Source organism: Falco rusticolus, chromosome 2 (assembly GCF_015220075.1).
Source record: "Falco rusticolus isolate bFalRus1 chromosome 2, bFalRus1.pri, whole genome shotgun sequence".
NCBI lineage: Eukaryota > Metazoa > Chordata > Aves > Falconiformes > Falconidae > Falco > Falco rusticolus.
This window is the reverse complement of record NC_051188.1, coordinates 36,962,802-37,034,890: the sequence shown is the minus strand read 5'-3', so window position 1 is coordinate 37,034,890 and position 72,089 is coordinate 36,962,802.

Here is a 72,089-nt window from a genome sequence, read left to right as displayed (position 1 = left end):
GGAGTGTTAAAAACTTCATTATTGTTTGTGCTTTTGGTTTGTTTGTTTGTTTTGTAGTTGGGTTTTGGTTTTTTTTCCTGCCTGTAGAATGAGATGGATGGCACTGTGAATCCTGGAGAGGCTTGAGAGGGGCATAATCTGAGATGGAAGTCATCCTTCTCCATCTGTGAAGATAGGAGTTGGGGAAGAAAAGAAATTAGAGAGGGCAAAAGATGACAGACAGGATGGAGGCGGGGAGCAATGAGACCAACCTGAAAAGATTTGTGATCACTACACTAGGAAATAGATAAGACTTGGAGCTAACTTGCTACAGTCTAATTTACATGTGAGATCTGAGCAAGGGTCAGTGCACACTCTAGCAAGAAAAAATATGAAAATCTTTGCTGATAACCTGCCCCAAGTCTCTATAAAATATCCCGGTTTCAGCAGGGACAGAGTTAATTTTCTTCTTAGTAGCAGGTGCAGTGCTGTGGTTTGGATTTGGTGTGAGATCAATGCTGACAGCAAACTGATGGGCTTAGATGTTCCTGGGTCATGTTTATACCCAGTCAAGAACTTTTCAGTTTCTGGGGCCCTGCCAGCGAGAGGGCTGGAGGGGCACGGGAATTGGGAGGGGACACAGCCAGGACTGGTGACCTGAACTAGCCAGAGGATAGTTCATACCATAGAACATCATGCTAAGTGTATAAACTGGGGGAAGAAGAAGGTCGTGGGGGACATCCGGCATTATGGCATTTGCCTTCCCAAGTAATGGTTACGTGCGCTGAAGCCCTGTTTTCTTGGGGTTGGCTGAGCACCTGCCTGCCCATGGGGAGTGGTGAATTAATTAGTTGTTTTGCTTTGCTTGTGTGAGTGGCTTTTGCTTTTCCCATTAAACTGTCTTTATCTCAACATGAGCTTTCTCCCTTTTACCCTTCCAGTTCTCTCCCCCATCCCACTGTGAGGGTAGTGAGCAAGCAGCTGTGTGGTGCTTAGTTGCAGCAGGGGTTAAACCATCACAAAAAATCACTTTCAGGATACGTTTGTTCTATACTTATTCTGAATAAAGGCATGGTTTTGCTGGTTTTTTTCATTTTTGTTGGGTTTTGGTTTGTTCTGACTTTTTTGTATGGTGGTTTTTGTTTTGTTTGTTTCATTTTTACTTCCTGTAAGCAAGTGTTTCTGCTTATTATATTTCTTCCAGAGATATAGGGTTGCTCCTGAGCTGGAGGGAATGATACCCCTCTATGCTCTCCACGGAGCAGCGCAGCTGAGAATGTGTTCAGGACACCTTTGCACCACAGTGACTGAGTACTAACAACATCCTTGGCTAAACACCTGTGTCATGGTTCATCTTTTAAGGACACAATTTCAAGAAATGCACATGAATAGCAAGTACTGTATCTCTCTGCTCCTGTGACCTATAAATAAAGAGAACTTTAACCTTTTGTAAACCCAATGATATGTTATTTGTTGGAGCAGCAATGTGTCAGACCCTAGCTGATTCAGGAATGACAACTAAGGAGCAAGCAGACTACACTTCATGTAAAATCCAATCGTAGTGCCATCATTATTACAGAGGCTTGAGAGCTCTGTTGTCTTTTCAGTAGCTGTCATTGCCCCTGTCAAGGGCTTCATCTGTATTCAGAATGTATCCCTTTATTTCCTTATAATGACAAAAGATGATTCACATTTTTTGCTTTCTGCTGTTTTAGGTTCTAAGAATGCATGGGTTTTTACCGGCTGTCTTAAACGCCTCTGTTCACCGTAAGGAAAACTTCTAAAGCAAACAAACTCAGGTCTTCCACATACACTCAGCCTTCCAGAGGGTACTCAATAGCTCCTGAGGATTCTTCCATTTTTTAATATTGCTCCATGCTATTTCAGCTATTCTGCCATCTTCAAGATTGTAATTATTATTGTCATAGCTGTAGCTAGACATCTACTTGGGGAGTGCACCAGAGAGAAGTGAGCTGTATCTTCTCCCTCCCCTGAGTCCAAAAGGGCAAATCCTTCTCATCTCTGCTGGTCCCAAAGGTAGGAGTCTTCTGACTGTTCTTTAACCCTCAACTCTTGCTTTGCAGTAGTCAAACCACTAAGCTGACAGTATATATAATGTCTTACTTTCTATTACCTAATTCTAAAACCCTGAAGCAACTTTTTTAATTTTAACAGTGTTGTTAGTTTTTATTCAAACTTGGATTTTTTCCTTTTTTTTTTTTTTTTTTTTGTTTAACTGTAGCTACTGATGGTTATTGCAAGTGACAACACACTTTTTTTAATGAAGGCAACTGGTGCTATCTGCTTTCTCATCTCTCTCTTCCAGAGATCAGAGTTAGTGCTTGCTTTTAACTGGCCTGGCTTTTGCTGAAAGTATTTAAGACCCTCTCCCCTTTTCTTTTTTTTTTTTAAATACTGAGAGGACACATGTAATGTACGCTTTTTACATTTCTGAAACTAACTTTTTTTATTCTGAGGCTGTGGCTTTGATTTTATTTCAAGGTGTTGTTGCTTTCCTCTGATATGGAAAACCCACAGAGATGCCAGATTGGAGAAAATAACGAAAATGCCTGCAGAAGGCTGCTCAGAAGAAGGAAAGCTATGTAAATGACACATCAGTGGTTGTATTCAGAGGCTGACTACCACCCAGGTGTACAAGATGCAGACTAATGGGTATGAAGGGAAAAAAGGAGGGTATGCTTCAGGGGGAAAACAATGTTTTCCACTCAATGATTTTTGTTCCATTTATTTGTAGGAATGGATTGATTATATATTCCTTCACAATCTATGTCTTTGCAGGAATAGTCTGTGCTGGCACCGTACGATGTCAGGACTGCTGCAGACTTGAAAGGATCTTCAATGCGGTTTATTATATGCTTGACAAGAACAGACAAGTTTCCATCCCATTCCCAAGAAAGAGGCTACTACTTCAAAACCTTTCTCTACAAATACACGAGAGCAGGGTGGAACTTCCTTTGGACTAGACCCGATGAACTAGTGTAACTCACTGAGAAGCAAGAATGAGCACCACAGGAGTATAACAGTCTCACCAGGTTGCAGTATATCCATTTATTTTTAGACTTCTGTGACACAGCTGGAGCTGACAACTCCAGGAATAGTAGTTCTGTCCATGAAAAGCAGAGAAAGCTGTATTCACAACCCATCCTCTGAAAGACATTAATAATAAAAAAAAAAATAAAGCAATGTATGAAAGATGCTGTTTAAAGGATGCTTTCAAGATGGCCTGTGTCCTGGCAGACTGCATGTAGAGGAAAATCTCTGGGACAAATTTCACTAACAAGGTATAAAGTATTCAGAATGTCACATGGGTAATATTCAAGCCACCATTGGAAATGGTGGCTTAAGTGAGAGAAAAACAAAATGCAGATGTGCCCTTCCAATTTCTTTTTACTGTGTTAAGTGTCCCTGTGGTATTTTTAAGTGCATTTTCTGCATATTTTGCATTTAAAATATTAGGTTATCACATCCTTGTGTATGCTCAAAGATGAACAAATTAGGAGGCTTCACAGGAGACTGGAATCTTTGTACAAACTCTTAATAGGGAGTTTTTCGCGGGGGGTGGGGGGGGTGGGGAAGAAACCTTTCTGTGAAAGAAAAATATCTTTATACTTTCATAAAAGGGAGAAATGGTGCTCAGTCTGCTTACCTCGGAGATCCTAAATAAAACCAAGACTTCTATATGTCAAAGGTAAAAAGATCTCTTGAATCTCTTAATCTTAATTGGGAAAGCTACAGATCTTTGCTATGTCTCCACCAAGAAATCAGGCATGCTTTTCCTTTCCCTAATTTTACCTTTCTTGCAATTTACCTTTCTTACCTTTCTTGCACCACTAAGGATGCTACCAATACTCTACAGAACAGAATTTGAAAACTACCATAATCATTACTTACTTGTGACTAAACAATACCAATGATGTGCTAATTCAAAACACAGGATAAGTGTCATTAGCATGACATTAAGCCTACTCTGTAAAAGTCCTGAAACAGATTTTACAATTCAAAGGCATTTCTACAGGTTGGGCCTATTGGATCAAGTTCTCTGATGCACAGTAGTTTGGTTGTGACCAATGTGATGAAGTACTTAAAAACTGGCAAAACTGCAGCTTTGCTTTCAAGGGAACTGTTCTGGAATAAAAGTATGTGAAATTAGAAGATTGAGGATGCTGATTTTATGATTTCTAACTAATAAGAGATAAACATTTAGTTTATTGGAACATCCAAAGCACTGGAATATTATTTATTGCACACGTGAAACGGACGTTTTCCCTCCCTCTTCCCTGGTAAGAAGCTGAGTTTTATTTATTCATTTATTTATCAAGGAACACACTGAGAGCACACAGCTTAGAAACTAATTTAATACTTTCCTAAAGTATGTTTTTCAAAATAATTTTGACTCAAATACCTAAAATCCTCCTTTATTTCAAACTCTATATACATGTTTTAGCTCTTAAAAATTTACAAACTGCAAAGATTAATCGTAATATAATTCCATTTTAAAAGCAGCGTATTTCTAAAGCAACATTAAACATCTAATATCTGTCTAATTGGTGTTTAGATGATTCTCCCCTTCTCTCTTGGACACCAAAAAAGGAGGATTATAGGTTGATAGAGGAAAAGTGGAAGTATGTGAGAGAAGAAAGATTCCATTATGGTTAGCTAATCTCAAGATTTATATTTTTCATATGTACTGATTATATATAAAGTCCTTACTAAAAAGTTAAGAATGGGCTATTATTCCTGATGTTTCATCCTTGTAATGAGCTGCAGCTGTTTTCCCACAGCAGCCTGTGCATCCTGTACTCACGTAAAATGAAAATAAGAGAAATGTATATTAATGTACATTATATGTTTCTAAATTTTTTTCTTTTGTAGAGGTTTTTAGCTCATTGCTGTTACTGTGATGTCTGATCACCTTTCAGGATTAAAAAAAAAAAAGTGTACTGCGGCATTTGCTTTCAGTACAGTTTATTCTCCCAGTCCCCAGAAAAAAATATGTTAAATTAATATTAATTATGTGTCTGTTTTCCATAAATGCTGTTTTTTTGTCCTTAAAAACAAAGTAAAAAAAAAAGTGGGGTTTGCCTCTGAACCTCATATCTGTGGTTTCTGTGATTTTTTTCTGGCTTTTCTAGAAATTAATTCCAAAGACAATATTATCTTGCTGAGTAAGCACAGCAGTCACCCTTGAGGTACATTGACTTCTACATCCATAGGAAGCCAGCAAAAAACCCTAAAATTCTCAAGAAAAGCAGTCAGACAATCAAAAGTAAACTACTTATATGTTGTGCTTAAACAAGGCCTAACGAATCAAGTTTTGGCATCTGTCCTGGTTTCAACTGGGACAGAGTTAATTTTCTTCTTAGTAGCAGGTGCAGTGCTGTGGTTTGTCTCTGATGTGAGATGAATGCTGACAGCACACTGATGGGTTTGGATGTTGCTGGGTCATGTTTATACTCAGTCAAGGACTTTTCAGTTTCTGGGGCCCTGCCAGCGAGAGGGCTGGAGGGGCACGGGAAATTGGGAGGGGACACAGCCAGGACAGCTGACCTGAACTAGCCGGAAGGGTAGTACATACTGTAGAACACCATGTTAAGTATATAAACTGGGGGAAGGAGAAGGACATGCGGGACATCCAGTTTTATGGTGTTTGCTTTCCCAAGTAACCATTACACATGATGGAGCCCTGTTTTCCTGGGGATGGCTGAGCACCTGCCTGCCCATGGGAAGTGATGAATTAATTCCTTGTTTTGCTTTGTGTCCGTGGCTTTTGCTTTTCCCATTAAACTGTCTTTATCTCAACCCACGAGTTTTCTCCCTTTTACTTTTTTGACCCTCGTCCCTGTTCCACTGTGAGGGTAGTGAACAGGCAGCTGTGTGGGCCTTGGTTGCTGGCTGGGGTTAAACCACGACATCATCTGTATAAAGTAATGAAACTGACACATTGATGACACAGAAGTACTTTAATCAAGGTGTGCATGGAAGCACATATTTCAGCCCAACAAAACCCCCAATGTTTTTGGATCCAGAGAAGAGAAAAAGAAGATAAGGAGGGAAAGAGAGAGGTAGGGAAGGAGAGAGATATCCCTGCTATTAGTATGTTCTCCTCCCGGACCTCATTGGCTCCTTCCAGATCAGCCATGTGATGTATGATACTTGATACTGGTTTGAACATGCAAATGGTATTGCTGCTCTAAAATGGGTGACTTCTCAGAGTTTGATCTTCCTGTGTTTGGCAGAAACTTTGTGAAATTACAGCTACATAGGACAAACTCCTGTTTGCAAATATTTTGAAGCTAACAGAGAACAGAACTAGCCTGAATTTGTATAAACAGAGGCTAATTGGAGGACTCTGAGGAACAGGACAACTGAATGACCAAAAGCAATAAGAAAATGGAGTCAGGGAATTTTTTATTATTATTTTATTTAGGCTCGTATCTTCATTGTACTACCTAAAGTGCAGACTCAATAATCTCTACAATTTTACTACTGCAGGTATGATGGCCTCTGAGAAAAGGGATGCTTAAGCTGTATGAGTATCCACAGCATTGGCTGGGGGTGAAAAGAGATGGGACAAAGGGAATGATGGGGCATTTGGGTCATTACATCTCATTTCTGTGAAGAAGAATGGAAAGAGAGCTAAGCTAAGGAAGTGTGAGGGAATTGGAAAAAAACCCAAAGAAAGCCTACAAGAATTTGAATTCAATACAATAGAAGCCAAAGATGGCAGCACCTGGTGAAAATCCAACATTGGGGATATTTTCTGGTCTGTATAACAGAACCCATGTATTAATAATCAATGGTGGGAGATTCAAATTAAATATTCTCATAAGATATTAGTGATATGAAATATCACTAATACTATGAAAGGAAGTTCTTAGCTAGAATGAACATAAATCAATCCTCCTTACAAAATGCAAAAATAATTTCTTATCCAACTCTGAGCGTGACTGTTTAAAGAGGAGTTGGGTGGAAATCTGTTTCTGTGTTTTACAGAAGAATATAGAACTAAGTCTGAACAGTTTTTTCTGTTTTGCAGTATGCTTTCTTAACATTTGTTACAGCTAGCAGTAGCAGAGAAAGACAAGATAGTGCTGGTTGTTGGAGAAGATAAAGAAAAAAGTTCACTACCTCTTTCCGATAATTTAATTACCATTTCAAAACAGTTATTTTACATATGCCTGGACTTTCAGAATAGGCATAAGTATGATTTGTTGAATGCAGTGAAGCCTACTTTGTTGGATAGGATACTCGACTGGAAAAGCTGTCTTTCAGAAAAGGTGACATTACTCTTTTCTCCCACTAAAACACATCAGTCAGATCAATTTCTCTTTATTTCCATTTGGTAGATAAAGTAGCTGTTGGCCAGAATTACTCAGAAGTATAATTTCACAGCTTAAGTGCAGTAATGCATGCAAAAGTAAAGAACCCAGACTGTAGGTGAGACTGATGAATGCATAAAAAAATCCTGTGATTTCCTTAGCTTTTGAGATTGTAGCAATATTGCAGACATTTATATAGCAAACACATAGCTGAGATTTCCTTTCTTTTTTTCTAGGGAGGTCAGCATATTGGCAGCCAGCGCTTACATGTCAGTCACCTTTGGAAGGAAGCAGCAGCAGCAGTTCTACTGAAAAAAATTTCTCCCATTTAAGAAAATTCCAGTTCTACAAGTATTCCCAGTCTTACATTTTCTCTCTGTCTCTGAAACCAGAAAGAATTCTTCAGACTAACAGAAATTTTCAAAATATGACTGCTGGAGAAAAGCATGTACTGCTGGCTCATCGAAGCCAGCAAAGTTGGAATAAAAAAAAGTATGCAGTTGTGTTTCTGGAAATGCTTCAGAAAGCATAGCCAGTAATGGCAAAATAAGTAAATAAATAAATAGATAAATAAATGTAAAAAAAACTTAATAGAAGAGAAATACAACCAGAGTTTTAAAAGTTTCATTAGGAGACATCAGATACATCTAACAAAATTTTTCCTGTTAATGGCCACTGTTGGAGACCAGACACTAGAAATAGATGGATCACTGTCTCATCCAGCATAACACTTCCTCTGTTCCTCTGTTCCCTGTTGTTACAGGAGCATTTTAAAATAAGATAAACTGTGTTTAAACATAGGAAGTAGACTGTGGAGAAACTGTTTATTCTAAGAGATGAACAAATTTCCTGAAGTTTTTGATGAAAATGCCATTTCCTGCTCAAGGATAGTCTTTTTTTGGTAACTGTGTTTAACCCCTTCCAAGTTGAATGCAGTAGATCTTGCCTGTGCTTTAGTAAGCCTGAAAACCTGTGATTTGTTATTATGTGGTGATGTCAGGTCATCTTGTGTAGAGAAGGAATAGTTTTATCAAATAAATTAAATAAGCAATGTGTTTTCCCTCAAAGTGTAAGATTATTTACGTACTTCGGCTTATTTTAGATAGAGACCATCCAAAAGTTTTGTTTCCCATTTCAGGTAATGGTAATAAAATAAAATAAAAAAATAAATAAATAAAAAGGTACTTTTACTACCATGGCTGCTCAGGTCTGTGAATAGGTCTAGTGCTCAAATTTCCTTTAACTCCTCTGCAGGTAATGTCAGAGGGAAAATATTGGACACCGAGGGTGCTACAGTTTGTTTGAATTTCGACTATGTTGAGACACTGATAATTGAATCATGAGTGATATTGACTATTATGCATCATGATTTGGGTTTCAGGGTATTGGTCAAACTACTGTTCTTTGAAAAGGGAGTGTTTAAATGATGTTACAATTAAAATCCAACTTCTTTTATAAGTCAGTGGGAATTAGGTACCCAAATTTCTTCTGTGCCTTTGAAAATCTCGGCATAAGTTTATAACAGTCCCTTCTGTCCCTCTAATCTGTGAATCTCTTAACCTTCCTACCATGGGAATTAAACTAATTTTCAGCTCATAGATTGGTTATGCTGAGATCCACTTCATTTACTTACTGATGGGAATTATTTTTCCCTGTTTTATGCTGAAAGAAATGTAAAACACTCTCCTAACCCATGGTAGCTATCGCTGATTTTGTTTGTTTGCTTGGAGTCTGTTTTGGGGGGTGGATGATAATTTCTGTATATGTTGTTTAAGATAAACAACACGGTTTAAATCAATAGTTGAAGTTTTTAGTGTGTGTTTTTAATATTTTTTCAAAAGTAAAGAGAGTAGGTAATCAGAAAAAAGAGAAAGTAAGCACACTGCGGGGCTGGAAGAGAAAGCTTACTTTGATTTTTCCCTCCACAGTGATGCATGAATGAGAGGATATTATGGGTCCATATGTGGTTGCTGTACCCCAGGAGAACTGCAAAGTGACTTTCTTCTTTCTCTAGAAGACTTACTCATGAAATGATGAAATATGAAGAACAGATAATTCAAAATTTTTCTGTACATTTCTTCTCTTGTCCTTCAAAACTATTTTGAAAAATGTTAGGATTTTTCCTTGGAACTTAGGGTCCCCATGAAAAATGAGTTTTATTTCTTTGAGTAACATAGAAAACTGTTTTCCAGCTCTCTTGATTGGACTAAGACTAGTCCCCCAAACCCCTGCATTGCATGTGTCCTCAGCTCACCAGTTACTGTAGTACTGCAAGACACTGTGATGAACGAAGTTGGATTTATCTGAAATATAAGCAGTTGCTTATTTGTTTTTAATTCGTCACCCTGCTTCCTTTCATCCCCGTTGATTTTGAAAATTTGTGGATCATGGGAATAATACATTTTGATATGCTTGGAGTGCACTCATTTAATGAGCTTACCAGCTTCTTATTGATGACCTCCACTTGCTCAAAGTGAATCTTTCCAATTTACAAGAATATATTTTTACTGGTGAAAGAAAAGTCTTTATTGTACTGAGATATTTCACAATGCCCCACCTGACCTACAGAAGGTGCAGACTTTCACTGTTATGTCTGCTGCCTTTGGATGAATGCCTCAGATGCTCTGGTTGCCTCAGCTGTACTAAATACCTGTAGATTGGCAGCTGAAACAAGGACTGTTCCAGGCTGTATATGAATGCTCTGCCTGCATGTTATCTGAGTGTTCATTTCCCATTATGGAAATTAATCAGTATAGACAGTAGAGAGCAATTCTTTGCATTTGGTCAATTGACTAATTTTCTGGTCTCCACTTGCTGTGTTGAGTAGGTCCCTGTGAACTATACTAGGAACTTACACACCGAGTTCACATGTAGGCACATTTAAGTGGTCAAATTACATTTTCTAGAGCTGATTTTCACCCTATTTCTTTTGAAGGAAACTAATTATCAGTGGAGCGTGTTATCTGATAATTCAGAACCGCTGATGCTTTCTTCTTTTTTAAAATGTGCAAGACCAGAGAAGGGTTAGAAATTATTTTTATTTTTTTTTTGACCTACCCCTCTGGCCCTTTAGGGAGAGCCAGATAGTATTGATAGTAGGACACCATGCTACTGAAAAAACTTGGTTACATTCTACTGAATTCCATTGGAAGAATACAGTTGCTGAAGGAAAGTGCCTCAGGTGTTTCAGAATTCCACTGAAAAAAGAAAAATTTTATAATAATTGGAAAAGGTATGTGACAACAGTAGAAATAGGAGTCCTAGCACTATGGTAATGTACCTATATAGTTTCTGGGACCTGAATTGTCATGTCTGTGTGACACTATGTTGTTCTTCATATATGCACTCAGCTCACCTCTGGGTAGTTTGAGTAGAGACACCCAATTGTGCATCATGAAGGCATAAAATTGGTTCACTATAAAGGAAGATTTCATAATGGTTGACTCTGCATCTATAGCCAAGGGCATCTGTACATGTCATTGAAATTACTGAGATTGAAATAAAGTTGAGTTGCCTCATAATGTATAAAAAAAGAGCAGATTAAGAAAGCACAAACTTTAAGGCCAGTTTCTCATAATGACAAAACAGAGGATATGAAGTTTAAGAGAAGGTAGGAATCAAAGTAAGATGATTTAGAGGCAAGCAGATACAAAATAAAATCTTTTATTGAGTAATCAAAGTTAGGAAAAAAAGTATGCATCAATTCCCATGGAAAATAAAATAAAATTCAGACCTGCTAGATCTTCTCCTTTACATCTTCAATTCCTTCTTTTTTATCTTAAAAGATACTTAAAAGAAGGCTTGGCTGAACAAGGTCATTTTTAAGTTGTATTAAAAAAGCAAATATGTATGTAAAAATGGAATTATTTTTTGTATTCCTCAGCACTTAGAGATCACTTCCCAGTTAATAAACACTATGGGTAAAATTCAGTGGCCTAAACACAGGCATTTAGTGCTCTTTCAGGTATTCTGTATCTCATATATTCATGTGGGGCTGATGGATATGACACAGGACCCACTGGGGTTCAGTGCCTTTCTGGAGTGACAGATGATCAGGTGCAATATGAAGGCATGACAAAAGTGATGCTGCTTAACTCTGGTTGGGTAACCAACTCACATCTTTAAAGAGAGAGATCATGTGTGAAGGAGCAAAACCTGATTTCCATGGACCTGGAATTATACCCCATGGTTATGGTAGCTGCAAAATGTTAACCACAACATCCTGTTGGAGGTCCCCAGGAGTCTTATTAACAGGGACCTTTTCCTCCTCCAAACATTAACAATAGAATATATTTTTTTTACTATTACGGAAGTTGAATCAGCATGTACAAGTCCATCTTAAGAATATCTGCTAACAGTGAAATACATGACTGAGATTTATTAAGATACCTGCACACTCCTAAGGGGGACATGCTGTAAATCCTGCTTGCATGAGTAAAGTAATTGAGTTTACCTACAGAAAAGTATAGTGGCCAGTCTGTATTTGTTCGAATTTGTTTAGATGTCTTAGGAAGTTTTGTATTTCTGTGATTTTTATGGTGGTAAACCAGTTGCTAATAAAATCACACCATTATTTAAGCAGAACTATCTTTTTGATCATTTAAACACTAATTAAAGTCACAACTTGAATTATTTATAAAACTTCCTTAAGGAATGACACACTTAATGACTGCCTAGGAACATAATTGTTTTTGTGAATTGTGTGACTTTTGTAGCCTGACAGCTTGGTGAAAGGAAATCATGCCACCATGTCACAATTTATTTTGCTTTGCTATGATAGGAATTTGAGCATGGTCTTTACTGATATGAAGTGACATCTAATTTAGTCTGTCCTAGCATGGTCCAGTAGCACCCTAGTTAACAGTTAATATATAACACAACTTCAAGTGGATTGCTAGCTACTATAAAGTATTTTGTGGTACCAGGACTTATTCTGATGAAAAATATAGGAAATGTGGCATAATATCAACAATCTTGAAGCAGATTATTTGCTTCCTTCAAAAATAAACACAGAGGCACGGCATACTAGGTTACCAACTAACTATGGGTTTGCATTAGGGTGTTACTGTGCTAATGGTGATCAGTTCTGAGAATTATTTTTAACATAGGCGTTAGGAAGACTTTAAAACCTTCTAATGTTCCTTAGGAAACATCACTAAGAGAAGTAACAAAGTAGTGTACTGCAGTAGTTAGGATGACGTCAAAGAGAAGGGTGAAAAGAAGAAGCACATGAACTCTCAGCATAGAATTGTGATGCTGAGAACAAAATTAATCAAGACACCAAAGGATGAAGAGAGAAGAAATTATTTAATCTTTAATTGCCTATACACCAATGATAGCAGCTTGGGTAATAAACAAGCAGAATTGGAATTGCTTATTTATGAGCATAAACACAACCTGTTTGGTATAACAGAAACCTGATGGGATGATTCACATGACCAGAATGCTTAAATCAACGCTTATGCTTCTTTTAGGAAGGATTATTCAGGCAAAATAGTAAAGGAAGTGACATTTTTTCTTAAAAAAAACAAACCAATTCTATCTTTTATTGAATTAGGGATAATTAAGAAAAAGAAAAGGACAATAATCAGTGTTTATATGAATGAACTTCATCAGTAAGTATCTACAAATATATACTGTTCATCAGATATGCAAATAGAGCAAATTTACAAATATCAGATCACCAAATCATGCTGTAAACTAGATGACTGACTCCTTAGTTACCTGTAAAGTTCAGGAAGAATTTAAAAACCTGTAATGGTCTTCTGTAATCTAGGGAACTTCATTCTTCATGGCATAAAGTAGAAGCCTCAGGCTACCACTGTTAAAATATCACTGGAATTTCTGGTTATTATGTAAAACAATTCTCAAATGTCTTCTCAAAAAATGCCATGAAGGTAAATGGGAGGGGACTGAAAGAAGTACCACGGGACTGACTAAACACAGCTGAAGGCCACCTCAAAGTGAAAACCTCCTGATATTAAGATTATTTATCTTACCAAATGGAAGATTAAGAATGACTATATGATGGTTTATACAAAAAAAAAAAAAAAAAAAAGGCATTAAAAGATAGTGTCTCAGTGTATAAGGAGAGTTTATATTCCAGTGTTCATCACTTCGTTTGGGTGCCTAGAATATATTTTATCCATAGTGTGTGTAAGTAGTTCCTGGAAGACCAGAGCACAGACCCCTCTGCTACCAGCTAAGTAACTGTGGCTACAAAATCACATAATTGTGAATTATATGAGGGAAGATTGTGATCCCAGAAGTGGAGCAGCTTTGAAACTACTGGGTTACCTTTTCATGCATGTTTACATTATTTTGTCACTGTGACGTGACAACACTGGTCACTGCTCTCTCTTTGATTTGTAGGTTTTGTCCGTTTTTGTCAGAAGTGTTTCTTTAGTATAGTAAATCACACAAAATGCTGTTGAGTACCGACTGTATGATGAATATAATCTCTGGAAAATAACTATGGTACAAAGGCAATGCGTGTACTATAGTTTTGTAAGGAAGACACTAGAGTCCTCATCTGACTGCTTAAACTATTAATTATTATAACACTTTTATGAGCAACGATGTGTATGTTAGATTTCATGGGTTTTGTATATGAAGCAAATTCTTTGTCAACTGCTGTAATTTATAGTGATGGAAGGGTAATGAGACAAAGTGCCAAGCTATATAACATCACATTGCTGTACCTTGAATAAAGAGCCTGTAAACTGTTACTGCTCAAAGATTTTAATGAACTTAACCAATTGTGTCCTTAAAGTGTAGAATCTAAATGCCAGAGGTTCTAGTCAGGGTGAGTAAGCATGTGGGTACTTCCACAAAAAGATTTCTAAGTTACAATAGGGTTGTGACAAATTTTTCTGCAATCTTACTTTAAAAAGACAACTGTTAAGATATTTCTTATGATTTTTAATTTTTTTTCCTTCTTCTTCTTCAGTTATAAAAGGCCACTGGGTATATGAAAAGGTAATGGTAGTGTAATAAAATTGATTATAACTCCTGAAACTTCTCAGATATATTAGTAATTATGTGAACTGTAATAAAGAATAATTAGCAACTAGACATGAAGGTTCTGTCTGGATGATCTGATAACCTAGTTGCAGCCACAAGGAAATGTGACTCAGCATCTGAATGCATGAGAGAGGCAGGAATCTTTCTAAATTTATAAAGTTGAATTCTACAGTCTGTTTAAACTCGGTGCATTGTATAAATGTACAAAAATCTTGACATATAACCTATTTTTTGATCATAAAAGCATGCATTCTGGACCCTGAAATGCTCATATGACTCTTCAATTTGATCAGTATGCAATTCCTTTACTTACCCGAATTCTTTCATTGTGGTTAAATGACGGTTCCTTTGCAGATGTGATGGCAGACTGCATAGTACAGGAAAGTTGGTGCATCAGGTAATGAGTACTTTTATCTGGATTTCAAAGGATCTGTGCTGCATAGATGTAAAGAAAGGTTCAAACATTTACATGAGGATTGTTCTTATTGCCCTTGCTATTTGGGATGTTCAGCACATAAACCCACATTTAGTTGATTAAAAATAAATCACAGGTCACCTTTGACTCACATTGCTTAATTTGTGAGAAATAGACTGGTTTTTCTAATTTTTGCATGTAAAAAAACCACCAAAAGACACAGAATGCCACCTAGTAAAGTTTGATCACTGCTCCTAGAACAGATACAGTCATGGTGCAGCATTTGTCACATAAAATGAATGTAGGGTTTCTAATTATAGCTGTATATCAAAAGGACAAAAAACATGGTGACTTGTTCTCCTTGGAATAGTGTCTCTAAGTATTTGTTGTGTGCTCTACATCTGTTACATGACAGGTTGTTAATGATGTGTGTGTTCATTAAAGGTAAAGTGCCTCCTGTGTGCTGTAGTCCTTAAATCTGTCCTCTGAGATCCCTACTTGAGCACCCATGATATATTTTCCCAGATTAGGTCCTTTGAGGGTTCTAAAGAATACCTAGTAGCTGTGCTGTTCTCAATCAATTCTTCTATCAATGGTCATTCTCATTCATTTCTTTCAAGTCACATAAGAACATTCACTGTGGAGTTAAAGTGAAAGACAATACAACCACCAGTCCTGATATACATTATTAAATATTATCAAATACAGCCTCATGGATTCTGTCAGCTGGTTTGCTTTAACAGTCCTTAGGCACATTCATAATGTAAAAATGTATTCTTATTTTATTTATATTATACTACTTTATCTGCCTACAGATGGTATTGTATTATCCTGGGAAATTAGTTGTGTGCAAATATGAATAATCTAGCCTTCTCCTTCAACTATTTTCTTTACTTTTTCCAAATTAATTTTATCCTCATGCATTTCATTGACTTAAGTCACTCAATGGCCTATTCTTTAGCTCAGTCAAGGAAATGCTTAGCAATTTTTTTACTCTTCTTCCTTTCAGTCTTGACGATTTTTCTTTTGATCTCTACTTTCTTGGTTGTACTCACCAGCCCTTTCATCATATGTGCTAGACTTGGTCTCCAAGATTTCCAGTACTACTGTGGTGAAACTACCCAATTACTCTGGAATTACTGTTTCTTAAAATGAAATTTCTGCTAAAACTGTGGAATGTCAAAATCAAGAAAGCTAACTGAAGTCTAGAGTAATGAGCATCCTTAAAATACAAAGGATATACTTTGCCAGAAGACAAAAGATTTTGGCAAAGTTGCTCAAAAGATGAAAATTACATGTGAGCTGTGATATCATAGGATTTTAATAAAGTGTTAGGATCAAAATTTCATTACATCTTACTTAAAAATTCATATTGATAGAAATTATTTGTTATAGGCTGAGAACCAAGGAATTACAAACAAAAGAAAGTAAGGATAAGCAGTAATATTTCTAGCTGCAGGTTTAAGGATTTCGTTCTTTCAGTCAGTTACAAGTGCAACAATGAGGGTGTTGGAAAGAACAGAGAAGGAAAATGTATAAAGAGGAAATTTTTAAGTTCCCCCCTTCGTAAAGACGTTTAAGAGCACTAAATAAGTTTGTCTTGAGTAAGCAAAACCAAATGCTACAGGGAAAAATGGTACCAAAGTTTTGTTGAGATCTGACACCATGAGATGAGACTTTTATACGCTGTTGTAAGGCACGCAGTGGTGCCAGGTGCAGGTGCCCAGGTGTTGGTAGCAGGGCTGCAGGGTCTGCCCCTGTGCCAGACACAGCTGGTTTCCAGATGGCTCCAACGGATCCACCACAGTGCGCAGCTGAGCCTTGCAGCCAAGGTGGTGGCACCTTGGGGAAAACGTATCTAAGAAAGAGTAAAGTGCTGCAAAGGCAGTGAGGAGTGAAAGCAGGCCTGTAGGCTATTCCTAAGGTGAAAGAAGATGGAGGGGAAGGGGGTGCTCTGGGTGCCAGAGCAGAGATTCCCTGTATCCTCTGGAAGAAACCATGGTAAGTTGGCTGCTCCCCTACAGCCCGTGGAGGATTGTGGCAGAGCAGATACCCACAGTGCAGTCTGGGGGGCACCCCACACCCAGGCAGGTAGCTGTGCCTCGATGGAACTGCAGCCCATGGAGAGCCCATGCAGGAAGAGGGAAAACATTAAGAGAAAAGAAGGAGCAGAGAGGAGCTGTTACGGGCTCACCATGACTCCCCATTCATCATCCCCCTGTACTCCTCAGGAGAGGAGCTAGAGGAGTGGGTGATGGAGTGAAGTGGAGCCTGGGAGAAAGGGGGTGGAGGTAAAATATTTTAGGTTTTGTCTTTATTTTTCACCATCCTACTTTATTTTAATTAGCAATAAATTAATCTTCCACAAGTCAACTCTGTTTTGCCTGTGACAGCAATTGGTGAGCAATCTCCCTGTCTTCATCTAAACCCATAAGCTTTTTCATCTTATTTTTTCCCCTGTCCTGTTAAGGAAGGGTAATGAGAGAGTGGCTGGTGGGCAGCTGGCAGTTGGCCAAGGTCAACTGACCACAGCAGTTTAAATTAAAAGAAATGTGCATTAAATATGAATGAATGCTTCATATCTAGCTGTGGATAACCTCAAGGAGCAATTGTGATAGCCCCATTGTTTGAAATATTATCTCTAGGAAATGCACTGTATGGAACAAGGCTGGATCAGCTCACAGCAAGATGAGTTTAGAGAATTACTTGATCTTTTTCATATCTAATCTCACTGATTCATAAGGACTGCTATACTGGCTGCCTTTTGCTTTGTCATTAGCGCAGAGCACTGGGAATGCAATTGTGACAGAATATTCATGGTACTACCTGTTACACGCACCCCAAACCATGCAGTAAGTTTTTAATCTGCTGAAGTGAAAAGAAAATGGAGTTGTCATCTTCTAGAGAAATTAATTCCGACACTAGGGTTTCTTTTGTGGAGGTTGCTGAGGTGTAGTGTTATTGCTGCAGTGCTGTCAATGTTCATTAAATGTCCCACTCTCATGTAAGGAATGAAATAAACAGAAGTGGAAATTATTGAAAACAGAAACTATTTGGTTTTTTTTTTCTTTTTATTGAACTTACCCAGTAAATCCTGCCCTGATGAAGTCAAAATTCTCTTTAAATCACTCTGAGTAAGGAAAAATAAAAGTCAGAAAATAATTATTCACAACACGAGAAAACTCATGGCAGAGTCTTTATGCTCAAATACATATATGTACATACATATGTACATATAAAATATTACTCTAAAATACATGTTAATGTATTATAATTATTTTCTTTATTGTTTATCACTGCTGAGTGTGGTCCAAAAATAAAAATACTTAATTTTTCAAGTATAAAATTTTATCAGCAAAAATAAGACAAAGACAACTGCTACAGATACCAACATTTGAGTTTACATGTTAGATCAGCTTGCATCTGAGTTATGGTGGAACAGTTTGACGTTTTGTGTGTAACATAAAGACGTCCCTTGTCTCTGGTAGCTAATCTCTTCGGGTTCAACATAGTCAATAGGAAGAGAGAGGTTCCTCCTGATGGCAATGCAGAATGTAAAATTACATTCATGGTTCCTCTGCTGAGGATTATAGAATCCTCTTCTGAATGCCTGTAGAGATACTTCTGTCTCTGCTCTGGGCTGTAGTGGGAGTCGTTGGGTGATAGCCGCCCTGAGGCTAAGGTTGTTTATGAGACATCGCTGCTCTTCTCCTGATTTGTTCAGACATCTCGACCTGGACTGCAAGACTTAAGATCATTTCTATGGACTTGGATCCAGAAATTCTCATCATGGAAAGAGGCACTCATCTAGAAATTGGGACGTTTCCATCCTCCTAGTTCACATTTCTCCTAATATTTTAAAATGAAATAGAGAAGAAAAGACATAATATGCCAGATTGCACAGTATTGCATGATGCATCTCTTAGATAACAGAATGATATTCAGAGGATAAAGTAATTAAAAGTGAAAGAAATTAAGAAAAGTTTCATTTTGAACTAAAACACATCTTTTCCCTAAATGAAATCTTCCAAATCCATTTATAAATTTCTAGTTCACAAGAAGTGCCGAATATTTGGTTTAATTATTGAGAATGACATGTTGAAAATGATTTTTTTTTTTTAAGTGTAATACAGGACTCTTCCTTGAAACAAATTAATCACATTTGGCTGTTTATAAGAAAAAAAATTTGGGCTGGTCAACTGTAGTTGTCTGGTTGTCCAAAAGGCCATGGACTTAAATTTAGTTCTGGGGCTAAACGTGAATAGACTCACATCCACGATGCTGATTTAGAGTAACTCCGCTAGGGTATGGAGGCACCCATCCTACACAGAACCTGGCTGTCAGTCTCTTCTGTGTGTGCGTGTGTTTGCCCTCTACAATTTCTATTTAATAACATATGCCATATATGTAGCATGCCAGATTTCTACTGTTCCTCCACTGGTCAGTTTGCCCACAGAATATTTATATGGGAAATTATTATGGAAGAATGTTTTTTTATAACAACCTGGATATAAGCATGGCAGAGGACAGGGAAAATTGTCATTAGTGTAAGAAGCCTAAGCTGGCTGAAGCTTTGATGTGCCATGGCCTCAGCACTATTCCTGCTGCACTCATGAAATTAAAAAGAACTAAAAAAAAACCCCTAGGTTTCTTATGGCACAAATTTGTATGAGGTATGTAATAGCAAAGGTCAGTTCTGTAGATATGACAATTCAAATATAAATTACAGACAAATCTCCGTGTCCTCACAAGGTAGATTCTTTCCTTAGGGTTTATTTTTAATCCAGTTTCTGGCTTACAATAAAGTCTACCGAATGCCTAATATTATATTGTTTCCTTCACGCCTAAGTCTGGCTGCATTTCCACTCCCAGGTCTTCATAACAGCATTCTATCCTTACTCTTGCTAGTGCCTTGCAAGATCTCCTGCTGCCCCTTAATCTCTTCTGGAAAGGACACCTCCCCCGTCCTAGAGTGGTCCTATGGATACAGATATGGAAGTCAAGAGAAATTGGCAGCTTTCACCTCGGCTGCTCACTCACATTGCTCTTGAAGAACAGGAATTACAGAGACTGTTGAGCAGGCAAATTAAGCAGTTATATAAGTGTCATCCAAAGATATGTAAAATTTAGGTATGCAAAAGCTTTGAAATATTGCTTGAACATTACCTCATGGGATAGAAAAGAATGTTGTACCTCACAGAAAGCAGTAAGGTCAGCCAGGCTGGGGTAAGCTGGAACAGCCAGGGTCATCACCAGAACTGGAGAGACAGGTCACCTCACTGAAAGATGTGTGCATGTGTAAGGCAATTAGCAGGTGTGTTAATAACTTCAGGATATCAATCTTGATGAAAGGAAGGTAGAACAGCAGTAAGGGGGAGTGGAAATTGCATCTGAAAGGAATATAGAAGATGCTGAAGCATAAAAATGCTCAGCTTTCCCAAACTTGGTTTTCTTCCATGAATGCAATCTCTGAATACAATAATGGTAAAACTTTTATTCACACAATTGCATACATGTCTGAATGTTTTTCTGGGGTTGTTAAAAAGCCCATGGAGCTGTATGGATTGGAACATTTGAGTTCAGACTGCTGTGGTCTCTTAAGAAGAATGAGGCTGCTTTCATGATCTGATGAAACAGGACTATCTAGGAAATCTTGTAATTAGTAAATTTAGTAAAATATTGTGAAGAGTAATTGAATGCAAAAGAAGCTATAGCACATAATTAAGCATTATTTTTCATGCTTTAAAATGGACATTATAAAACACATCTTGGCTTTTAAAAGTAGATAAATCGTATAAGAATGCTGCTTCGAGAAAAACAGAATTTTGCTTAACTGTTGTCAGTAAATAATTTGTAGAATGAATTTGAGGAATCATTTTCAATTAACTTAGACCTGGACAACGTATCATTGGGAACATACATAGGTACATTGTTTTGTAATAGCATACTGAGAGCTTGGGCGCTATGCTTTTCCTGTAGTCCTGAAGTTAATATTAATTTTGTAGGCTTGAGCTCATTGTGTCCATCTATAGGCATTTAGGAATAAAGAGTTAGTTTCAAATTACTCACATCTGCTGTCCCCTTCTGGAAAACTAATTCTGAAAACCCCTTTCAACACAAAAACTGAATCTCTCTTTTGAAAGTACAGCAAAAGAAAAAAAAATTTGTGAGGCAAAGGAAAATCTTTTTCTTTGCTGAAGTCAAATAATACTAGCTTGTGAATAACTATTATTTCATACAAATTTTTGTCAGGATGTAAAAAAGGAAAGTGGTATCATTATAAGCAAAACCTCTGATAAATAATTGAATCTCACTGAGATATTCATTTTAATAACATTGTTCTGACTGTCCATGAAAAGCATAATGACTTCCAATGAGCTAAGTCCTTAAAAACTTTCTTCAAGACCTGAGTATAATTCAAACAGAATAAGTCTAGAATATTCTTTGATATTTAAAACTTATATAGCTAATTGTATCAGAAGTCTGCTTGAAGTCAAAATTTGCTCTAAGATGGTTTAGAGAATAAAAGTGGATAATACCTGTGCTTATTCAAATTTGGTTATAAAATCAAACATTCCCTGCACATTTTAAAAACAATACCAATTTGGGAGCAAACAACATACATTTAATCATATTAGGAAACAGAGTTGTTAGCATAAAAATAGGTGCTAAAATTTCAACTCAGCTAGTACATCGTAATACTAAAAGGGAGAACTGTTTTCCTTTTATCTGAGGAAAATTAGAATTTCACATTTTTTAAAGTAAGGGAGGCATTCACATAATCAGTGCAATATGTATACAGAACTGTTCACTTCTCCAGTTTTTATTTATTATAAACAAACCAAATAATACAAACTTATTTAACAAAACATGATGAATAGTATAGTATCATCAGGCATTATCACTTATTGCATTCATTTTATTAAGACATGATTAGAAAAAAGTAATATATTAGAAACAGGTTTTTAACCTTGCCAGAAAGCCTAAAGAAATAATGCTAGGATCCAAATATACAGAACTATGCAAGTATGAAGCATTTAATTTATCATTGCTATTAACAGAAGAAATAATGTCAGATCATTTACCAAACAGTGTCTAATTAATTCATTAACTAATATGAATATTTCTCACTGAAATAAGTGTATCTGAGGGAAGTCAGTATTTTATGTTACATTGGCTTATAGGTATGTGTTGGATTAACTGTAGGTAGTCAAATTTGACGAGTCGTGAAGAAAAGGATATTTCAAGAAGTAGTCATTTGAACATTTGATGTAATGATGAAACAATACTGATAAAACAAGTTGATGTTTCAATGTCTACTTTGCTGAATGTGTTTTCTACTCTGGTAAACAAGGTGCATATCAACTTCATTTTCTCTGCTATAGCATCCGGCTTTAATTAATTTTTTTGTTGGTTCTTTTAAGAAGATTATTAAATTTCTCTATCATCTGTTATTTTTTGAAAATACAATTAGACCTAAACCTTTCTGAGAGCATTTTATCAGATCTGATATCTTAAATGAGAGACATTGTCCTTTGCAAATTCATATGCTTTCATTAGATTAAAAGGCCTCCGTTAGAACTTTTCATTTAAATTTATATGAGATTTTTGGTGTGTAATTCCATGCTTCACAATATTCGATTTCTTCTGCAATATTATCCAAAAGCTGTTGCTTTTTTATTACATTTATTGTTATTCCATCCTTTGGTGCTCTTATGCTGAAGGAGATAATAATTAAACTGCATAACTTTGGTTGATTTTTTTACAAAAAAAGATATTTTTATATGTGCCAGAAAAATTATCACCAATAGCTTCACTAAGTCTTTAAATGAAGTTCTAATGAGGTAAATTTCCTTATTGAATTAGATGCTTGTTAGCATGATGAAATTATTTACTTTAGCGTCTGCAAATTAGAGCAATAATGTACAGAACACTACTATAACCCTAACAGAAATAACAGTACCACTGCAAATTTTTTTTTGTTTTGTGTTTTTGGCATTTTGATCAAGATAAGAAAAAAATCAGATTTTAATTTGAATATGAATGTATTAGCAAAAGAAGTGCTGCCTGGTGATCATTGTGCCATTCTCTGTTGAGGCTGGTTGTGAGGGAGACACTTTGTAAAAGTTTGCTGCCCAGAGAAATCCACCTTTTGGCTAGGCAAAATGTCAATCTTGAAACACTGTTTGTGTCTCTATTACATAAAGACATGCTCTTCAGACCATTTCTTCCTTCCCTTAAAGAAGTTTTTGCTGTTGTGCTTGCAGAGTAGAAATCAGTTGAACTCTCATATTGTTATCACCGTGAACAACAGCAGCACAAAGTGGAGCTCTCCCATACGTTCTTGTCCACTGCTGCATGAGTGGAGGCAAGGAGAAAAAGTACATGACATGAATTCTGTCTGCACTAACGAGGGATCAGTGTCCTGTACGCTAACATGGCATTTTTGGGTGAATGCTTGTGCACAGAAAGCTGCAGTGCTCTCTTGTGTGCACATAGAAGGTAGTTCTGGTCTGTCTGAAAATGTATCTACAAAATAGTGTATTATTTGGCCTTTTTTTATTTTTACCTGCCCATCCCTCCTGAGGAAAATGTCTATCAATTACAATCTGTTATTACCAAAACATATTTTCTATTTATGTTTTAGCTTATTAAATTACCCCTGTTGTATGTTGAACCGATTTACACCTATCTGTTATAATTTGCCTAGTGGAATACATGTCACGGTGAATTTTGGAGCATGGTGTTTAATTTGCATGAAGCTTTCCAGGTTAAATGTTATCTAAAAATCAACTGAATTTTTCCTTCACATTAAAGTTCCTTGGATTCTCTAGAGTCTCCATTTTCCCTTCTCATTCTTTTTCAATGTCCCTCCAGCATTTCTGGATTTTTTTATCAGGTTTATTCTCTTTTTTGCAACATTTTGTCTTCAGCATTATTTTTGTGGACTCTATGCCTCCTATCTCATATTCATCACATTTCAGTTCATGAGGCAGATCTGGTATTTCAGTGTTCAGGTTCATCAAAATGCTTCATCACATTGTTGCACCTGCTTTGCTTTTTGGACCTCACAGGACTAGCAGGTAAGAGGCAGAGCCCTGCACAAAATGCCCATAAAATGCTAAAGAAATAAAAGTAATTTCAACATTTGAAACTGTAGGAATGTCAGAAGGCTTTTTCTGTAGAATGTTATCTTTTTGAAACATGGAGGACTGGCTATTGAAATCCAGTATCCAGGCCAACAGCTGCAGCATTTCAAGCTATGGACAGTATTCCTTCAACCAGGAAATAACAAATATTCTGATAAACTTTGCAAATGTCATGCCACCTACGAGAAGTGAATTTCTGTTATCAGATTCCCTAGAAGTTCCTGGTGCAATAGGGACTAAACCAGGAAAGGGGTCTGGAGACAGATGAACATGTACATTCGTGAGATTGAACAGAAATGGAAATTTTGGGAGGGACTGTTCCATGTATTGACTAAACTATGTTAGCAGAAATCAAGAGAAGAAGTTTTACAGCTGTCACATGCTGTTTCTGGTCTGGTGTCTGCATGGCATTCGGCTCCTAGCAAGCAAATGAGGTGGTCTTGCTGAGATGACCAGAAGACTGGAAGCATAGTATGGCAGCAATCGGAAAACAGCACCCTTAGAAGCTAGAAACAATCCCAGAAAATGCTGTTTCAGAGGCCAATAAAGTTGATGAAAAACACATGGGAGAGTCTGGCATGACAAGTGATTACCCTGCTTGTCAAATAACCAAAGTGTTACGAAAGGGATTGAGAGATTTAGAAGCGGGATTCAGGAGAGTTAGGCATTTAAGCTCTGAAAAATCTAATCTCTTGTCCCCACAAGAAAGCAAAATAGTCTAAGAAGTCACCTATTGATTTAAGCAATTCTGAATTAAGTATTCTGCAGACTTGTGCATAAGGGCAAGCCTCCTGTGTCATACACATTCCAAGAGACTTTAACTTGATTTTAACAGGTTTTCTGTTTCTAGACAGGTAACTACCTGCAGTGAAATGTTTGCAGACTTAGGACTCTGCCCAGGAGGAATACTGGGAGTGACTTTTGGGCTGTCCAGGTGACTCAGGAGCATGGGCACACCCGCAAGCTTCTAAGTCTCCTTGACATTTCTGAAACTCCTGCGTTGCAAATGCATTTCTAGGACTGATTTAGTTAGTCTTCTGAAGTGCTAAAGCCTGTTTCCAGTTTGTCTTTGCCCCGATTGCAACGCATCCCGCTGCGGGAAGAGTAGAAAAGCAATCTGTTAGGGTTTGGGATAGAAGCACTCATGCGCACTCATTTTGTGTGCTCATCTTTTGATCTCTTCCTTAAACCCTGCATGACTCATGAGAAGGTGTTTATAGCTGAATAGCCCTGAAATGTTATGTCGCTGATGCAGATTGACCTCCATAAATAGCATGTCCTCTATACCAAGATCCATTTTCTCCACTCTCTACTGCTCCTTTGGGATGATTTTTACTGTTGTTCCTAGCTCTGGGGATTTTGTTGAGAGCCTGTTTGCAGAACACATACCACACATACCTTTCAAGGCTCTCTGACTCTTATTACTGATATTACTTTTTAAAATGATTTAGTGAAGGCTACAGATGTGCTAAATGGTTGGCAAAAGCATGGAATGCCTCTGAAGAGGGGCATCCACCTGCTGACTCATGAGTCAGTGCTTCTTTGGTTTTACAGTGCTGAATTAAAATAAATAGCAGATGATGAGAAATGTTGTACACTGCAATAAAACACAGAGAATGCACAATTCATGACAGAAAAGTAATCTGCTGCACATTTTGTTACAGAATGTTCACTCTACTATTCTGTTTCTCAAAAGGGTTCAAGTGAAAATGCAAAACCCTCCTTTTGCAAAGCATTTAATTTCAGATCATTCCTGCAATCCTCCAGTCTGTCTGTTCTCTCCCACGGGAATTAGCACCTTCTTAAAGTACTGAGTCATAAATGGCAAGTGCCTGACCTGAAGTATTTGGCTGCTATTAAGTTTCTTTAAAAACAGAGAGAGGGAGAGAGATATTAAATATCAGCACCATAGCTGCAGTTTAGAAGGAAACTAGCTAAAACAAAACACATTTGGCATAGACACAGTTCAGTGCCACAACTGCACTAATGTGATGAGTAAAGAAGGAAAAATAAAGAAGTGTTGTTTCATCCTCCCCTGAATTGTGGTTGTGCCCAGTAGTGGGTTTCTTAATGTTTCCATTACATCCCCCTATTTTTAGTAGTTAATAGCTCGGCTATAACAATTTGCTTCAGGCTGAAGCTTGGCATACAAGGTCTCAGTCAGGGAGCACATTTAGTGAAATAGAAGATTACCCATTTTAAAGCCATATTTTTTTCTGTCATACAATCTAAAAATATCTCCATTTCAGAAATGACATTTGGCATCTGATTTATCTATAATGTAATCTGGTATCTTTTCTCACTGCATTTGACCAATGAAAAGCACCATCAGGAAAAAAAAAAAAAAAAGCAGGTTTTTTTGGTTTGTATTTGTGTATCCATATGAAATTGGTGGCCACTGTTTTCACTCTTCCAGGATTTAAAACAATCTGTAGCCATTTGAAATTCAAGGAGATATAAGTGGAGCTGATTATATGACATCTGTCTACTGTGTGAGTTTTTTTACTTTGGTGTAAGACATTGCAGGAGAAAAGATAAAGGACTAGATGAACTGTGAGTATCTAATACTGCAGTTCCTATCTTTCTCTGTTTCCTAGACCTTGCTTGCTCAGGTACTCCTGCAATGCCTACCTTAAAAGATACTTGCTAGAAAGAAAAAGTGCTTTGTCTGAACAGAACATGAAACTTAAACAGTGTGATACCTCTTAGTCTTCTGTAAATTTATTTTTCTATATTTGCAATTATACTAAATATAGTGAATAGATGGATGAAAGAAGGCAAATTCTGGCAAAAAGACAAACACCCTGAATTTTTTATTCTATTGTATTGTAAAAGTGATGCACTAGTAGTTACAAAAGCAACATATACATATTTTAATGATCTAAAATACTGTAAATAATGTTAGATATTTTTTGCTTGTTTAGAAGTTATTTCTGGTTTTTGAAAGATACATTTGGTTTTGTTTGTATTGTGGCTAAGGGAAAATCAACTTCCCAAGTTATATTATTGCTCTGCTGTATAATACTTCTGGGGCTTTTATGGGCTGGAAAGCTGTAGTAAAGCGATGTTTACTCCTTTTTTCACACATCTCACTTCATTTTTCTTGCATGAAGTTGACGGTCTTGAACTTTTTGTTAAGGTACAGATGAAGGAGTAAAACATGAAATTTACATGGAAATAGTGAAAGAGAAAAGATGTCCTGTCCCTCAGTCTTGCAGTGGCGTCTGCGCAGCCCAGTGTTCTGGACACAATGATCTGCTCTTAAGCAGGGCTATATCTCTGTTGAGCAGTCTGTCTATTTGATACAGCAGCATGATAATGTTCCTTTTCCCCATAGCATCTGCACTAATTCTTGATATAACCAACCTAAAAAGATAGTATCAGGCAGTTGTTACAGGCCAGAAAAGCACTTGATACTTCAAAATTTATCTTACACTTTTTCCATGCAATAGAATGCAATTTGTTATCATAGGCTTCTGTATCAATTCATTCCTTTTTGGGGAATATTTTATTTCAGCATCTTTCTTTTTTTTCTCATTAGTTTCCATTTTAGCATGCGAATGACTCAGCAATAGGAACAGCCTTTGAAGGAAGCCGTCATCTGCAAGTCACATTTCCTGTGACAGGTACAGCAGTATAATTCAGCTTACTTGGCCAATTTGTAGTAATACTTGGTTGGGTAACCTTTTTGATATTCTCTCTCCCCAGCTGCAGCAGGGAATCCTGGCTAATCTTCTTCCAACCTCAGTCTTCTCCCAGACAGGGAGAGCCTACTGCTCAGCTCATCAAGCAGATCCACTAGGTTACTGGCATGTAAACATGTTACAAATGAGCTATGTTTGTTGTACAGGCACTTTAGGTGTTCCTGACAGCCCTCCTGAAAGCTATAATCATTGGTCCTTTGTTCAATGGTGACTGGGAAGTGTCTATGCTTTTCTCACACATTATTGTCTCTAGAATAAGTACAATATTGTTGGGGTTTACTTCAAATAACAAGTAACTTCAGTTTCATCAGGGAATGGTAAATTGGTGTTTGAACTATAGACATCTTCTGACAAGTACTGAGGAAAGAAAGGGCAAAAAAAGTCAGTCTTTGCAATAGGAACATTTATTTAACAGCTTTTAACAGACATTTAATTTTTTTTTCCAAATAACGTATGTGTCTGACTAGTAAGTTTGTTGGATTTTTGATTTTCATCCTTCGATCATCTACAGTATAAGTTATGTAGAATCAGCCTTGATAGAAAGATTGACATTTATATTTAATTTTGTGCTCCAAATCTTTGTGAGAGTCCCTGTTATGCAAAATAGATTTGATGAAGAATGTAAATGCTAGGTATACCTCCCTCCCTCCCTTCCCTCCTTCCTTCCTTCTTTCTGGCACTGTCTTCCCTTTCTTTCCTTTTGCTTTCTAAACGTCAACATTTAGCCTTTGAACTTATAAGTTATTACATATCATACACAGTTTAAAGTAACCTTCACTTTAAATTCCGTGGCTTTTGTTGGCTAAGTCAGTATTTCAACAGCATTATTACAGTTTTCTTTGTAAGAATATTGTCAGTCAGACACTCAGGACAGGTATGTATTTTGCGGTTCTACTTGGAGCTTAGTGGTGAATATCAGCTATTAGGCCCTTGCAAGATCCTCACAATTGATCAAAAATTCCACTGCATTGTCTATTGTTAAGCAGAGCTTTAATTAAAGCTATATTTTGTTTTCAATCCAATTTAGGAACAAATACAAAAAAAGAAAGATGTAAATTTTACAATGCTTGGCAATGTATCCAATTCTAAGCCGAACAAAGAAGCTTATACGCTGAAAATCTTGTAGGAATAAAGCATGTAAGATAAATAAAAAGCTTCCAGTGCTTAATTCCAATCGTCTCCACAACAACTGGAGCTGCTGATAAGACACCTACTCAGAGTAATGATGCAATGTGAAGAAGCAATAACCCAGACTGCATAAGTATGAAGGGATGCCATTCTTCTAAGAAAAGTATGGCAAATGTGAAGCTCTGTTAATGTTCTGAGCCATTTTCAAAGGTATTTTTGTGAACACGGCAAATTGCCAAGTTTTAGGGTTTTTTTCCAAATGTGATAGGGAGAACAAGAAATGTAACTAATATAAGGGTATCAAACATTTGTCCATGTACTATCATGTAAATATTTATGTACTGTCAGTTCATTATTAGTGGAGGTCCTAATAGGAATATAAATATTATAAAGTGTGTTTACAACAGATAAATCATAGGGGTGCTGAAGTAATTTGCAAGAGTAAAGCTCATTTTGGATAATTACAGAGCCCCAGAAGATTGTATTTCTGTATTACAAAGGGAGGAGATGTTCAGAAGATTGGTTTGGGCTGCCGACATTCTGAGGAGGCTATAGGCTGATCCTGCCTGGGACTGATTTAGGAATATATACAAATACTAATGAAGGATTTCGTAAATAGAAGGGAGGGAAAAATCAGTGTGGTTTCAATTGCAAGGCTAACCTTATTCAGTCAAATTTCATGCAGATGAATTACTGTAACTATAGAAATAATGTAAGAAAAGATTAGTTAAGATTATGCTAGCAATAAAGATACTAATGTTTTATTACACACAAAGTTCTGTTTTGCATTTTATGTGGGGGTAAATTAGGCGCAGTGTTGTTTATCCTTGTTTTATGAAGGCTATTTTCATATCCATATTAAACCTTATTATTGCTCTTGTCTTCACTCCCCTCCCCATCACCATATACATTTTATCTAGGCAGGCTAAATACCTGGCATATCTTCTTCTGCATGCCTTAAATACAGTTAAAGTTAAGAACAAAACAAAGCAGCCACTTGCTCTTCCATCCCAAAAAGGGCTAGGCAACAGAGAAAAAGACTTTGGAAGGTCATATTGTAATGAGATTAAAACGTAGTTCTCTGAGCTAGTGCTTAGCAGCAAATAAATGTGGTTCAGCTCTTTTCCATGAATGTTTTACTGATAAGATTAATTTAAAGTGAAACATACATTCTTCCCTTCTATGACAAGGTAGTTAATGTCTATCTGGTAAATGATTGTTCAAGTAAAACACTATGAGAGGGAACAAAGTTATTTCTGAACTGCAATAAAAAAGCTTAAAATTAGAATGAAATCTATCTCACACTTCTTTTTGTGGTAGTAAAAGCTATCAGTTTATAGATATGTTTGTAGATATTTTTTTTTTCTGCTAGACAGGTGATTGGACTTTGCCTTTGGAGGACAATGTTACACCTAGAGATTTGGGTATCACACCTTTTGGTCTTTTTTTTCCCCAAGTCTGGTAAGAACTTTTTAATTTTTATTTGCTATCATAAATAAATAAATAAATAAAGCATACTAAATACAATAATAAGCAGCTAATTGGTTCTGTTGAGGCAAGGGATGAGGGTCACAACTCCCTGAAGCAGGAGTTTCATAGGCTGTGCACTTCTCCACACTGAGCGCGCTTTTACAGAGACCACACCTCTGTAAAAGCACCTGTCCTATAGCCTAGTGTGTTAGAACAAGCCATGACAGTTACCTTCCCACAGTTAAAACCCATTGTCCTGCCTAATGCAGCTCCCCCCAACTCCTCCCTACAACCCAGCAAAGCTCCCTCCTCATGCAGCTGAGAAGTTCACCTGGCAAGACTCACATTTGTGGCTATGTGTATTAAAGAACAAAGTTGTGCCATGCAAAGCAAAACTGAAAGTTATTCCTGGACAGCCTGGGAAGCCTGCAGTCCGTTAGGCTGCCTCCACTGATGTTTCACTTGCTCTGTCCGTAATACGGTATCATTTTCTACATGTGCTCCCCTTTGACGTGCCAATGCCAATGTTCATTGTTCCTTCCAGCCTAGTCTCCCTCATGGCAGCATGATGTGTTAAACTCTACCATCGGGTAGGCCTGAAAAGGACAACTTCAAATACTGAGCAACAGAAATAGGAGTTAATTTTGTTAGCTAGATACAAGAATGCTATAAGTACTTTCTATTTCTAGTACTGTACCTCCTGTGTGATTCAATGAATTAATTTAGATAGCATTTAACCAGATGGAAGCTGAAACTTTTTTTCTGAGAATATAGCATGTTTAATAGATCTTTGACTTGTTATTTTGTATAATTTATTATCAGTCTCTTCTTTTCAGCTGTCACCCTCTTTTCTGCATTCTGTCTTCTGCTTTTGGTTTTCAGTGGACTTTGCCGTCATTGCAGTTTCAAAAGTTAACCTTTAATCCTTTCTATTGTTTAGCCAATGTGATATTTTTTTACTAACCTTTTACCTGCTAATCCTTATGTACAGGTATTTTGTATGCTCAACTAATTAATATTTATTAAAATATGAATCTGCTGAAATCCTGTTACAAAAAGGAGAAGGGAGAAAGGATTGAAGAAAACTCAGTTTCTTCCCTTATACCACTTTCATTGTACTGAAAGCTTATACACTTAATCTTCTCAACTAGTAGTTCTATGCTTTTAAGAGGATTATATTATTAGTAGTTTAATTATTCATTATGCAGTATTTTTCCAATTTTTACAAAGGGTTTTGTCGTTTGGTTTCTAAAAAAATTAATTTAATGTTCTATTCTTCTCAATAGTCATGACCTGTTCTAGTTTTGCCTGTAGTTTCACAAAAAGTTGCTTCAAGAAGGACACAAGAAGATTCTTGTAGCAGTAGATCCCCTGCCAGAGTAGTGACTCAAGCCACTGGAGACTGGCAAATTCAAGCTGTACTCCAGAGTGTATGGTTTGATTACTGTCACTACCAGTTGGATCATTAATCATAACAGTGGTAGTGACAGCAAGTTTTCTTGACCTCATCATGAAAGGCAAGGGGCCATCCACCAGAGCAATTCATCCTCCAGGCAAAAGAAAACTGTAGGGAGGATGTCTTTTATTATCTAGTGTTTTCTCTTTTATCCACTAATTCTGCCTATAATCTTGGCAAAAATGTGAGGGCTTTAAGGAGGCAAGATCTCACATTTCTTCTGCTCCTAGGGAAATATCGTTTGTTTCTGATCACATGTTCATTTTTTCACCCTTCTGTATCCCTCAGTATGTAGTATTTTGGCATTGGAAGGCAGAAATGTAAGTATCTGCAGATGTATAGAAAAACAGTGCACACATGGCTTTTTATTATACAAAGGTTTGTTGCATGAAAAATTACTATAGGTCTCCTTCTGAACAACAAAGTATGTACTTTTTACAGAATGGTTACTCTTAGCAGTGACATATATTAACAGTCTGTTGCTGCCAAAGGATTTAACCATGAAAACCCTGAGGGACTACTTCCAAAACCTGAAGATTAGAAGGTAGAAAATGTCTAGGGTTTCTGTGATTTTTTTTGGTGGAATTGACAGCGTTGTGACCTGCTTTCCAGTCCATGAAATGTCATACTTTTTTTCAGTCTGTATTATCTATGCCATTCTGCTGACAGCATCTGCTATTTGTTATGCTTTTTCATGTCCTCATGTAAAACTTCATTTTCCAAGTATTTGAATACAACCAGTCTTCAAAGAAATAATTTGAAGCAATCTCTGACAATTAGAGCCAATTTGATTCTCATTTTCCTTCAAGACTATTTACAAAACCTGTTACATGTGTCAAAAGAGATTCATAAAAGCGCATTTTTAGATCTTTTTTTTCAGTATAAGCAAGGTCAGTTGCAAGGAATTTCTATTCTGAGACTGGGAAAATTATTAGGAATTATAATATCTTTAACAAAACTTCAAGACCTGATCAAATCTGGTAACATAGCACTTGCAAAGTCATATGAAAATTTCAAAGTATCTATGCAACTAAATACTCACATGGAAGGATAATTAACTTGGGTGTGTCAAGAGGTCCCATTATGGCTTCATTTCTTTTTCTTTATTAATGACCCACCTGCCACACAAAACATGCAATGCAGTATCGTTGGCTAACTAACTACACTTTCCAAGACCATAGACAAACCTCCATTTGACTGAGTTATTTCTGCAACTTTCTAATTTATATACTGCACTGAGAGTTAATGGGTATTTAAAGGAAATTTGAAAAATTGAATTTTATAAGAAATAGCCATCATTAAATCTAGTCATGAAACTTGCCCTTGCAAACAGAAGCACGCCTCATTTTGGATGGGAAAATGTGAACAGCAACTCTGATTTGTACACAGCGTAACTGCGTGACACGTGTCCATTGAATAGCAGTGGTCATGACTTCTAGTCATAACACAGAACCCTGAGCATATTAGCCAAGGGCAACATACATAATATTATTTCTTTTTTTGTTGACACACTAGTGCTAATTCTGACTGAATAATTAAATGTTCATTTAGGTGTGCCAGCTAGGTTATTTCCAACACAGTATTTCAAGTACAGTATTTCAAATGTTAAGCTCCAGGAAGGATCCCTTGATATCAAGCAAGCAGCACCATGGAATGGGAGATGAAGCTCTGAGACTTAATTTTCTCTGTTTACTTAACATTGTACTTCATAGCATACAAACTTCCATGTTTCTTGTCTTGGAAAACACCCAAAAAATATTACTTTTTTTTCCATCTATATCTTCAGTTGTTCAAATTTCCCCTGGAATACTCACTTCATGTTAAATTCATTTGGACTCCTGCTTAAAGCCTAAATCCTATAATTTTTTACAGCTCTGAATCTCAGACTTCTTAAACACTGGGTTACCTTGACCAGCTTGGATTCTCACTTCTCCAATTCTGCACAATTTTCATAGCTCAAAAAGTTAAAATTTCTTTTTTTGCTCCTGTCAGGGCTTGTTGGTCTCTGGCCTGTAGTGGGATATTCCGTTAGTGCTTTATGTATCACTTTACCTTCTGATTCTTCTGTTTCATTCTCTCACGCTTTTCTTTTTTGTTTTTTCTTTTTTTTCCTTTTTCTTTTTAATGTTTTCACACAGGCAGTTCACAGCATTAACATATGTTAATGTAAACTATTTGGTAGATGTCAGTATTCATACAAATAGATCACAGTTAATCTCTGTTAGTTCCAAGTGTTAGTACTGTGGAAACTTCCCGTGTATCTCACCAAAACACCTGTCTTAACTTGTGTCTCATCCATTTAAGTGAAGCGGGCTTTACATTACAGAGAGTTCGTAAAGTGTACAGAAGTGACAAGCAGTTATGTATTTGTTCTTTCTCTTAATATATACAGAGGCCAATTAAGCAGACTTTGAAATAAAGTGCAATGAAAACTTTCCAACAGAGATATAAAAATAATGATAAAGAGGAAGAAGAAGAAGAAGAAAAAGCAACATATACCCTATTTATCAACCTGGAAGAGTCACAGATGAATTTGTATTTTAGGGTAAATATTACCTAAAGTTTGGGAGTTTTGTCAGGTTTCCATTAATATTTTGGACTAATGTAAAAAAAGTAATAAATCTGGCCACAAATCCTCATAAACTTTATGTGCAAAAGTAAAAACATTTTAAAAAAATCTAGTGAATATAAATCTCTGAGTTTTTCCCAAATCTAATATCTTTTCTAATTAATAACATTTACTGGTGAATTAAGCTCATGCACTAATATAAAATTCTTGAAAATACAAACATTTGGCAGACTGGAAACTCTACATCGGCTTTCTTGTTTCTAGTTTCCATTTTCCTTTGTAGTACCTTTTCAGGTGTATGTAGGGACATGAGGGATTATGGAGAAGGCCACAACACTGCTGAATGGTAAAGAGAGAAGAAGGAAAGGGGGCACTGAAATGTAACTGGGGGAAAAAAAATAAAAAGAATAAAAAATTGAACTATGACACTTACCTGCTAAGGCAGAAATAATGTTTTTATGCATTCAACAGTTCTGTGATAATAGTGTGGGGTTTTTTCCTACATGCTTAAGTGGACAAACTGAACAGTCGTGTTCCATAGTATATCACTTTGTTTTCTATGTATAATCCTCCTGTGTAACCTACTTTAGACATGCAACTTTCCTAGGAATTAATCTCCAAACAGTTTAGGAATAGGTAACTAGATTGACATTTGTTTAATTATCCCTATTAAAATGCAAGCCTGTGGTATACTATTGCAATAAATTTTAGCAATAAATTATATAATGCACTAGTTTTTTCCACAAAGAAAAACCTCTTTTTGGTGGCAATTTACATCACAAGCATTAAAACCTAGGTCATTTGGGCCTGTAATAATAATAATGGCAATATAAATTATATTATTATCATCTACTTCTCAAATATTTTACATGCTAGTACCTGAAAGGGTATGAATTAGCATAGCCTAAAGTGTTATTTGTACCCTGGTTTCCACTGAGCACTATCCTAGAATGCAGAGGTAAAGCTTTGTGATTTTGCAAGTTAAGCCATTCATCAGTTCCAGATACAGATCTTTCTGTGTGTCTTTTCTATGCATCCTTGAAATACCCAACTGGGTTTCTGAAGTTTAACAATATAGCTTGTGTTCTGAAGTTTCTGATCTGAAGTTTAACAATATGGCTTGTGTTCTGTAACATGATCATAGCAGCCTTTTCCAAACACCTTAAAAACTTTAAGGCTCATCACCTGCTTTGCTTCATTTTCCCATCTCAGTCCAGCATTGCTTGGTTTTGTGTGTGTTTTGCTGTAGGTAAAATACTGCAGGATGTAGTCTATAAGCAGCATCACTTGTGGAAATTCTGCAGTGCTTTTGGAAATGAGTCCAAAAATCTGGGATGATTCCTGAGGACTTTCTTCATAAAATTATTTAATACAAAATGCTGTGTCTAAAATTATAAATGTCTCATGGACATAACTTTTGTACCTTGACTTGAAGTGGCTTTGTCCAGGACATATGCATCTGCACTTTCTCACAAAACAATGTTACACAAAGAGTGATTGCTTTTCCCTTTTATTCAACAGCCCTGCAGGTATCCAAGACACTCACCTAAAGCAGCTGGCTCTAGTTCTGGCCCTTCTCTAGTTAGGAGATTCTGAGTATATGAACATCTCTCATACCTCTTATCACCAAGCTCATGAGGTTTTTGGGGCAAGATTCTTCTGACATCCTGCTTTTGAAGTCATTCCATTTTACATAGAGTAATTAAGGATTCATAGAGCTATAGCAAGCAAGAGGGAGCAACTGTGTGGTGGTACATGGTAGGATTAGTGTGCTTGGAACGGTGAAGCTCCATTTTGTTCTTCAAATGATAGTCCATTATATGGTTAGTTCTTTTGGAGATTTCTGACATTTAGGTTCCCTAATAAATTACACACTCCTGAAAGCTTTAGTCTTTGTGTCGTATCTATTGCTCTAGATTTAAAAAAAAAAAAAAAAAAAAGAAAAAAGGAAAAAGAGGTTTTTAGGGAATGATTTAACTCTTCAACATTACATGGTAAAGTAAAGATGCAGGCTGACTGACTTAAAAGGGTTTCTGAAGGGTGCTTTTATTTATATCAGAAAATGCACAGATTTAGCAAAGATACCAGCTTGCGTGCATTTCAGTGCAGAACATTTCTTGCCAGTCACCAGTGTTCATCGGACTGGGCTCATACCTTCCAGGATAACTGAAAATCTTGAGATCAAAGCACTTTCAGTAATCCAGAGAATTCTTCATTCTCAGCACACTTTCTTTTATTTTCATTGGGTTTTAAACTAAATTAGATATTGCCCCTGCCCTCACATCCAGGTAACCAAAGCCTCATGATGCATTTTCTTCTACCTACCAGGCAGAATATGCAACTTTTGTATCCTTTTTCAAGCAGCTTCTCTTCATTCTTAACCTATCCCATCCCACCCCACCCCATTCTGACCCATCTCATAAATTCAGAGCAAAATCTTCTCTCACTTCTAGTCTATTTTCAATACGTATTCCACATGCAATAATGAATATTCTGTGCTACCTCTAATTTGTGTGTACACATGCTAGTAGCCTTTTCAACAAAGGTGAGTATACCCAGGCATTTCATGAGATGGTCTAAAACAGAAAATCCACCACAGGCAAATTCCTGAAGGTTTTCATGTCCCCTCAATCTTAATTCCAGTACAAGCAGTTGTAAATTCTGCTTTCCCTAGTGCAGATGAGCAAGGCTTTTAGGATCAAAATCTCTCCATAAGTAAATAAACAAATACTATTTTTTTTTAATATCTGTTTGTTTTGTGCTTCTAATTTGCAATCACATTTTAAAATTTAATAATTTGAAAGAATGTCCTGTCACAGATACAGGAAGAGGACATACCTCTTGAAATAAATGCTTAGGTTCTGATATGTCCAGCATGAAAACTGCAGTAGAATAAGTTTTCCTTACAGTGTACTCTGTTAGCTTGAGCCTACTTTTTTGCATTCTTTATTTTGACGGATCAACAAAATTAAAGCATCACTAAAACAAATCAGCATACTTCTCCCACTCCATTTCTGTATCTTTTATAACTCTAAAGATGAGGCCTAGGGAGGCTGGCAGTGTCACTGTGCAATCTACTTTACAAAATCTGTATTGTGATATATGACATGCAAGGAAGTAGGCAGCCAAAGATACAGAAAAAAGATTGGGAAATTACTTTCTATATTGAACTGCGCTATGCAGTGAACACTGATTTTCTGTTATATCCTGCAGCTATCTTGTCATAATAATTTTTTTGTAAGTCCTTTTCTTTTGTTTCTAGATTTTCCAAGACTTAGCAGCCTGTCTGAAAGAAATAAACGGTAACTCCGAAAATTCTTTGGTACAGTATGAATACCGATTAATTTTCTGATGTATTTTTAGTCATGTTCCATTAAATATGTAAAATGATGAGTCGCTAGTATTGGTGAGAGGGGGAAGTGGAATATAATTAATAGATGAAAGAATGCCCCTTCAAAATGTAGCTCCTATAAGTACACTTGGCTGATCATGAAATTTCTAATTCCAGCCCTCATATCTATATTTTAGATTGACTATACCCTGGAGCCTCAGAAGTGAGCTTCATTTACTGAAAAGTCATGGGAAGTCATGTTTATTGTCTCAGCAGGTAGCTGCACTTTAAGCGTAATACTGAAAGACAAGAAAAAACAGAGGCCAGCTTGTCTTATTAGAGGCACGTTGTAGCTTCCCGACAGATGTGCATGGCAGAAAACAAAAAAGAATAGCACACATTTCAGGTTCTATCAGGCTTCAAATATTTCTGCTTTAAATATGTAAACCTAAGTTCTTCAATGTTCCCAAATACATGAGAATGGTATAAGCAATGTCTTCTGTGGAAGGAAATGTGACCTATCTAACTACGCAAGAAACTGCCTGTGAGCTTCTGTGTAGGCTGTAAGCATTTTGGCTTTATCCCTCAGACTCATATCAGTTCTTCAACCACAGACATGGAAGGATTTATACGTATATGTATAATATATGTATATTAATATATACATAAGGATGTATATTAAAACTAACTACAGTAATGAAATATTTGTTTATTCAATTTCAGAAAGGACACTTATCTCTCTGAGGTTGCAAAGCAAAACATTATGCTAACATATTTCATATACGTAGGCAGCAGCAAGGCAACCCTAGCAGTCTGCTCTCTTTTTGTCACATAATGTTCTTAGTGCCTAATAACACTGTGATAAAGGGGCTGGACTGTATCTGTGTAGCCATGTTTATTGCCATATGGTGGTTCCCAAATTACATTGCACTCTGATGAGCAGAGATTGGCCAAAATGGTCTGGCTGGCTCCCAGCATCAAGCAGTTGCTGACAGGGCTGGTGCACTCTAATGGTGGCAATACAGCTGGTAATACACCATGTTCATTCAGTTACCTTGACTGCCTGCTATTATTTTCTACAGTTATAAAAAGGACATTTCTTGTTTACCTTTATTATTAATTATTACATATCCCCAAGACACATCACCCATGCTTCTGCTAATAATATCTTCCATGGGGTATAATATTAATTAATTAATTCATTAACTAATTAATCCAAATCCTTGACAAAGTTCATTTGAGGTGTCCTATTAGGAGTGTCAGTCATATTAGTTACTCTAACCCTTTGACTTCTGGGTTTGTTGCTAGTGTTTCTGGGAGAAGGAGCATATATAATTGAACATGAGCCTCACAAGACTGAGTGGGATGACAGAAAAATCTGCTAAACTCAGACCAGCCCTCCAAATGATGTATGTGTTTATTATGCTTCTTAACATCTTGACCTAAAATAAACAATAGACCTCACTGCAGTTTTTCTGACCATTTTGTAGACTTCACTGAGTCTTTTGTGACATGCCTGTTACTAAATTGCTGTATTTTCATCTAAATAAACACAGTCCAATCCTAACCTGATCTAATGATTTTTATCAGCTCATCCAAACAGTCCTAGTATGTTGATATGTTCACACTGCAGATTTTAGTGTGACATAAAGGCAGGTAAGCATGCAAGCTGTAAATAAATTATCTCATACACTAGAAGTAGTTTTCTTGTGGAGCTGAAGGTTGCTTCATAGCCTAACCTGACTTCTCGGAAAAATGAATGAGTTTACATTAATTCTTTGACATGTAGACAGTTGTAGTACAGTGCCATTCATGATGTTGATGTGCGCTATGTTATGGCATGTTTCTGTACTTACAATAAACTCTAAAGCTATAGGAGTAAGGCATATCTAACTCCATGAAAAGAAGCACTTGCATTTTGGAATTATTCAGTTGTACACAGAAAGCCATAATTGCATCTCCTCGTATTCTATTATGCCCTGTTAACCCACAGTGGATTAGCACTAAAGTAGTTAACAAAATATTTCCAGAACTGAAATATACTGGAAAACTCAAAAAGCCTATATTAGTTCTTGAATTCATGAAGGAATCTTAGTCTATACTTAGCACTTCGTAAGTTTTTGTTTCTTATAACTAAAACTGTAAAATATTCTGTGAAACAGAAAGATGTTAAGGTTTTATAGATGTTGAAACTTACTTGATAGTGTTCATGAAGAATTTTTATGTCTTAACTAGATCTGCACAACTGATTTTTCAGCTGAACTTAAAATTCCTGAGAAAAGCATGAGGCAATCCTCTCTGCTCCTTATAACATTAAAAATCTGAAAAAATTATGTCACTCTGAACAAACATTGGCTTAAATTATTTTTTTTCCTTATAGTTGTCTATTTCATTAAAAAAATATACTTAGCAACTTTCCTAGATGATTAATTAAAAACATAAAATAAACAAATATGATAAAATTAAATATTTTTTCTTTGTAAAAATGCTTTATTATGTTTTCAAGAGTAAAACTATTAGCTAAATACTATTTAAATTCATAAAATATTTCTAAGTTCTTCAAGGAATATCTTTTTCCCAAAAAAATACTTCTTAGAAATATATAGTGTTAAAAAATACTTACAATTATAACTAGATCTTCCTATTTATTATGTCCTATGCATCAAATTAAGCCTTTGGTTTCAGAAAGGTTTTCATTAGATGAAATGAAAGCCTTTTTTTCACTAAAATCAATGAAAAACCATGAAAATTTCTGGTTTGTCTGCAGTGGTTTTTCCAACAATGTTTTGTTATGAACATTGCTCTCAAAACCCTCTGCTTTGTTTATGTATCCTCTGGCTCTCTGCATCCTCTTGATTCTCTCTTTGACAGAAGTACCTGCTTCTGTCCCTGGGATCCTATATAACCTTCACTTGGTCCTAATGTATTACATGTGAGTGTTAGAGATAATGGGTATCTCCCCAAAAGCTATCTAAAGGGAAGGCTCCTAGCCAGCCCTGATATGCTGCAGCTGTGAGCTTGGGTCAGACTGCTGGGAAAAGAGCTGTGTCCTGTTCTGTCTTTGCTTGGGAGCTGCATTAAATGGAGGCACTCAGCCCTGGTTGTGGCTGGAGCTGTTGTGCCTAACCAGGTGCCTTATAGATCCTGGTTCTGACCTGCTGGCTTGAATTCCTGCCCTGACCCTGGAGTCACCACAACGCCATGGACTTGCCTGATTGTTAGACTGTTGGCGTACTGGGTAACTGTCATGGGACTTGCTCTGCTCACCTCGTTTATAGTTCATGCTCCTTGCTAACCAGGTTACAGCCCAGCCTGCCTTGCTGCTGCTTGTGGCTCCCGGTCCTCCTTCCCTGGCAAAGCAGCCCACTCCTGTTCTTCCCTGATGGTGGGGCTCACTAAATGAGACCCTACTTCTGTATTGCTACACCATTCCCTTAAGGCAGCTGTATCAAAAGACAGTACTTTCCAGAAATCAAACAAGTACCAAAGAAAGAAAATTACAAATAAATTTCTGCTTAGGAGCAGAGCAGCAAGGAGAGCTCTAGAAAGCTATGGCTAACACTCCTGTGATGAAGACATCCTTTGCAGGAGTGAGAGATAGTTACTGTAAAGGGCCTATAGGTTGCAACCCTCAGATACGTGTCGTTAAGGAGAATCGAAATACTGGCAGAAAATTACTTGGCATAATGAAAATACTGCTTGATTATCATTCATTCAGCAATATTATTTTCATTAAATAAATGGAGATTTCAAGAGCTTTCATGCCTCAGCCTCTCAGAAAGGAACACTGAAAAGCTGACCCTCAGCATGAATGTGAGCTAATAAAAGCTTTCCCAAACTGGCGGTAGGCAGTGGTGCCTACCAAGGTGATGTTTGTCACTGTTTGAATCGACCTTTCTGTGAAGCCTGAAAACCAATTCAGATGTGATTGCAAAAGCTGGCTTTTGGTAATATCCTATTTTATTGACAAAAGGGAATGGGGTCAACTCATTTTCATAACAATCTGCTTGAAGAAATCCTTAACCACTATACATTTACAGTTGTTTTGCACTGCAGCCTATGAAAATATTACTGGGCTTAGAGTAGGCAATAAGAAGGGGAAAAATGACATATTTTTTTCTTTTTTTTTTTTTTTAATAGCTGTTTTAAGAAGAAAATTCTACCATTAATGAACAAGAAATGATAAGCAACTTTTTTCTCTGTCCATTAATCTATTCTAGCTTTGAAATATTGCTTTCTTTAAAAGCAAATAGTTGCTGAAACCTTTCACAAATGAAACAATTGAAAAAGAAAATAAAAAAGATACAATGCAAAGCAAGGTAGTGGTTTTCAAAAGCAGACACGTTTGAAAGGCTCCTTTTTTGTAGAAGTTCGCTAAGGCTAGTGGCAATGAGTGATAAGTGATTATTAGGAGACCTGGTTCTGGTTTTGGTTCACTACCTACAATTATGGTTTCAGTGAATTTATTATTTTATCTGATTTTGGATTATCCTAGTTCAAGCCATAATTTCTACTGATTAGTTATTATTCGTAATTGGTGAATGAATCATTTGCTTGGACAAATTGCTGCTTATCAATTGTTCCTGAAAAGTTCACTACAACTTATTTGTAATTTTCTCTCTGAATTGCATGAATGGTTACCTATGTTACACAACAATGTTTTTGGTCCTTGATGGGATCAAATAAGCTTTCTGAACTACTGTGCCTGAAGAAAAAAATCCTGCAGGTTTGGTTCTTGTTATTAAGACTGTTTAGAGCAGCTTGTTGTTTGAGCATGGGGAATGATATATAGAGGAAATATACAGGCACAAGACACTTTAGGATATTTTAAATATTTTGGTGTCTTCCCTTAGCCTAAGACAGGACATCCTTTTCTATGGATCCCAGATTTAGAAAATGTCTGATGAAACACAAGCAGATTTTTCAGCTGCTTTATAATAATTCATTGTATTTTCTTTTATCATATCCAAGCCCAGCAATTCACACCAAGTGTATTTCTAACAAGAAAGCTGAAGCTAGATGTGTGTTTTCTTAACCTGATTCATTCGATAGCTGGACCAAAACACCAAAGTGCTTAGGAAGCTGCTGTATAATTTCTCCTTTCTATAAAGAGTAGATCACTTTCATATATCTGCCAAAGAAAGGCATGGATTGAATACTTTGCTCTTTACTTAGTGTCATGCTGTCACCAGCTTTCTCTATTAGCAGCATAAATGTGCACAGTGGTCTTTGTCTTGTATAGAATGTGTTGGTGCCAGGTGTTGTCCTTAGGCGTTTAGAAACAACATCTTACTGCTCCATTAAGTATTCCAAACTAAATAAAACCAAAAGGTCATCTATTTTGTCAGTGCTTAGTTGTGCTCAGGCGATTAGCAGAATTACCAGATGCATCCTTGGTCCTCAGTGTCTTCCAGGATATGGGGCCCTCTTGAATTCTTGTGGTGGTATCACTTCACTCCATGACTTTTATTTTCCTCTACTGCTGCTCGTTGTTTACTTTGGACTCCTTTGCTTAGATAGGAGCCTTCCTTTTTCCTTTTCCTTTACTTAGTCTGTGAAAACACAGTACCTACATTCATATGCTCTCTTGCACATTTGTGCCTGCACAAATGTTCTCCACATTTTTGGGTTTTGAATTTTGGATAAAATCTTACTCTCTCCAATGCTTGCAGGAATAAGCAGCTATAAGCTGAATTAGCTGGCAAGTGCTGTTATTTGCAAATGTGGTTTACAATTTTTCCTTTGCTGTATTTCCCTGGTCCAGTGAAACTTCCTCAATAAACGGGTCATGAGGACTTCAGGGACTACCCTTCAGAACAGGAAACCATCTCTGTTCCAAAATTTAAAAGTGCTTTACTCCTGCTGAGGATTTATACATGTATTTTTAATTACTAGTTTTGTGATTGCTTCTTTAATAATGCTTCTTCCAAAAAGATTATTTCATTAACATAATGTTAGCCAATTGAGCTATTTAAAAAACCAAACACATCAAAACCTGTTTGTTTTAATTAATTATAAAGGGCAAAACTAGGAAAAAAAAGCAAATATTAATAAAAGACAGCAGTCTTGAAAAGGGCAAGAGGGGGATTAATACGTGTATGTACTATCGTATAGGGAGAAGCACTTTAAATAGAGCTGTGTGCAGAGTTAGACACAATGGAATAGTCATTCTTGTAAATTGTTCTCAGTAAATCTATATAATCTATTTATTTATCCTCAGATCATGCACATTTAGATCAGAGTTCTGCCAGCTGAGTTAATAATTCTTATCTGAAGGTAATTACATTGGTCCATAAGTTTTCACCACTGTGTTGTTCCACATCATATCAAACTGTGTGATGCCTCATACATTAGCATAAATGCGTTGTGGTGGTGCACAGCATGGTGTGGTGGCAGACTAGAAACGATGCAGCATTCCTAACAGTAGTGAACTAGTAAGTGTCACTGGTATTTAGAAACTTGTGCATACTGCAGTTGACTATTTGCTAGAAGATTTGTTTTTTGTCCTTTCCTTTGCATTCAAAGGACTTCAACAGGATGTTAACTTTATGACCTAGATTTGGTGCTCCAGAGAAGCTCAGGTTAGAACCTCAAAAGACTTCAAACCTACCTTTTAGTTACAAAAATGTGTCAGTTCTGAATTTATTGACATCTGTCAGAGTTCATTCACTACTAGCTAGCTGTCATTGTTTGTTATTTGATGCACTTCTATAATGACTCACTGCAGGGAGCTACCAGTCTCTCCATCACAGTGATTAATGAGGTCACCGTCTATCTGCAAGCATCTCGGCCTATAATTATTTCTAGTTGCTATTAGATAGTATGCCAGATCAGATGAAAATAATATGTTTATACATAATATCTGCCCATAAAAACAATATTCACCTGTTGTGAAGATATTTGGCTGGTTGTTTTCAAATAGCATGTTTCTTTAATTGCATTTGAGACATCTCTTAAACCAGCCTCATTCAAAATCATTTTTTCATTTGTGGTGAAAACAATTGTCACAACTGAGCTCTAGTACTGTTCTATTTCTCTGTCCTGAAATGTCTACTGTATTCCATATGCATCTTTGGTACATGAATATTTCTTTTGCGCTGATGTTTCTATATAAATAAAAGTCTGAAATTCTCTCATTATTACTATTGCTACTACTGTAGCTTTAAGATAGTGGTCCTAGCCACAACCCAGAATGGTGATCCAGCAAGCAAGCACAGTGTGGTATGTTTTACTGTCTTGAAAAAAACTGTAAAATTCTCCCAATTTTGTTTTTTTAGAATAGTAGTTCCCCAGGAACCCCATGAAGACTACGACTCCATTGTGCACAAGAAGATATAATACCCATCCTGAGGAGTTTAAAATCAAAAAAGGCAAGCCTTATTGTGTTAGGGACTGAAAAGAAAGGCTTAAATATTTCAGCAGAATTAGAGAAGAAGGATTTTCTTGTCATTCAAGTATCATAGTAAGAGGAACATTAGGCTTATCTCCAGCAAATTATTTAGGGCTGTGAAAATGTCCCTTCTGAACTGATAGATAGATTTATTCTGGGCCCTTTTTGTAGAAGGTAAGACAAAAATGGTCCAGATTCTGAAACAACCATGTGAGTGTCTGCTCTTCTCCCTGCCCAATGCAATTTTCTTGTGGTGGCACAGCAAAGAGGTGACTTATCCAATGTAAGGGAACTGTCAGGTTCAAATTCTTTTTATTCCAAAGTGATTTAGCACAATCCTCCTACAGGAGAAGGACCAAAAGGACTTGTAACATATGTCAGATCTTCTTTTTTTGTCACTTTGGTTTTGTGTAAATTATTGGGAAAGTTTAAGAAAAACTGGGAATGATTTTGGCTGCCTTAATTTCCACACTTGGTGGGTTCACCCAGGATTTGCCAGCTTACACTCTTACTTGGACCAAGTCTATATTCTGTATTCATACAATAATTTCTGAGGATGAATGTATCAACATCTGTGATGCACTAAAGTACTACAATGGCATAGACTATGTACATAAAGACAGGCAATTATAATCTTAGATGACATGTGGTGATGTTTTAATGTTTTGTGTCAAAATTACAGTTTTTCATGAATATTCTATTCATTCATTAGTCAGTGGAAAATGTTGCCAAATAGAATTAAATTAATGCAAAATATGTGTTTTACCAGATGATTTTTTTAGGTCTTAACAGTAAAATTGCTCTTCAGTGTTTCCTTTTATGATGACCATTATCTTCTCCTCTAATTTATTCTTTTTACCAGAATACCTTGCCATAACTATTATTCATTGTTAGACTGATTAGCTTTTCTATTAAGATATGATAATCAAATTCCTTTCTTTTCTAAACCCCAATGACAGGTCCACACTGAAACCCAGTAATTTTACTGAGGTTATAATTTCTTTTCTCACCACCAGGTCTGTTGGTTTACCCTTTCTGCAGTGAAAGTCCTTCACCACACTGAATAAACTGTTTACCCAAGGAGCCCAGTGAGGCCTGGTGAGGAATCCCTCATAAGACACAGGATACAGCAAGATTTCTGGGCAGAACTGGAACAAGGAGCAGAGATGTGTGCCTGCACACAATTCAGAGATGAAGGTGGACAAAGCTGGAGAAGCAGTACACTTCCCCTGATGTGTGGAAGGAGCCTAGGGACAGGAAAAGGATTAGGGTTAGAAGAACAGCATAAAACTTTTTTCAGGGTTGCATTCAGAAGAAAAAGACGAGTGAAATCTAAGATGACAGTCTTATGTGTCAGTTACTTATGTGTCAATTACTTATGTGTCAATTACTTATGTGTCAAGTGCTGAAGCGCAAGGGATAGAGAGACCAAAGAATATGGCAAAGCTGTTCAGCTGACAAGGAACTGACAGGGTGCTGGCAAATAGTAAGCTTGATCGAGGGTGTGTGTGTGGGGGGTGTGTTGTGTGAGATGATCATCATGGGAAGCATCTGAGGAAGTCCTGCTCAAAAGTCTCCAGAGAAAGGCCTAAGAGGTAAGTTTAGGTAATCAAAGGTAAGTATACTTATCAAAGACTAATTGTGAAGTCTGTGTGTTGTACCTGGGACTTCTTAAAACTGATGCCTCACGGGACAAACAGATTTTATGGTGTTATTGTGAAGGTTATATTTTTGTACTGCTAGAGAAAATGTTTCACACAGAAGTGGCTCTGAGGTTGCAAAGAGCTGCAGGGATGTGTGAAAAATACTCTTGACAGAAGAGGAAGATATGAAAAAAAATGCATGAGAGAATGTGTTGGGCTGAGAACCATACCTGCGCACATCCAGAACACATAAATTGTTGCAGTTTATTGCCAGGACTCATTATTTTAAGGCAAATGCAGAACTTCTTGGTTGCTGCCACACCTTCCTGGAAGAGCAGTCAAGGTTTTCCTTTCTCCCTCAGCTTTTGAGTGGTAACTTTGGAAAATGATAAGGAAAGAGAAGTTGTCTAATGCTGTTCTCACAAAGGAGAAAGAGGGAAAAAGAGAGAACCTGATGGAGATAATCTGTTCTTTTCCTCTTTCTCTGAAATTCTAGTTTGGAAGAGATGGGGTGAATAAATTCCAAAGGAAAAGTTGAAAAATAAAAAAAGAAACAGAGAAAAATTAGAGGCAAATTTCACTGCTCAGGTGGTGAAGAGATGATGATTTGGATAGATATTGCTGACTGATCCCCAAACAGCTCTAGTAGACTACATATTCCAAATTTAATTACAATTATTTTAGAAGATACATATGTATACTGAATCAGTCCAACGCAAAGGAAAATTCCAGTCTCAAGAACTACTTCTTTTCTTAATTATTTTTATTTCATAGTCTATTCACTAGTTACAAGCCATTTGTTTAGCTTTACAATACCACAGAATTGAAATTTTTGTTGTAAGGAATTAAGAAGTTCTTGTTTCATCAAAAGCTTTACTCTGTAGAGCTGCAGGAAACTTTTACAATTTCTTCCCTCACATAAACTATTCTATTTTTATTTTCCTTTCAGTTTGGTATTCTTTTCCACCATACAGCTTTGTCTCATGCATATTGTCAAATTTGTCAGGATTCCTTATTTGTCTGAAACTTTTCAAGCATAAGGGCTATTTTTCTAGTAGCAGCTCTAAAATATAACGCCCAGAAGATATGACTTGTATGATGATAACCTAGGCTGTAAGAAGGGACACAACTGAATAACAGAAAACTAAATAAGTAAAACTAACATTTCTCTCATGTGCACAAATCAGCTGGGAGTTCTTCTACATAAGTTGTTGAATTTGAGTGGATTCAGTTTTTTTATTATGACAGGTTTTATTAGTCAATATGCTGCTTACATTTGCTTAAGATTCTTCTACTTTCTGGGATACAGAAAATGTTTGAACAAAAGGAAGCCATAGGACTTTTGATTGACCTAACCCACTGGTCCGTCTGGAGATATTAGTGGATTCAGCGTTTATGTGAGCAACTGATTTCAGCAAAAATGCTGTAAAACACAGCTTTACTGTTCTGTCCCTTTCATTGCTTTACTGGTGTAATTTATTGCAGTCTAATGTTATAAGTTTATTTAGGTTAAGATATTTTTTTAGTATTATGTATTTCTGCAATTCCTAGCACAAGGGGAGCCTGAAATGAGGACTTGTGGCTCTACTGTTATACAAATAATAGCAACAGTTAAAAGCCTTTTGTCTCTGAGGCATTAAGACTACAAATTGAGCTGCGTTGCTGACTAATCTAGTGTTTTCAGCATCTTTGCAATGCACAAGTCAAGTAAAGGTAATTTCTTGGCTTTATTATTTATCCTCCTCGAATATGAACATTTTATTACATTAAAATCTCTAATATTTTTCAGGAAAAAATGTAAAATTTATTTTAAAATTTGAGAAGAGATCATATTAACTTGAGAAGATTCCAGCTATGGGAACCTCTGATATCTTTTCTTTGTACTGTGGAAAATCCATTGTTATGACAATTATGTTAATGTAAAGACTATAATGAAACAATGAGATATAACACATTGTACATGACATTTTTGATAGATGGAAACAGAGGGAGACCTTCCATACCTATACCTACTCATTATGGGGTCCATGTGATTTTAAACACGTAGCTTTTCCTGTAAATGTTCTGCATTACAGGAGGTTAGCTGACTTTTGAGGTCTGAGGCAATTAGAAAAAGTGAAAGAAAGTAGAAAAAACAACCTTGACTCAATTTGACTAACAGGAATATAAAAGTAGGAAGGGGTCTGAGAGGATGTAAATGATTTTACATGCTTGAACTTCTTTTTTAAGCAATTTCAGTCCACAGTCTTCTTCACCGTAACATGTTTTTTTCCCCAGATTTGAATGTTATTATATGAATTTAAAGAAACAAACTAAGCAATGTTCTTAATAGCATCCTTATTTTAAACAAACAATCAAACAAAAACCCAACAGTCAAAATTTAAAATGTTACTTGAAGTGAAAGAAAACTTCTTCCTTGGAGACATTGCAGGTTTCTTCCCCTTCTACACCTAATTCTTTCCATGTCCTTCCCACTCTGGAAATTGATTCTCAAAACTATGTTGCTCATCTGAAAAGCTACAGCTCACCTACTAAGGCAATACACTCTTTAAAGACCAACTTTAGATAAAATGTTTCTCAAAATACAAATACACACAACCTAACCAAATAAAGAAGAGGTACTTAGGAAAAAGAAAAGTTTATTTAAGCAGATGGATCGTTCCTGCTGACAGGTCAGAAAACCTTCTGGAGAACAACATTTTATCCTGAGATTTCCCCAGAAAAAAAATAGCGCTTTTACTTTTCTGTACTCCAGATAAACTTAACTCATCTATGTTCTGCAAACAAATGGCTAATAAAGTATTTTCACATTTAAGCACTAAATTCTACCCCACCCTTGAACCTGTCGGGGAAAAATTGAACTCTCTCCAGGCTGAAGATCTGCTGTCTTTTGGAAAGAGCAACAGCATTTTGTTTCCCACTTCATTCCCACATGTCCTTTTAAATCATGCATAATGTCTGCCTTTTCCTATCTGCCTGAGGGCTTGCTAACACCTTTCCTCCAATAAATAGATGGGATAGTTAATGCGGGCTTTTTAGAAACATTCAGTGCTACATTAAATATCAGTCGTAAAAGCCTCCCTAGTTTCACTGGACAGAGATTCAAACAAACTCTCATTCTTATTATTTATATGAACCTGCACTTTTGACTTCTTGTTATATATTTTATATATATATATATATATATATATATATATATATATATATGCTCTGGAGACACCATCAATGACTAGAGTTTAAATTTATGAAGCATCTTTCTGATGTGTCCACCCATAGCATGGCTTCAAGAAGCGTATGAGATACCACATCTGGTATAGCTATCATTCTGCTGATCAGGGTACTTTGTACAGATGCTGGGAACATGAGTTTGAACTACTGAATGCTGAGCAGGACGATGAACTTGAATTCCCCGCCTACTACAATGTTCAATCTACTAGGCCATAACAGTATATATAGGTACAACTTCATCCTCCTCTCCAAATAAAATTGACAACATTTCATGAATTTTTCTCTGTCTGTTTCTCCAAATGTTTGTGTGTGCTGGGAATACAGATTGGGTTTGGGTCTCTAATAGGAACGATGCATTTGTAATGGGACTGATGCAAGAAACCCCAGAAAGGGGCAGTTCTAAGATGAGCAGAAGCAAAACTAGGAGCTCAGATAGCTTTTCATTCAAACAGAAGACATTAATGGGACTAGCAGTAGCAGAATAGGGGTTTGACTGAAATCTTGATCTTTATCACAGCCTTGCTTATGTTCAGCTTGTGATATTCTGTCTCCTCTTTTCCTCTGCTTCCAAATCCATTGAGATAGCAGTTATTGCTGCTGCTTTGGTTCATATAGGATGCACCTAGCGCTGATCCAGGAAGTCAGTAGGATTTTTGGACAATGATCAGTATATTCACTGTTGCATAAAATGTGCAAGACTAAAGTGCGTTTCAGGATATGATATGGTCTTGTACTATCTCCTGTGATGGTGCATGGAATTCCTTAAAGAAAGCAACTACAGCCTTGTTTTTTACACTGTGGAACTGTTAATTACTTCTTATGTTTCTCTTGTTGAGTGCCATGACTATTGGTCTCTAGGAGGTCAGTACGGAGGCACAACCTTGCCCGAATTATTAGTTTGAAAACATAGCAGCTGGTGTCTGTGAATTGGCTGCCTTTAAAATGTTTCTTTTTGAGAACTACCCTCTCTTACACAGCTTGCAGATTTTCAGGTTGCTTATTTCTCAGGTGTGTCATTCTATATAACTGTACCCCAAAAGACATATGGAAAGGAAGAAGGAGACAACTCAGTACAGTGTAAGGACAGATAATCAGTTGGAATTCACAAATCAGTAGCAGATGTAGCCCAATTAAACTCAACAGTTCACAGGTGTTCACAGGAATGACTTTAACATAAAAGCACACTTCTCTTTAGTGCTTCTTGATTTTATTTTATTTTTCTACAATGCTTTATATTTTATATACTTCACCAAACTAAACTAGAAAAAGTAAGGTAATTGAAGATTAGTTGGATGTGATTGACTTAAAATTTAACACATTAATTGTCTGTTTGATTTAGGAATCATAGTGAGCTATACTTACTGAGGGGATGAGGGTTAAATGATAGCACATAATTTGTTCATATTGTTTAGAATCATAGAATCAGAGTGTTTCAGGTTGGAAGGGACCTTAAAGATCAGCTAGTGTCAACCTCCTGCCATGGGCAGGGAAACCTTCCACTAGACCAGGCTGCTCAAAATCCCATCCAGCCTTGCCTTGAATGCTTCCAGGGATGGGGCATCCACAACTTCACTGGGCAACCTGCTCCAGTGCCTCACCACCCTCACAGTAAAGAATTTCTTCCTAATGCCTAATCTCAATCCACCTGCTTTCAGTTTAAAGCCATTCCCCCTTGTCTTATCACTACATGCCCTCATAAAAAAGTCCCTCTCCAACTTTCTCACAGGCCCTGTTTAGGTACTGGCAGGCTGTTATAAGGTCTCCTTGGAGCATTCTCTTCTCCAGGCTGAACAACCCTAACTTTCTCAGCCGGTCTTCACAGGCGCTCTAGCCCTCTGATCATCTTTATGGACCTCCTCTGGAGTCACTCCAACAGGTCTATGTCCTTTTATTATTGCAGGCACCAGAACTGAACCCAGTGCTCCAGGTGGGGTCTCATGAAAGCAGAGCAGAAGGGGAGTATCACCCTCTCCCAGCCTGCTGACCACAGTTCTTTTGATGCAGCCCAGGATGTTTGGCTTTCTGGGTTGCAAGCATTCATTGCCAGATCATATTGATCTTCTTGTCTACCAACACACCCAATTCTTTATCCTCAGGGCTTCTCTCAATCCATTCTCTTCCCAGCCTGTGTTAGTTTGTGATTGCCCTGGTCCACACACAGGACCTGTTGAATTCATGAGATTCACACAGGCCAGAGCAGCAGTCATCGAGTGCCTCAGCCCTCTCCATGTCCCAGGTAACGAGGTCTCCCATTTCCTTCCAGAGAAAGCCCACATTTTCCCTAGTCTTCCTTTTACCTTTGCTGTACCTGTAGAAGCTTTTCTTGTTGCCCTTGACTTCCCTTGACAGACTTAATTCTTTAATTCTTAGTCTTTAGCTTTTCTAACCAGATCCCTGACTGCTCAGACAGGTTCTCTGTATTTCTCCCAGGCTACCTGTCTTGTTTCCACCCTCTGTATACTTCCTTTTTGTGTTTGACTTTGTTCAGGAGCTCCTTGTTCATCCATGCAGGCCTCCTGGTGTTTTTGCCTGATCCTCTTTGTTGGGATGTATCACTGCTGAGCTTGGAGGAGGTGAGCCCTGAATGTTAACCAGCTTTATTGGACAGCTCTTCCCTCCAAGGCTTTATCCCATGGTACTCTACCAAGTAGATCCCTGAAGAGACCAAAGCCTGCTCTCCTGAAGTCCAGGGTTATCATTGTGTTGTGCACCCTCCTTGCTGCCTTAAAAATCTTGAACTCCACCTTTTCATGGACACTGCAGCCAAGGCTGCCCTTGAGCTTCACATTCCTCACAAGCCCCTCTTTGTCGGTGAGAACAAGGTCCAGCATGGCACCTCTCCTCATTGGCTCCTTTATCACTTAGAGAAGGAAGTTATCATCAATGCATTCCAGGAACTTCCTGAACAGCCCTGCTGTGTTGTCCCTCCAACATATATCAGGGTGGTTAAAGTCCCCCATGAGGACCAGGGCGTGTGAATATGAGGCTGCTCCTATCTTTCTGTAGGGGACCTCATCCATTTGTCTTCCTGGTTGAGCGGCCTGTAGCAGACACTCCCTATAGCATTACCTGTCCTTGCCCTCCCATTAATCCTGACCCATAAGTTCTTGGTTGGCTACTCATCCATCCCAGGAAGAGCTCCATGCACTCCAGCAGGTTTTTGAACTCCTGGCAAAAGACATCCATAATTAAAACTGATATACAAAAGATCTGCAGGTTGCTAGAAAATGCTGGAACTTCAGTCCTGATTGGCTTCAACATGTATAATTCTTTCTCAGCAACATGTGATGGAATTTGTCATTGTCTCACTACCTGGACACTGTGGTATCAGTCAGAAACACAGCACGTATCCCATTCATTATTTTCAGGCTGGTGTTTTCCTGACTGCTGTTTTAGGAGTTTATTGAGGTGAATGGGCAGAGTGATAATGCACACATTTTTCATGAGTATCTGTTATTATGGTTTTAACATTAATCCTTTGACTTCCTATCATATTGCAGAATAGAAAGGTTTTATTTTGCCTAGGTGCTGTAACATGTGGGAGATATAATTCCATCTATTTTTCATATTTTGTATTACATTTGAATGATTTTTTTATCGAAATCATATAACACAGCTTTTACCTTAACATAGCTCCTAAAACGATGGGTGCTTTCTCAGTAAGTTAGACGTTACTAAAGTTCTTACTTGCAGATAATATTTGTATTCAGGATGAGCTGCACCTGCAAATTCAGAGAACAGTCTGGAAAGTATGCATGACAATGCCATCCTAAAGTACCTTTACAATGCAAACCTTACATTATTTGGCTTTATTTAACCTGGTCTTCAGTGCCATTTTTCTTATGCCAGTGTGCACTCTGTTTCTTAAGCATATGAGCTCTGCCTGTCTTAATTTGTTGAAATTTTCAGGACCAGACCTGATAGCCATTAGCTTTTGGCTTTCCGGATTTGGCAGAAAATACATCTAGTCAATAAACTAAAGCTTTTGCTATGTTATTTGAGAACAAATATAGCTGTAATTCTCACATTATATTGAGTCCCAGTATTTGACTTCCCTGTAGCAATTTCAACATTAGTCTAATCTGGCTAGCAAAGATGTGCAAGACACTTCAGCACCCCTGTGTTATCATTTGCACCTCCTCTCTTCATTTCCTCTGTATCAGTATGCTTTTCAGTGATATATCCTGTGAGTCTTTGTTCTTGTTGATTTCTTTGCACTATATAATGAGAAGTTATGTGGGTGTTCTGAAAACACAGGAGGAATTGCTGAAAGATATTGGTAAAATAGCAGGGCTTGAGTAATTCAGTCTGCAATCTCACTTCAAATATTGAGGTTACCCTTCTGAGTAAAAGCGGCATGTGGGCTCTTGTTTATATCTACAGCCATACTTACTGGCTTGGACTGAAAGCACTGTTAAACTCAAAAGCATTTTTTTGTCTATATACAAGGAGAGAAATATAGATGATTTAGCCAAATAAAACTGCTGTTAGTCCAGTTTGGGGTGTTTTTGTTTAAACTACTTTCCTCTTAAAAATTGACTTCATGTATGTGCTAATGCAAGGCACTGTAAAGATAAACCACTTGTGAGATCTTATTTCACCTCTTCTGAGACAAATCTAGCCACCTTTTCTTCCATCTACTAACAGCTGATACTAGGCCTACATGTCATTCCACCACTGAGAGCACCACTGACAGGATGTGGAGCTGTTCTCATATTCCAGAGGGATGGCACAACAGATCAGATCAATGGTCAGACAATGAGCCACAGGAGATGCCTTGAGCAGATTAAAATAACTATAGTTCTATGCCAGCGTTCAGTGCTTCAAGGACTTCCTGAGTGGCTTTGGTGTCTTGACCTTAACAAGCAGCCAGGCACCCACCCAGCTGCTCTCTCACTCCCCCTTTTAAGAAGACAGGGGGGAAATAAGATGAAAAATCTTTTAGGTCTGGTGTGGGGTCCTCCATGAGCTGCAGTGTGGATATTTGCTCTGATGTGGTCCTCCATGGGCTGCAGGGTGACAACCTGCTTGGAGAAGACAAGTCTTCTCCAGAGGCTACAGGGGAAACTCTGCTCCAGCACCTGGGGCACCTCCTCCTGCTCCTTTTTCACTGATCTTGGTGTCTGCAGAGCTGTTTTTCTCACATATTATCAATCCTCTCTCTCACAGCTGCTGTGCAGCTTTTTCCACTTTTTCTTAAGTATATTTTCTCCAATACACCACCACCTCGGCTGAGGAGCTTAACCCTGTTATAGGTCAGTTGGAGCCATTTGGAAACAGCTGTGTCCGGCATGGGGCAGCCCCAGCCTCTCCTCACAGAGGCCCCTGCAGACCCCCACTACAGTATTCACCTCCTCCATGACATTCATGCTTTTATCCCCCATTAGCATTTATATCCCACTCAATCCATCTCTGTCCCAGGCTGAAAATACCTGTTTAACTCAATCTGTCCCAAGCAGAATGATTCTTACTTCTTTAGGAAACTGTTCTTCATATGGGCAACTTTGACCATCGTTGTTGCCCTTTGCTGTACCTTTTACAGGACACTGCTTTTGAGGTGGGAGGGTAGCTTGGATGGGGAGTGGAGCAGACAGGTTCTCTAAACAATATTCAAGGCACCAAGCTTTCTTGAGGACTGAAGATAAATTTTCTAGCTTTTTGCTTTGGTTTTGCCTGTAGGTAACCTTTATTTACGGACTGAATACAGAGATAAGAGTTCTACCCTCTGCTTTTCCAAGGTAAGGATATAACTTGATTTCTTGATGTTACAGTTTTTGCTATCTGTAGTAAAATAAACTATAACTTAATTATTAGTATAGAATATAAATTAAATAACATTTGATACTTGAAAAATGATTTTTTTTTTGTTTATGGAGTAATATGTATTTTATATATATTATATTCCCTGTTTTGAGGAGATCATGACAGCAGAATGACTTTAACATTTAACATTTAAATATTTCTGAACCACAGGTATTCTTTTTAAAGGGTAAAAGCTGTTTCCCAACATGACATAATAATAATTTTCTTATACTTTTTGAAATGTAAAGTAAAACTATTACTCACTTAAGAAATTAAATTATGTAAATTGCAATTGGAATTTGTTACTCCTTCAAGTAATTTTTTTAAATTAATAAAACATCACTTAAGTAAATTTAGTGCTTATATCTCAAATACTCTGTAATAAATTTCACATAAATGCATAAGTCATTATTTAATTTAAGTATTAAACCCAGATCATTTGCTAACGGTTGGGATGAGCCTGGACAGACTGTGGCTCTTTGTGCAGTGGACATTGACTACAGAATGAAACCAGTTCTATCAGTTGTCTCCCCTGACTATACTGGGGTGGAAAAAGCAGAGGCCGATACCATTAAGACCTGCAGGACTCAGCCAAAAATGAAGAGTTGATGGAAATGATGTATCTCATCAGTCTGCTTCATTGCAATTCCCATTTTAGACACACCACTGTCCTTGCCATAGTTACACATCCTGCAGAATTTTCTGTAGGATATATTGTTTGAAATCAGTTCTGCTGTAACAGTGGTTGCACTGCAGAGTGGAGAGATGCCGCAGGTCACATCAGGAAACCATTATGCTGTTTGACTGGCCCCTGCAATCCATCCACATCCCAGATGGAAATTTGGCAGCTGCCCTCAGGTCAGCCTGGGAGGCTGTAGGTAGATTCCAGAATCGCAAAGGGCCATGCTTTCTGTATTAGTGGTCTCCCTAGCGTGAGCTGCCTGGTGCAAAGCTGGAGAGCTCTGCAAGGCAGAACAGCATTGTGATACATCATGAGCTCCAAGGCAGAATTTTGACTACCTGCTTTTTGAAAAATTCCCTTTCATGAAGCTTTTGATACATCTGCTTCCACTCCCAAGTAGGTGATTTTCCAATTTGCTTTCTCAATCCCACTCTCCCTCTGTATTCTTCTCCCCTAAAATATTGGCTCGATGCATGGTTACAAGTGCTTTGTGCTTTCCTGCAGTCAGTAGCCCTGGATGTTCTTTTTGGGAGCCCCAGCTTGAGCTGTCAGTCCTGGCTCTTCAGCCTTTTTGAAGAAGGCAAGGAGTCTGGTTATTACAGTGTTTTCAAAATACAAAGGTTTTTGTGCATGAAAATTGAAGAACAACCACCTTAATTCTAAATACTTTTAATTAAAGCACTGTAATTAATGTAAAAACTTTTTTTTTCCTAGACCCCAGTGTGTAGTCACTGAATAGCTGAGTTTTACAAGGAATGTTTTAATTATATTTAATGTAGTATATTTTTAAAAATTGCATTAATAAATACTGTTTAGTAGGATATGATATGATAATAATTTCTATGTAAAGTGATTGGGAACTTCCAAAAATTGGTAATTAAACATGATTTAAACTTATTCTGTCTGCTGACATACAAACTGCCTATCACAAACTATAGCTACCTCCACATTGGTTTTGTGTTCCTGTCTACATTTAATTACATAAATGCTTGCATTTTATTTCACCTTTCAAAACTCCATATGTATTAAGGGTATGGTGTATTATACACGACAGGTGATACAGGGTATTTTCATCAAATCCAGCAATACTTTTTCATAATTACTTTTTAATTGTGTAAATGACTTCACAGCATTAGACAGTAACTATCTCTTCCTGCTGAAAAATACATTATAGGAAAGAAACTATTCAAGTGATTTAGAACTTAAGGAGCTCTTGATTCCTACTTCTCCTAGAGCTGAGAGTTTCACAATTCTGGTAAAGGAATAGTGCCAAAAGCTCATCAGTTCTTTGGAGACAGAAAGCCAAAAGGAAATTAAATTATTAATTGGTGGCTAGTATATTAGGTCTGACAAAAGCCTTCAGCTGTGCTGCTTTCTCATTTCCATCTAGCTCCAAGTGAGCCAAGTCATGTCTGATTCTTACCTTCTGGTTTTGAATTGGCAGTGTTTGGTGAGCTAATCAGCAGTCTTTCCTTTACATGGATTGTTTTTTTGTTAGAACTGGGCAGTCCACCAAAACTGGAATGTTTACTCTTTTATTTTTATATAAACTTGTACCACCAAAAGTAGTCACATTTTCATTGGAATCTTTAACTTTGGGGCTGCTGGAGACATCAGGCTGTCAATGATCTCTGGCTGAAGGGCAGTGTTGCTGTGTGGTGTACCCCACGGCATGGAAGCTGGAGAACTTGGAAAGCTACAGCCTAACACATCTCTTCGTGCTTTTATGTTCAACCTCCTTTAATGGGGGTTCTCTTGACTTTTTTGTCCTCTTACATCCAATCTTCTAACTCCAGGAATGGTTTTGGTGATACCTAGGGAAATGGAGTAACCAATTGTTCTATTTCATCCCGCTACCAAAGTTTTGGACAAAAATACATTATTTTTCCTTGTACAATAGTGTTTTATCTGTGCAAGATGCTGATTTTTGTAATTAGCCTTTCAAATCAGGAAATCCTCTTCTGAATTTTTCAAGTTCCTCCAACACAAATGATTTAAATTTTCATTACCTGTAATTGCCTGAAGTTGTCTTAGTTCAAGGAAGAATACAGAGGTTTGAAGTGTTGATTTAGCATGTGTTTCTAGAGATGCTTGACTGAAAAAAATCAACAATGCACGGGAAAACATTCTTATTTTCAAACGAATTTCATTAAGATGTCAAAATGCTTCAGTTAAATTAAGAATTGTTTTTCGAATAGAAAAATAATTATTTTTTTAAAACCAACTTTATTTTTATTTCAATTTATTTGTGGCTGTGTCATACAACAGTAAGTCCCACCTTGAGCACTTTATGTATGACAGGGAAAAGAACACACCACCACCACCTCCCACCCCCCCCAAATCCACTGCTCTTCTGTTGGCATCCTCTGGTGCCAGTGACTGTTTTTACACTGCAGTTTTGGAAGCAGAAGTACTGAAAACTACCAAGAAAAGTGAGCAGCTATGGGCTGGTACTAAAACTCAGTACAATACTGTTGGAAATTCCAACAGAGATGCTGTGGAAAAGGAATCACTTTGAGGATCAGGTGCCTGGCATGGAACAATGTCAACTTTTATTTTTATACAATGCAAAGCTTTCACTTTACCTAAAGAAACATATTGTTAGGATTGAAATGGAAAAAAAACACCAAACCACCAAAACAAAAAAACCCATACATTTGACCCCCTAACTCCCAAGATATTTCAATGTTTCGTCCTCTTTTTTGGTTTATGACTGTATTTCAGAATCCCAGCATATTATATTGGATGGAAGTTCCATTTTTCAGAAGAAAATTATCATTTTCTGTTTGCATTTCCCAGTCTGCTGTATCTCAGATATATGACTTGAATTTCCTTTAAATCAGCACAGCATACTGTGGCCAGCCACTCATTGTTTTATCATGATTTTTTAGTACTTAGACAAATAATTGTGTAAAATTATATATATTATATATATTTAAAAATACAAAATATACTTTTCTACTCTCTTTCTTCCTGAATGTGTAAACAAGAAAAAATTAGAAGTGTGAAATCTGCATGCCCAAACCCCACAATTCAATCAACAAACAAACAGAGAATTAATAGCTTTTTATTTTAAAAATCATACTTATAAAAATCATTATTTCAGACAAGCTTTGATGTGGGTAAGGAAAGGGACAACATAGCAGTACTGATGACACTGATACAGAACTGGTATTTATTTCAGAAAATTTTTGGTTTTCCTATAGTGAATAAACTCAAAACACCACAAATTACTCTTTCTGTGAAATTCCAGTCTTTTCTTGGCTTTCAGTTCTTGCATTGAAATTAGAATGATGAATTCCAAATTCTTTGAATAAAAGCCATGAAAAAATATTTTAGATATTTTTATTCAAGTTGATTTGTACAGTCAGTACATACCTCTAGAGATAGTTGGGATGATGATCAGTGGGAGGTATACGTCTTTCAAATTTGGTACTACAGAGCCTGAGTATGTAGTTGCAGGTACAGTTTCAGAGGTGCTGTGTTTTTGACAGAAGACAGCTTCCCTCACCCTTCTTTCCGCTGCCCTGGCAGTTCATTACTTTCCATGTACCATAGCTCACTGCCTTTTCTGTCATTTCTGTTTTTATAGCATTCTTTTTATTACATATCATTTGACTCACCATGTTATGGTGTGGCCCCTCAACCATGAATCTTGATAGTGCTAAGAATGTACTACAGACTTTTGAGTGGGGATAAGTACTAGGGCTAGGGACAACAAACATCTGGCTTTGCTACTGAAACCATCCTGTGGTAAAATGGTACCCTAAGAACAGCTACTTAATTTTCAGGCCGATAAATCTTTGGGAATGGAAACCTACTTAGCAGAGAGAAAACCATGGTTTCTATTCTATCTTACTGGGAATCATAATTAATACTCACTATCCCATGGGAAAAAAAACAAACCCAACAAACCAAACTAAACAGTGGGGTGGGTAAATGCCATTGACAAAACTGAGTCTTGCTGGACAACAGCTAGAAGAAATGGAAAGAACATGTGAAAAAAATCAGGAAGAGGAAACAGAACAGAGGAGAAGTGGAAGTAATCTTTATTTCCCCTGACCTTTCCTGAATAATTCTCCTTACTGCTTTTTAATTCTTGAAGGAAAACTTGACAGCAACATATAGGGTCCGGATAAAAGACCGGCTACGTTTTACTGTGCTGTTGATTGCTCCAGCTAATCAGTACAGCACAAGACATTATACTCAGTCTCATTCTTTTAGTGTTTGCTCAGGAGATGAAGGAAGTAGGTTAGTATCAAACATGTAAGGGAGTATTTGGAGACTGGAAATCTTTCAGGGTTTAAAAAAAGAGTAGCTCTAAGTCAAGTCCTAAAGAAACTTTTTTTCCTGGATTGTAATCTATGTTAAATGTGTGCTATCAGAAAGTCCATGCCACATAGAAAGCATTATTAACCATTGTAAAACAAGCCAGAATAGTTGCTAAAACTGGAGGTGTAATGATTACTTTTGCAGTGACTTGCCAAATCAAGTCTAACTCAGTCTAAGAAGTCACAGATCCCATGGGTTTACTTTTGTTAATTGAGCACTTATTTTTGCCTCTGTGAAAAGTTACCATGGGTGCACTGTTATAATGAATTTTTGTGCACTTCTCCTCCAGAGAAGTGTCATTTTCTGTGCTGTTCTTTGCCATCATAAGAAACGCTGAAAACCTGGCTGCATTGGACACACTGAGTCATCTTTATGTGTACCACTTAGTGAGATTCTTTCCTGAACAAGTGTAATGTCTTTCTGGCACTATTTTCATTACCTTCTCTTCCTGAGTATAGGAATCTTGTGGTGACTCACAAACACTCAGGCTCTGCTGCCAGTTGACTTGGGTCTGTTGCCTGAGGCACAGAAGTTGCCCATTTCCAAAGCTTAGACGATACTTGAGATCAGCACCTTTGGCAATGCATCTTGTTGTGGAATCACCTGTACTTCACTACCACTTCATATTTCCAGTTTTGTTTTTAGCACACTGATTTTGCAGCTACTAATTCCTTCACTGCGTAGCCAAGATATCGCTTATTATGTAAAGAATTGTGGCCAAATTTTATCTTAATCTCTCCAGTGGCAGTTGGATAAATACCAACACCATTTCTGACTGAAATTTTAAAGGACATTTCACCTCTTCCAAATTGGCCATGGAACTGATGGCATCACAGATTAACCAGGGATCCACTGCTGAGCCTGTCTCCAGGCTTTTACACAGCATGGCAATGTTAAAGTTGTAGAAAATATTTGTGAATAGAAATGTATTACAAAAGGGGTTTGCCTGCCTTGCTGAAGAAGACCTATACCTGAGAAATTTCAGAAGATCTTAGGAAAAGCAGTGGGATAGTTTTTTACTTAATACTGAATAATCGTTTATGCTTCATGGAAATTCAAATTTCTGAACTATTACATTCTTTGACTTGCTTGTATGTTTAAATATCAAATGCAAAAACTATGTTAAAGAAGAAAATGCATGTTCAAAATATGGGAGAGAAACACAAGAGACCAGGGAGGAGTGTGTTATGCATACTGGTGAAACCCATTTTACACTCTTGTGCTTCTGCAGATGTGGCATGGAATACGGATTTCACTGCATCATCATCTAGTACTGTCAAGGTATTTTGTTAAGTTTTCTGTGACATGGAAAAAGTCATTGTACAAATTGCCTGTAGCCATATTACATGCATGTCGTGCGTGTAAAATATGCACTCATAATAGGTCAGACGATAGTTTGGCATAGAGCTTTTTGGACTATAGTTTGAGTTGAAAGTCTTATTTTATTTTTTTGAAATATTTTTAGTTCAAAAACATTCATTAGTATACTGTGTGTGCCCTTAAAACTGCCCTAAAAGCCAGATTCACAAAATGAATGTTGTTTTTGAAGATTTGTGGTCTGACAGAAATCACATATAATGGAGATCAGCTCAAATTTTTGGCTTAATTTTTTTGTTACAACTGTAAGTCCCAAATCCTGCTCTCATACATGAATGCATTTTTCCTTCTGATTTCTGCTTTTATAATGATTTAATCATTATACTGCACTCTACATAATTCCAATTAAATATTGGTCACTGCTCTTATGAAGAGTGCACACATTTTCATTGTAAAAATACATTGATTTAATAAATACCAAATGCATTATAATCATTACCGAAGAATGAACTTGTTTCATAAATGTACCAATTTATATTTAAAGACAAGCAATGTCCACATGGAAAAGTCAGGCAGATGTTAATTTTATTGCGTCATTCATCTTTACAAATATGTGTCTGGATTTGAAATCTAAGATACTTCAAAATTATTGCGGAGTTGGGGAAATAACACATCAACTAAAATCTGGAGGTTTAAGATTTGCTTTTCTTTACCCCATTGAGCTTTATGTATTAAGTAATGAAAAATGCCTTGTCATTAGTGCAGTTGATAAATCTAAAACTTTTCTTAATTAATATTCTCTTGCAGAAATCAGTTACTGCTATGGATTTATGCTATGGATGTGTCTTGGTGCTTGTAATTTCTTTCGTACTAAAGATACAGCTGATAAGGATTTTATTTAATAAGGATAATTGTTGTTGAAGGATTCGGATGTTTAATATTCCTTAGGTATCTCTACTGACAAATCTAAAAAATGTTAACTTGATGATGACCTCCAGTGATATTACAGGGATTTATGGAAGTTTTATTCAGGTAAATGGTGCAAGGAGTGTGGTGTATCATTGTTCTCACATTGATACACCACATAAAGATAAGGCCTGCAGATGGTGGGTACTGTGGGCAACTGTATGAATCTAAATTTTCTTTTTGACTCTGCTAATGATTGACAGTTAGTAGATGTCACCCTTCAAAATCCACAAATATCTTAATTCAAAGAATTTTTGAAGCATTTCAATATTCTGTTATATCCCAAGTCATTTTGGGATAGTCAGTTAACTGTCCCACCAGTTGAAAATCATGTAACTTATAACAATAACAAGCATTACACATGCATCACCTGCAGGATGTACTGACTGTATCTATACAAGTTAAACATGCCTGGGAACTTTCCAGGGAACTGAGATCAGCTGGTAAGAGACAGCACCTGCTGATGCTAGTCTTAGCTTCCAGAACAGGGAGTGCACACAGTCTGTCTGCTGGGAATGATCCCTGGAATACATTAACCCTCAATTCATGTCCGGAAGTGTTTTGGAAGAATGCTAGCAGGACTGCAGTCTAGAATTGTGCCAGGGTTTTATTAAAAAAAAAAAAAAAAAAAAAAAAAAAAAAAGATGGCATAAATGATCATCTCCCAGTACCAAGAGATGTTCTGCAGCACTGCCTAATATTTTAAAAGAAATATGACCTTCCTATCCCAATTACTCTTGGACAGATTGCCTGTTGCAGTGGGACTTCTAAGATTGTTAGTGAGAGAAGAATAGATACAAGGTTTTCTGAAAAAAGAAGAACATGTACGATTCATGAAATTCAACAACTCAGGAGGAGAGACTACAGTGATAAGAAGGAGAAAAAGGTCAGTGGGAGAATATGAACCTATGGACCTACACAACCAGCGTTATATATATATATATAAATATTTGTATGTGCCAACACACGGTTTCTGAGTACTAGCAGAAAAGAGTTGCTGATGCAAGAGGGAACCCTCATCTAGGACACTTCCTTGTCTTCATGGATTTCAATACCTTCATTTGCTTCAGAGTGTGGGAACTGAAAACCAAGTCCATTCTCTGTTGGTGACAAACTCCTCCATTGCTGATGACAAAATATTCACAATTACATGGAATATTCAAAAAATGTGAAGACATTTTCATTCTCACAGAAGTCCTATGCCTTCAAGTGAGTTTAGGTACTACGTGAGAAGCCAGCTGAGTTATGTGTACTGGCATGTTATGTGTACGTGAACCATCAGTGTCAGAGTTAATGGAAATCACAAACTTTCTCTGAAACTATTACTTTGCTGTTTTCTCAAATTGGCATCAAAGATCCACTGGGGGGGTTGCCCAGCTACTGTAAGGTCTTGAAACATCGTTGAAATCAGTGGGAGATTTAAAGTCTAAAGCAGTTGCTGGAGATCTGTGTGCTGCTCCCTATTTCCACTAATCTTTGTTGCAATGTAAGACATTCACGGTGATTTGCGGGTTGGTACTTTGCAGCTATATATATTCATTATCTTAGAATGTTTGTTGCCTTCCCACACCCTCACATGCACACACACATACCCCTGTTGTCTTTCTCGTTGGTACTTAGATACTTTAGGTACTGTTTTGTATTCAAGAACTTCAATTCTCTTCTAATTCCACAGGGGTCATATCCCCCACTAAGATTATGTTTAGCTTTTTTCTCTCCAGATGTCATTTCATCAGTGAGTAAAATTTGTTGATGCTAGCAGTGGAATGCGTTAGCTGATTCAGGTACATATTTCTATTTTTCCAGTATTTTTTTTCCTAAAATAATTTCTTTTTAATATCTAAGACAGAATAATCCATCGTGGGATGATCAGAACTTTGATTCTGATCTCATCCCTGATCACTTTGGCATTGATTTAACATTATTCTTGCCTTACCAGGCAGACTAGGGTAAAACCTGTCGTGTGCATTCATCTTTGTTAAACAAAGATGAATGAATAAGACAGGCTTTAAAAGCTTTTTAAAGAGCAAGGTGCAGGAACTGCATTCTCAATCTGCATTCTTTCCTGCTGTTTTATGGGATGTACTGAAAATGTGCTTTTTAGAGGTCAGATCATTTTTTCCCAGGTTTGAAAAAAGGATGTAAGCCATAAATTAAAAGGACTATAAGGTAAGTTCAGGAACTAGTCCATTCCAGGTACAGACACCCTATTCTCTTGAAAATTATGACTTATCAAAAGCAAGAATTATATCTCATTTCTAGAACTCCAGCTAGCTTAATTCTTATCCATTTGTGGATTGGACTTTGCTGTTTATAAAATAATAATACTAATAAAAAACCAACAATAACAACAACAAAAAGCAAACAAACAAAAAAACCCCAGCCAACCAACCAAAACGAACAAACAAACAAAAAAAAAAACCCAACAAAACAAAACCAAAACCCACCACCCTTCTTTGTTCTATTAACTCAGGAAAGAGGCATACAACCTGATGGAATAGAAAATACTTGGAGGAGGTCTTACCTGCTTTAAGTATCTACAGGGGCTTGGTGATTTTATTCTCCTCTAAATTAGCAGCCAACAGATAGATGTATGACATTTTCTAATTAGCTGCCCAGTGTCATCTTTATGTGAGAAAAAAAAGAAGAAATTAATGTGTTCTTTGAAAGCACTGTGAAAAATATGCAGTAACAGGGAAGAACACTCAGAATGGTCAAGCAAGCACATACAGCATGATGGGGAGAAAGTGCTCATTGAAATACTAGGTCTGAAAATTGCCTAGCTTTCCTGGGGGAACTACCTCTTTGCCAGTGTTCCTATTCTCAGGTGGTGAAAAAATTCAAGGATATGTGCGTCACACTCCATCTTCTTCCGTAGGTTCCAGTCTGAGTATATTTTTCTAAACTTATGACAAAGGATCCTGAGCTTTTGTTGTTAAAATGAAATTATCAGAAGCAGATTGGTTAAATAATGTTAGAGAAACAGTGAGATCATGCTAAGTAACGTTGTCTGGAGCCTGTCACAACCTTTTTCCTCTGCTACACAAGCTGTTTTTTGAGCAGACAGTCTTGTACAATATATATAGAGAGAGGGGATTTGAGTTACAGTGTAATGTAAGATTACATTTGGCACTTGGATTAGGGCCCTTACTTCCAATTCTCCTCTGGTTTGCTGTAAAATCTAATAAGTATGTCACATGCTTTTCTCTTTCACAGAGGTTTGTGACAGAGATAAACCATATTCTCCTGTTATTCTTGTTAGCTGAAGGCTCAGTGATCAGATGCTGTACTGTTTCCCTCATTTACTCAGCACTGTATTACCTTCAGTTGTGTCTTGATTTATTTGAAGTTACTTTAACATTTGTAGTCCACAGAGAAGATTAGAACATTTCCACCTGTCTTTTGAAGACTTTCTTTTAGGATTTTGAGTATGACAGGACAGTCATGACATTCTAGATTTGGAAGAAAAGTCAGCGACTGACTTATTAAATGCAACTTAGGCAGAAAGCAGATACCAGAAAACAGGGCTTGGAATCTCATGGTCAGCTGTTGCCTGAAACTTGTGACAAGTAAACTTTTTATATACACAGTTTTATTATCTTTGACACTGAGCAGACACTGAGTCCATGCCTTTACATGTGCCTAAGAGCACCTTGACCTGGCTGATCAACACAGTACCACCTTAATGGGATTTAGAAAATATAATAAAGTTTGGTTTCCATTAGCTTTGGTCACCTATACTGCAGAGTCAATTTCTGATCTAATCATGATGGATTCTCCACATGGTCGTAGAATAACAGAGGTAATTCTAGGGTGGGATTAATCTCATCCTAAACTAAAGTGAACCAAAACAAGTCAGATGAATCATGCCACAAAAGTGTCCTTTTCTTTCCATTAACTCTACAGGAAATCTAAACAAATATCTCAGACGATGAAGTCGGAAGTTAGTTGAGATGAAGTCCACATCTTCATATGCTTCCCAAATAGGAAGGAATACATATCCTGAGGGCGTAAACATAGGGTGCATTCTCAGAGGAGACTGAAAAGACTGGCCATTACATAAATGCAGCTAAGGCTGACACTTCAGAAGAAAGGTCTAGTTAGTGTCTTTGTGTCACATTTCATAAAAGCCTCATAGCCATGGTAACCAACAGTGGACAATCAGTAGGTTGAGGCGGCTCCAGTGATGCCATCCTCCTAAATGTACTTCCTTGCAAGATCACTAAGCAAGGAAGAAATGGAGATAGAAGACAATAAAACTGTCTCATGTCAGTGAAAGAGAGGGATACCTGCAGCACTTCTGTGGTGTAAGATCTCACTTTCCCTCTGCTGACACCTGATGTATGATGCACTCTGGTGAATGACCAGATTTTCATGGCTGATGTATGGATTTAGTTTGAAATCCACCATCAACTGTTTTAAGGAATAAGCTTGCCAGTTCATCAGTTCCAGGTATGCTGCAACAATTGTTTTGCATTACTGAAAACTGTAATTGCTCTATTGTTATTATTTCTATCAAGCTTATAAAGGTGTTTCAAACTACTGAGGGCATACACTGAATCACATTTGCTCTTTGTTGTATAATGAGAAAATATCATTTCCTACAAGAAGCTGAATCAGGTGATATTTTTAGATTGAAAATGTGAATAATTAAGGTTTGAAAAACATGATGTTACTGCTTTGGGCTATCCCATTGCATTTAGGAAATAATCAGTGAGATAGTTTAACCTTGTGGTTTATGGTATCATCACAAATCTCTTTGCTCTTCTGCTACTATACACCCATGAAACATTGCTCTACACTCTTTTCCCTGACTGATTACATGCTGAAAGTAGGATAGCATGTAATAGCTACTGTCATGATGCCAATAACATGTCCTGAAATCTTTTTTGTTGTTTTGTTATTTATAGAGAAGTTAGTAATTTTGACAAAGAAGTAAATCCCTTAAATAGTATTATCCTTTCCATACCCAGTTATTAAATCAATAGATTTTCAGAGACAATGGAGGATTGTTGATTCATGATTCTACCTGAAGAAAGACTGTGCAACATAAACCAAGAAGCATCAGAGATGTTTCAGAAAAAAATAAAGGACAGGCAAACTCTTACATCCATTGGGTTTGATTTGCCAGCTCTGTAGATGTTAACTGTGTGATTCTACAAGTAGTAGCAGGTTGCAATGACATACACAGCACTATAAGGTACCTGTGGGTAGTCAGCATCAGTGGGTATAAACTGGTGGTGTTCTTTACATCTAGAGGATTGCAAAGTGGCATCCCCTACTTTATTGCCTGTCTTTGAGCACTGTATTGGTGGTAATGTTTTCTGCTTTTTCAAGCCCTAATTCTGTGTTTGGCTAAAGCTGCATGCCATCTGTGGTGGTAGGTAGATGGATATTACAAACATACTTATTCTCCCCAGCAGTACCTCTGCTATAGAAATAATCTGAGTATGACTGATCTCACTTTATTTCAGATATCTACATCACAGACATCTACTTTTGAGCCCATCACTACTTCTAGGACACATTTCTGTTTAACTTACTTTGGATGTCTTCCTCTCCATGGGATAAGTTTCACACTTCAAGTGCTTATTTCTATCTGTAGAATATGTGTTTTTAGAAACTTCAGTGAGGACTTTTGTTAGTAAAAATTTGCTTTTAGGCTGATGAGGCTGCCTTAGTGAGTCATTACTCAGACCATTCTGGGCTGCATGATATGCTCACAGGGGACTGCTGCCAGGAACTGCTAGCCCAAGAACTGACTACCTAAATGGCATCAACAGGAAAGAGAAGTGAAAGCTGCATTAAACATTGAGTTTAATCCAGAAACTATCTAAAGAGTGGCAGAAAGTAGAAAAAGAATCAGCTTGTCGTTTCTGCCACCAAGACCAATTCAGGGCTTTTGTCCAGTTGGGGTACATCTATACCAGTAAATGAAGTGATTCCAGGAAAATATTCCTGAGTACAGAGACTTGACTGTCTGTACCGCTGAATTATTGAAGAAGTCTTGCTACAGTTTTGGCCTGTGCTGACAGATTTTAGGTAAGGGGAGTCATGAGCCAGGAACCCAAACTCCAATATGCAGTTTGTATATGGATATCCTATTCTGGGGCATAGGCAAGTTTAATGATGTGGTTGTGGACTATTTGATGCCAGTTGCTCTCAATGCCAGAAAATATTCCTGGTCATATTTAATTTACTAGTATAGATGTAGCCAGAGTGGATGCATGTATCAGTTCCTGAAAAAGTTAATTTGACTGCATTTTCTGAAGCTTTCCAGAAAGTTAACTCCACCTTTTCTGCACTGTAGAAACAGTCTGTATTCACTATCATTAGAATGATAACATATATGAATATCCTTCTCATTTGCTGTTACCCAAACAGCTAGTAGGTCGTTTTTCCTGTGCACATTAAGAGGAAAAGCATGTGCATCTCAAAATGAACACTGATTTCTAATGAAAATAGTGTCCATATTACGGAAGGCTGCGTGAAGAGAAAGCAGTCATGTTGCTCTGACCACACTGAGTTTCTCATGTGCTATAGCATTAGCTACTGTTTCTGCTAATCTCCATCATTCTTTTGCACAGGTGGACTTTTGAGCCCCTCATGTTTAACCCCTAAAGTGTCAGTTCATCTAAAAGGAAAATACGTCCTTTGGAACCATAAATCTGTCAAAATTCATTACCACTGTATCTACAAAACTGTAACCTCTGGGAGATTATTTCAAGAAAAATCTAAAAAGAAGATTCGTAACAGTTGGCAAAATCCAATTGCAAATAGGATTCAATGTCATGCTTCATATTTACATAAGATAAAAATTTCTCAGGTAACACTCATTTGTGAGAGATGGAGTTTCTATGAGCAATTATTGGTGACCATTTCTTGAATACACCAATCAAAGTAGCATTTTCAGGACAAAAAAGTACATTTTTTCCACAATAAAAAGGAAGTAGTCTTAGAAAACTATAATGAGTGTCAGTAGTTCTCCCAGTGGGAATTACTGATGATTATGTCAACCTTTTTCAGACAAATTCAAATTCTAAGAGAGACAAAATGAGACCCCACAGATCTAGGAGTAGGAATTTTACAGTCCATTTCTCAAAATTAAATTTATTGGTCTGACAACTGAGGTAAGTTTCACAATCTGACCTAGGAGTGGTAGACAGCTCTTTCTAATGTCTAATTATAGGCAATGACATATCTGCCAGGGCAAAACCCCAAAGGAGGCGGGTGAAACATTTAACATCCAGTACTGAAAATGATGAACCAGTTATCTGTCTGAAATAAATTATTTTTATTCTGCTTAAACATTTCTTCCCATGAATTAGATTCTTGCAGTCTTTTTACTTTTTCCTTGTTTTTCTTCACCCAGCTAAATGGCACAATAAGGAGAACAGAACTTAATCCTTGTTGCGAGTTCCCCTGTAATTCAGAAGCCTCCTTATAATTAAAGATTTCTTTTTTAGAGATTTCATACTCCCATAATGAACACTACAAATCTCAGCACTGACTACAGTTGTGCCTTCTACATTAAATGCACATTGGTTAAAATACAGGCCCAGTCCAGGGAGCAAGGATTAGAACCTGTGACTGTCCTCCCAGCCCAGTGCACTGATAATAGGCTAAAGTGTGTTACAGCCTCTTTATAGCTCAGTGAATCATGATTTTTATTTTTTTTTTTAAAGATGAACAGCTTCAATAATCAGAGCATAAAATTAATTTCATCACTGCAAGAAGTCTGTGAACTTGTGGAAAGGCAAAAGATACCAGTATGTACTCCACCGGGCTGAAAAAAGTACATAATCAGTCTCACATTTTTTTAACTTGTTTTGTGTAAAGGGAGGAATTACCATGACTGCCTCTTCCATCTGCCTTTTCTTTGCCTTTTGCTTCTGTCTGTCTACTTGGTTTTAAACAGAATGACTAAAGCAAGTGTTCTACAGTGCAAACTACGAGCAGACAGGGTCTTCTCCAGACCCTCTGTTGGCCACTGAGACTCCAGGGAATGAATTCGATTTGAATATACATTTCTTATGTCACTTAAAACATTAAAAAGTTAATTTTTTAACTCTGTGTTACAGGCCATGGGCTTTGGGTATCCCAGTATAAGATGTCAAATTCTTCCCTTGCATTTTTTAAGGAAGTAAGGTGTGATGATGTTTATTACCTTGCTGCCCGCCGTTTGCTTTGTACCACTACAAACCATTTTTCTCTAACAAGTACAATCTTAGAGGTAGTAGAGTCAGAGTACTGATATTTTGAGTATGGTTCTGTTTGTTATTTTAACACTGAAAGAACTTGGCCCTGACTTTGATTATCTTAATTTAATATCACTTTTTTTTTTTTCATTGAATAAAATTTTAAGAAGGTAGAGGTTTGTTACATTAATGAGGACATTTGTGATCCTTTTTTTTTTTCCCTAACAAAAATTGAATTCTTTGAGCTAGAATCCCTCCTTTCTGCTATTTCTGTAGGAAAGGGGGAGCTTGTACTTGGAAGGCAACCAGTGTAACATTTCTGAGCTTTGACACAGTTTGCAGTCACTGCTGAGATGGTGAAGATAATAAGACCACAGGATGTGATTACTAGTGTGACAGCAACTTACACAGACAAGATCAGCCTTTTTGCAGCCGAGCTCTCACCCAGTGCAGTGGGATAACTGTAACAATGCAGAGCTCAGCAAAGAGATGCAGAACACAGCTGGTACATGGGACAAGTAGTTGGGTGTCCTTTGAACTGTTGGCCACACCTAGACATTACTATTTTGAATAGCAAGTGTAAACCCAGATTAGATACATCTATATAACACACAGCTACATTTGTGCTTAAATTGTAGTTTCTATTCAGATTATGAATATTTACCACAGTATGTTCAGTTCTCAGTCTTAACACACATCACTATAATATGACTGCCTAACTCTGTAATAGTTTTTCCCCAAGTTTACATCATCTTAACTGCCCTCAGTTTGGTCCTCGATCTTAAATAAAATAACATGGTGGTGTTGATTCTGCTCATTCAAGAGGGAGAGGGAAGAAAGGTGTATATATCACCAACCCAAAGCACCAGAGAGACTGTATTCTTCTCTCTTTGCTTTTCTGGGTCTGGAATAGTACTTTTTTGCTTCTCACAGAGATGTGTGACATAGTTTGATAATGCCTTTAGTG